This window comes from Pollicipes pollicipes, unplaced genomic scaffold, assembly GCF_011947565.3.
Source record: "Pollicipes pollicipes isolate AB1234 unplaced genomic scaffold, Ppol_2.1 Scaffold_4295;HRSCAF=5057_pilon_pilon_pilon, whole genome shotgun sequence".
In the NCBI taxonomy this organism is placed as follows: domain Eukaryota; kingdom Metazoa; phylum Arthropoda; class Thecostraca; order Pollicipedomorpha; family Pollicipedidae; genus Pollicipes; species Pollicipes pollicipes.
In genome coordinates, this window is record NW_023596461.1 from 14259045 (window position 1) to 14331133 (window position 72089).

A 72089-nucleotide genomic window follows, 5' to 3' on the forward strand; every position below is an offset into this window, starting at 1 on the left:
GGTTATAACATTTATCGCTAATGACACAACGTCCATTTAGATCATGGCTGTTTTGTGACTGCCAATCCACGTGGACTATCAACCGGCAAAAATCGCGTATGTTAAGTTTACTCATCAGAATGCCTTGGCCTGCACACGCTTTTTTCATAAGGCATTCGAAAGTACTACTTTTCAAGACGTGGTCGATGTTGCCGGCCCTCCGCCGCTTTTGGCATGGTGCGACAGTTGCAATTGCGCAGCCCGCGGGGACTGCAACGCGGAGCGCTGGTGACGCGCTGAAAGATTGAAGGCGTTAGTGTTGAAACGAAAGGGATATATATATATATATATATATATATATATATGTATATACATCTGTATGTATTTAATGTATAGACACACACATCTATATCAACGTATATATACATACATATATCTATGTATATATATACCACTCTCTCCCTCTCTCTCTTCTCTCTCTCTCTCTCTCTCTCTCTCCTCTCTCTCTCTCTCTCTCTCTCTCTCTCTCTCTCTCTCTCTCTCTCTCTCTTCTCTCTCTCTCTCTCTCTCTCTCTCTCTCTCTCTCTCTCTCTCTCTCTCTCTCTCTCTCTCTCTCTCTCTCTCTCTCTCTCTCTCTCTCTCTCTTCTCTCTCTCTCTCTCTCTCTCTCTCTCTCTCTCTCTCTCTCTCTCTCTCTCTCTCTCTCTCTCTCTCTCTCTCTCTCTCTCTCTCTCTCTCTCTCTCTCTCTCTCTCTCTCTCTCTCTCTCTCTCTCTCTCTCTCTCTCTCTCTCTCTCTCTCTCTCTCTCTCTCTCTCTCTCTCTCTCTCTCTCTCTCTCTCTCTCTCTCTCTCTCTCTCTCTCTCTCTCTCTCTCTCTCTCTCTCTCTCTCTCTCTCTCTCTCTCTCTCTCTCTCTCTCTCTCTCTCTCTCTCTCTCTCTCTCTCTCTCTCTCTCTCTCTCTCTCTCTCTCTCTCTCTCTCTCTCTCTCTCTCTCTCTCTCTCTCTCTCTCTCTCTCTCTCTCTCTCTCTCTCTCTCTCTCTCTCTCTCTCCTCTCTCTCTCTCTCTCTCTCTCTCTCTCTCTCTCTCTCTCTCTCTCTCTCTCTCTCTCTCTCTCTCTCTCTCTCTCTCTCTCTCTCTCTCTCTCTCTCTCTCTCTCTCTCTCTCTCTCTCTCTCTCCTCTCTCTCTCTCTCTCTCTCTCTCTCTCTCTCTCTCTCTCTCTCTCTCTCTCTCTCTCTCTCTCTCTCTCTCTCCTCTCTCTCTCTCTCTCTCTCTCTCTCTCTCTCTCTCTCTCTCTCTCTCTCTCTCTCTCTCTCTCTCTCTCTCTCTCTCTCTCTCTCTCTCTCTCTCTCTCTCTCTCTCTCTCTCTCTCTCTCTCTCTCTCTCTCTCTCTCTCCTCTCTCTCTCTCTCTCTCTCTCTCTTCTCTCTCTCTCTCTCTCTCTATATATATATATATATATATATGGCGGTGAAGTGGTGCTGTCACCCTGCCGTCACCATGCGTGTTGGTTTTAAGGATTTGAGGGTTGTGTGAGTTGGAAAGCGATCTCGTACTCTAGAAGTCCTCCTTTCCCTATCTTACTCAGGAGCCGGCGTAGCAAGAGACGATGGCGGGGGGGGGGGGGGTCTGACGAACGGTCTCTCTCTCTCTCTCTCTCTCTCTCTCTCTCTCTCTCTATATATATATGGCGGTGAAGTGGTGCTTTCACCCTGCCGTCACCATGCCGTCACCATGCGTGTTGGTTTTAAGAATTTGAGGGTTGTGTGAGTTGGAAAGCGATCTCGTTACTCTAGAAGTCCTCCTTTCCCTATCTTACTCAGGAGCGGCGTAGCAAGAGACGCTGGCGGGGGGGGGGGGGGGGGGGGGGGTCTGACGAAGGGCAGCTCTCACCTGTCGGTAGGCAGGAGGGAAAGAGCAAATTTTCTGACTCTCTCCATCTCACCAAACGCAATCCCAAAAAACCAACAAAACGAGAGGCTCTTTTGGCCCAAGGAAAGGGGCAAGCTCACACAAAGGTAGGCTCAGAAGATTTCGCTACATCAAGAGGTGTGTTTCTTGGATCATGATACCGTTTTAGGAACTAGGTTAGGAACTAGGTGGCCCAATTTTGTGTTGAGAAAGCTTTTTGCCGGCACTGAAAGTAACCATTCTGAACTACAAGACTCACTTGATGAACTAGAGGGCCTAGTTTCGAGCCAGGAGTTTCCCGTTATGAACTAGGAGGACCCCATTACGAACTAGGAGGAAACTGACATCGAGTTAGGAGGCCCCTTTATAACTTCGAAGGCCACCGTTGTGAACTAGGAGGTCCCGTTATGAACTAGGACGATTCCGTCCGGAACTAGAGAGCCCCTTACCAACTTGGAGACCCCTTATAAACTAGGAGGCCCTGTTCTGGATGAGAATGCACCCTGTAGTAAAAGGTCCCTCTTTTGAAAAAAACTGGCCCATTGCCAGGTCCATCCCCCAGGAGACGCATCCGTGAAACAACAAGAAGATGGACACTGTGCGCACGGTCTACGTCTTCCTGGCTGGTACAGGCTGGCTTACCGCTTAACCATCACTCCTTCGAACAAATTCACGGCACCTCAAGCAAACTGGGTCACTTGGAAGGCAGCACGTTAAGTCGGGACAAGAAAAACGCAAGAACAACATTGTAAATATCCTGTCTTATCACTGCTCACAGATGCGTGCTAGATGCGTACAGAGCATTGGAACAGTAGGTCAACCAGTACCAGGGCCATATGATGACGCGTTGAAAGTTTTAAACTATTTCCTTCTCGCGCTGTGTTGTACATTTGACGTTTTGTGTCGGTTGCATGTCGGCTACTAGTTGATTCATGAGCTGCAGTGATGCACCCATCTTACACAAAGTGCGGAAATACATAGGTGGTGTGACTTTTCCTATTGTATTTCTTTTGGAACCCTTGGTACCGGAATAAGCGAAATAGAATAGTTTGTAGGGGTCGTAAGTTGAGCCGAAATCTTACATTTCTTGAAGAAATGTCGCTGAAATCGGACAAGTCTGCATGTTGGATTTCTTTGCCGATATTTTTAATTAGCTGGAAGGCTAATACAAAAATTTGGTCGAAGCACTTTGGCCAAGTGGCGGTTGAAAAATGAGATTCCTCTTACCTTATTCGTCATGCCGCCCCACGCTTGTTTTTTTAACTTCTTCAACTCCGTTCCAACGTCACCTCACCATCCGCCGTTTTCCGCTAAATTTGGGCAGCTTGGTTCTTTTGTGAGCCGTCAGGCCTCGTCAACATTTCATGTAACGGAATGTAACGGAAAACAGTCGTGTTGGTCGCCTCGTCGCCCTTACCTCTAAATTTCATCGACAATTGTACGCCCTGTAGCCTTTCTCATACAAGTAGTTTTTGTACATTTGTATTATAGTTTGTAACAACTCTTTATGAGAAAGGTCACTGGTCTCGTTTCAGCGTAGTTTTGGCACAGACAGCTTGGACCGCTCGGCTGAACCTCGAGGGTTGACCTGATCAAAGCTTGTCGTTGAGAGATTCTCCTTGTGAAAACCTTATGACCTGAGCTTTCATTGTTTGAGCTGATTCCGAGCTGCTGCCTTCAGGCTAGCGGTTAAAAATTTAGATTTTTTATTTTTTTATTTAGTTTTATTTATTAGATTTATAAATTTATATCTATTATAAATTTATAAATACATTATAAGATTAAAATTAAATATAGAAATTAGAAAAAAATAAAAAAACACACTTTATTAAGACTTACTTTGTTATCTTAGACACCAACGTACCTATAAAATGGCAAGAGCTTTCACATCAGGCTTTCAGGTTCAAGAATAACCCAACGCAAAAATGCAAAATCTTTGGAGTTCTACTCTACCAGCACTTGACATGGGAGTAGCACATATCTATAGTAGTCCGGTGATGTAACTGCCTACGAGGTCCGGCACCACTTGACGTCCGACGTCCTAAAGATCATGTCCGAGCCCACGTTTTCACACATATTCCATACCGTCCTCTCTGTCTGGAGGGGGGGGGGGGGGGCTGGGAAGCAGCTGTCCAGTGGCGTATTCACGGAATCCAGAAAGTAGGCAGTTTAACGACCAGGCTGGTGACGGTGGCGCGACGTTCAGAGCATCCTGCAACTGCACTGGAATCATCAGAATGACATAGAGTAGAGGGGATGGTGCGCCAGCGTAGTTACATTCAAGTGCAAAGAGCCTTACGAACAATCTGTGCTCCACAGCGCAAGGCCAGGTTTGTCAGGCGTGTCCAGATGTCATTGAGAGACGTCCGCACCGTGGCATTTGGAATGCTGGACCTCCGCGATGAGAGTCAGCGTGGACCCAGCAAATATTGACCTTCAGAGTGACATCATCTTACAGCGAATGGATATTTAGAAACTAACTGCGAGCATCGCAGACCTTGGGCACGTTTTTATGGCGTTGTACTGTAATGAGGTGCATTTTTAGTTAATTGGCTACATGCACCCTGGACTGAATCATAAATAGCACTACGCGCAAATCCCTCTCTCTCTCTCTCTCTCTCTCTCTCTCTCTCTCTCTCTCTCTCTCTCTCTCTCTCTCTCTCTCTATCACTCTCTCTCTCTCTCTCTCTCTCTTTCTCACTCTCCTCTCTCTCTCTTCTTTCTTTCTCTCTCCCTCTCCTTCTCTTTTTCTTTCTCTCCTCCTTTACCATCTACCTCTTCCACTCTTTCTTTCTCCTCCCATCTCTCCCTCTCGAAACTAACGACACCTTGTGCTGCACTAGGCACCCACACATTCCTTTTTACACTTACTTTCAGGGGTACATAAATGATTGACCTATGGTCATCATTCCGGTGGTCACACTCTACAAGCTATATTGCAACGCACACAGACACACACACACACACACACACACACACACACACACACACACACACACACACACACACACACCACACACACACAAACACACACACACACACACACACACACACACACACACACACACACACACACACAACACCACACACACACACACACACCACACACACACACATACACACACAAACGCATACACGCACACACACACAAGTAATATCTATTTTTTCAAGTGTGTTTCAGGTGATTGATATATGTTCATAATTCGTACTACGCAGTCACCGCATGCTCCGCAAACTCTTCAAGCTAGAATTCGTGCTTGCAGTACAGACAGCACGCCCCCGCTCCAGCGCTGGCTGATGTGTTCCAGGAAAGCACTCATCCACCAATACTGACGGCTACAACGGAACAACTTGTCAGCAGAAATACTTAAGAATGAATGTGGCACAGAAGGTCAATGAAATGAAAGCGTTCACACAGCCGTGAAAGCACTCCTCAGATCTGTCTTTTGAGCTTTCAAACGCTGAAACGCCGCCACAGGCTCCTGGAGCGCACAGACCGACGCCAGCTTCCGACTCGTCCAAAGGCCACGCACGGCTACCGGTCGATGGAGAGGTTCATCTTGCTGACAGAAGGTGCGGCTGGCTGCTCGGCGCTCCCACGCCTCTGCTCGCTGACTGGAGCTAGCTTTGCGGCTGGCTGCTCGGCGCTCCCACGCCTCTGCTCGCTGACTGGAGCTAGCTCTGCGGCTGGCTGCTCGGCACTCCCACGCCTCTGCTCGCTGACTGGAGCTAGCTAGCTCTGCGGCTGGCTGCTCGGCACTCCCACGCCTCTCCTCGCTGACTGCAGCCAGCCCACCAGTCAGGTCTTCGACACGTCCTGGCCGTAGGCGAACGTGTCCTTTGTGACATTGCTTCATAACGCATTACAGACTTGAAATTGTGATTGAATTAAAATTCATTGACCCAGAGTTTAGTATAAGGTATCAGACCGAGATAAAAAATATCCGCTGTTTTACTCGAGATCCCGCTGCATGAGGTAGTTCCTGGTATCCATTTCGAATGCATTGATAACAGGAGCCGCAACAGACATGTTCCTTGGGCTCTTTAAAGTTCATAGTAAGTTACTGACCTAAAATGATTTGTTAACACTTTTTGGGAACATCCTCCTAGTGTACTTTCTGGTGCTTATTCGAAGGACAAAATGTTAACAATCTTGTAAGTTCTTGTCATCTTGATCTTTTAAAGGTAAAGAAGGCTGCTGAACTCCAGTGAAAACCAGTAAGTATCTTGCTTAAAACAGACATCTAGGCTTAATGCAGTTCAGAGAAAGGTCTGTGGGAGCTGCCAATCTGAATTTTGACCTTATTTGACACAAATATAATGACTTAAGACTGCCAAGTTTTGGCAAAAGTGAGTTCACATACAGGTCAACAAACCCTGTGAATTTGGTGTATCTAGATCTCCTAGTTTTTTATATATCAGCGGGCCAAATCGACCCCCACTCGAACGAAGGGCATTAAGCTGGTCACCCAGGCTCGATGTTAAGCCTTCCGTTCGGTCGAGCAGTTGACATACCGTTTCGCTATTTGGAATGAGAGTACAAATGATGGTTAAGTTCTTGGTAGATAGAAGAATGTTAGGCTCCATGGCTATTCATCACCAAATACCAGACCTCAAGACCTGTTTCCCTGTGGTAGCTCTTACCACCAACATCCTACTGATATCCAACCGCTGTATCATCATTGTCGCTCAGCATGCTGAACACGCGATGTCTGTCCAGCTTGTGGTACACCTCATCAGTCGTGTGTGTCATTGACGCTAGGTAGATATTGTCCAGATCTATGTTCTAAATCATGAAGGCTGGGATGTATAAAGCGTATGCTTTAAAATTTCCTAGGTTATGAATTTTTAAATTAAAACAACTGACATTGATGAAGCCAAAGAACATGAAGGTGCTGTAAATAGGAACAACACGGATGCAGCTCCTATTTGTTCGAACACGTGCGCCGGCGACCGGCGGACTTCGTCGGCGAGGAATGCAGAATGCGCTGAACGGTGGCTGACGATTCCGCAGCCGTCTGGTAATGTCGACGGAGGCTTAATCAGTGGCCTGCCAGATCATGTGGGACGCGCCCGCCATAAGCTTCCGCCTCGTCACGGAAACCGAAAGGTTAAAAGGATTGTACGGGCTTCCTTCCTGAAATGGAATACAGTCTTATGCTTTTAATTCAGCTGCAAATCAGTTAGAGCACTGCTAGAGCTACGCCACCCCTCGGTGATTACGCTACCTTGATTATTTTTGTCTGAACGCAGGTATTTGTTCAATATTTGTTTAAGAACATAAGTGCAGTTATTGTCCAGCCCGTAAAAATTTAATTCTTACCCATAATCCAATCAGATATGATCTGTAACAGCCATTGCCCAATAGTGTAACGCAAACCACTCGACTTAACAATTCATGTAAGACTAAATTACATCTATCTACCGACGGTTACATGTCATTACCGAATATTTTAGTAATAGACAGTAAATTGACACGTAATTTAACACGTCAGATGCTATGAATCGTCTATCTGTGTTGGTATCTTAAAGATGGATAACACTGCGTCAACTCATTCCGTAGAAAATGTACCGAGGCGTCATCGGGCATTTTGCACGCTATCTCTTGCCGGAGAAGCCATCTCTTGAGAAATGATACATCCACAGGACCGCTAACATTTTGATTTCCGTGCTTCTGGAACCACTCAGCTTTGGGGGAAAACATGAGCAACCCCTACAGCTGGGTCCCTTGCCCTCCTTGTCTGTTGCAATTCGGCTACGAGAGTTCTGCGATGCCATCGATGCATTGGTAGTTCTTAGAGCACTTTTATGAGCACAAGTTTCATTGCACTAATCCAATGTAAGGGCTTTAACGACAACAGGGTGATGATTTAAACTATGGAAAATAAAAAAGTATTCTTGATGAGTGACGTAAATATGCATCTGAAGGGAAAATTACACAAAAATGCCTAACTAATGAGGACAGTAGCTCGGTAGGCTGCTGTTGAAGTCATTTCCCGACATTTATGCAGTTACCAGGTAAACTATGGCTGATTGCTGGGGTAATGCACCTAAAGCACAGTGAAAATACCATATGCATAGCCAATGCATAGCCTCGCCAAAAATACCAATGAATAGCCTCGCCATTAGCACGCTAACTGATGGCATCTAGGTGGGATGGCAATACTAACATTCTTGAAGCACAATCACGCAGTGTTACAAATGGCAGGCTTGACAGGTCTGCACCCATTTCTGTATTTTTAATGCTCTGATAGCAACGCCAGTGGACCTTGAAAAATGCCTCAGGGCCTGGACTGAAATAAATGGCATCCTTATACGCTTCTGGGTAACTTGAATTCGATGCTACGAAAGACATAAATAATCAAATAAATCTAATCATATAATATATCATCATTAATAATCAGACAAAAAAAAAGTAATGCTATCACACCATGTCAGCCTCAGATTTGAAGGCAACTCAAGCCTTTCAAGTGTAGGAAAGCAATATGGCAATCCATTTTCCGAACTTATGCTCCACTCTTATCGTGATATATTGCTTCTACACTATCCGTGCATTATCCTATCAAAACGCGCGGCTATGCCATGCTATGCTATGCTATGCCAAATTGCCATTGTGTTGCAAATAAGGAAAATGCATGCCTGGCGCGGAATCCTAAAACACGATGATTTCAAAGGAACCACGACAAGGCTCTTATCACGCATATTTTTTGTACCTATCAAGGATGTTCTCTGATTGGTATGATTAACTATATCTAGATTATGATGGATAACTCGTATTGCTTACAACCTCGGTAAAACCAGATTGTATTCAGAGAAGGCCCCTGTGCCTATTTGCTTGTGCTTTTGCTAGATATTTTTTCTGGGAAAAGGGAATTGAGAGCAACAAAATATTAAAGGTACCCGACACCATAGGCCAAAAAATTTCGTCTAAAATCTAGCTCATATGACACCACAGACCACAAATTTGGTGCGTAACACGCGCCCGGGTGACGGGTAAGATATTCTTCACTCGGGTGGGGATCAATTTGACCCCCCTGAGATATCAAAAACTAAGAGCTTGAGGCACCCAAATTCACAGGGTGTGTTGTTCTGTACGTGGACTCACTTGTGTCAACGTTTGAAGTTCCTAGGTAAATAAAAACCTTCGGGTAAATAAGGTCAAACACGATCAAACTCCAGGCTGGTGTCGAAAGTGGCCGCAGAACCTAGATACCTGTTCTAAACAAAACGTTACTGATGCTCATCCAACTCCAGCAGCCTTCTTTGATCTTTCAAAGGTCATCGTGACCAAAATCATACAAGACTGCTTTGAGTTTTGCATTGAATAAGCGTCAAAGATTACGCTAGGCAGTATATCCCTAAAAACAAAACGTTGACCCGGGTCATTTTAAGTCAGTGACCCTTTCTGACCCTTGAAGAAGTCCATGGGACATGCATAATGCAGTTCCTGTTGTCAATAACTTCGAAATGGGAACCAGAAACTACCCCACACAGCAAGCCTTAGAGAAATAAAACAGATAGTGTTTTTTAGCCCGGCCTGACATTCATATCTGACCCTAGCTCAATGAAAGTTGATTCATCCAATCGTTTCTTTGCCTCAGAAAGTATTTCAGAAATGTATGACTTGGTTTAACACTCCGTTGTTGCATCAGATGGAACGATTTCCTAGAAATGGCATTGACTGACAGCCATGACCTGACTTTGACCCGCCAAAGGTCAGTGGTGACCGTACAGGTTACATCTAAGTTTTTCAATACCAAACGATTTGCTATTCAATGTACACATCTATGCAACATTTGGTGCGGCTTTGTCATGCCATTCGGAAACCATTCCGGATACCATCGGAATAGAGCCAACCATCGGAATAGAGCCAAATTGATCCCTGCCCACCCAAGCGTGTGTTAAATTTTACTGTCATTGTATTGCTGATAAACTAAAACAGCTTTACCAAATTTACTTGGCAGATAGGAGTATATCGAAAAAATTAAATAAAATCGATTTCATGTGACATCGGTCTTGAAGACCTCTACATCAGCTCCTGATCCGAACCCAACTTGTCTCATGTTACGGCCGTTCAAACTTAAGACGCTGCTTGACAGCTCGCCAAATTACTATGCAACACGTATTACAAACACTGCGCCAAGCATGATTTGCTCCATTTTCTCCCAATCACAAATCATCGAATCACTGACAAAACTCGTTGTTTAATTCAAAGAGGCGTTTGCAGCTAAAAGGTGCCGAGCGCTGACAGTTTCTTGACTTGGACCACACCTAACGCCCATACATTTTCTTCCTTTATCCTTTCATAGCAGCGTTATGCTGGCTTAGGCTGGACACCAGTTGCAGAGCCAAGGGAGTTGGGTGATTGAGGATGCCTCCCTCCCCGTAGACACACTTCTTTTCACCATAGAGTGCTCCTGACAGAAGGCTAAAACCGGCGTGATGCCTTCTTTCCTCCCATAAAAGTCCTGGCTGCGCCTCTCTTGGATACTGCCTCTTTGCATTTCCTTAGCTCCATGGAAACACATCTGCCACTGTGCATGTATATTTGTTGCTTTATTGAGTAAATATTGTCAGGAATTTCAAAGCTTTGGTCATTGACGGCTGGAGAACTATCTCGCATTTACCAGCACTAACGACACACAATGCTATTCACTGGGTAGAAACCCCTTTCGCGCTCTGCAGCCGCCTCTGCCATGCTAGTTTTGATATGTTGCATTAACAATACCCTTGGGTTAACTGCTTCATTCACCAGAAACATCAGCAACCTCCGTAAACGTAAGGCGGCGTGCATAAGTTCACGCCAGCCACCATTTTAGCATACCGCTAAGTTTTACTGGATGACCAAAACTGAACCTTTTGGATGTTAGGGAAAGTCTGAAAATTTCAGCGGGCTGCCCCGCTGCGCCGTTTCGGAGAAACCAGAGAAAATCCCGAAAAGAGATCGTATGCCCCCTTTAAATAGCAGCGCATTAGGTTCATTAGCATTATGTGTTATCTATGACTCACTGCGATGATGCCTGAGTCCACTGGAGTGTGTGTCGTCTGCTTCTAATCCCGTAGGTGATTCTGAACATGGGTGCCTTGTAGTACCGATTCTCCCGGTAGCTGTCGCTAGTTGTTCAGTGCGGCCGTCCGAAGCCGTCGGCGCAGCGTCTTGCGGTACACTCGCTGTGACGGAGGTTAATAGGAATAATTAGCATACAGTCGGGAGGTCACGGCTAAGGTAAAGTGAGATCACCATTATAAGGAAGGATATTTTTCGTCCCAACAATGTGAGATGCTGCCGAACAGTAACGCAAAAAAGAAATGGGATTAATGTAATGAACTTCTTACCTTTCTGATCGTGCCTCGGTTGGTCTGCTGTGTGCTGCTTCCAGTTTTTGCTTTTGCTGCGATCAGGCGGTGGGAGGAGTGATGAAGCGCAGGCTTGAAGAGATGGGAGGACGAAATGTTGAAGAAAAGTATGTACCTACAAGTGCTGCAACAGTAAAGGCAGGAACGTAGCCGGCATGGTCATTGCCATTTGGGCCAATACGCCAACCCCATCAAACAGAAAAGGCTGTGTAAGAGACACGATCATTAAGTTATGAAGCATCATAGAAGAGACGCGGAGACACCCTAAGCAGTGCGGTAGTGCTCAAAACTCACCTCTCGTATGACGTGGCTTTTGACATCTGGAAGCTTACGTATTGTAGCATTTGAGCGCCTTAAAAACCCGCTGTTTCTTACTGACCGGAGATCGGACCGGCGACTTTGTATCGGCGGAGCAGGCCGAGCGAAGACAGGATACTGCCGGGGGCGAGAGGAGAAGTGGAAGCGCGATGCCTCGACCCTTGTTGCTGCTGCCACCTGCCCAACCACCGCAGTCGTCGGCAGCTGCTCAACCAGCACCGCCGCCGACAACTGCTCAGCCAGCGCAGTCGCCGACAACTGCTCAATCAGCACACCACCGCCGGTTGCTCGACCAGAGCCGCCGCCGCCAGCTTTCCCACCAGAGCTGCAGCCGCTGTCAACTCCTCAACCGGAGCCGCAGCCCCTGTCAGCTCCTCAACCACAGCCGCAGCCGCCATCAGCTCCTCAACCACAGTAGCAGCCGCTGTCAGCTCCTCAACCAGAGTAGCAGTCGCTGCCAGCTGCCCAACCGGAGCCGCCGCCGCCAGCTCGTCAGCTGTCGAGTCTTGGCGCGAGTCAAACAGCTGTAACTATGATGTAAATGACCCCGGTGATGCTGTAGCCCCTCGTCCACTGAAACGAACTTGGGTTTGGTTTGCGTGTCAGAGGCTGTATATCCTCTTGACATTGGCGCCCGAAATGCATCAAAAGTACTTTTTTCGTTCGCGGCATCTGGGGCTAAGAAAACCGTAGCAGAGCAGAGCTTTGGGAGCACTTGAAAAGAGTGCAGGGGAAGATCTCGGTCGTGAGAACCGAAGCATCTCAGCGTTGCACGACGTTGTGTGGTTCTCGAGATGATGAAATGAAAAAGCCAGTCGCGCTTGATGGCGACTCACAACCGTACGTAACTAGCAAGGCTTCACAGCTCTATTAAGATTTACCCAGCTGATGTTCATGTTTACCATTTCACCTGGGATGGTAGGCAGTGGTTGCTCAGAAACGTCTTTTAAAAACATGACACTGTGTGCGAAAGGCCGCGTTTGTCGACATCAATGGCACGGACCAAGCGATACGCGGGCAGGGGAGGATCCAGAGGGGGCCACGGGGTCATGACCCCCCCCCCCCCCGAGTCCCAAAGGGGCCCATGGGCTCGGGGAGGCTCATAGCTGGCCGAACAGACGCAGTAGTTCTTTTTTTTACACACAACGCAACAGAGTTGGACGTCTCTGAGCTTCCAGGCGCCCAATAGCAGTCGCAAGCGAGAGTAGGCAAAAAACTGCCCACGAGTAGACAAAAGTTGTTTTTTCACTGATTGAGAGGATGGTGATTGGAAGGTTTTAAGACTGCGTACGCTGCCCAGAAGCCCTGCGCTGTTTCTGGGGCCCTAGACGTTCACTTGCAGTGTCAGCCTGATCGTTGAGGAAACTTCGACGTTGCCCTTGATTTCATTGCATTTGCATTTGCTGTCAAAAGCGCCCAGCAACAGGGCCCTGCACCGTTGCTGGGCCCTTCCTGTCAGTGTGCCTGGGCGCTCTTTGCCAATCAGGGCCTTTCACGGATTCCTTCCGTTCACCCGAAACGCTCTTTACGAAGAGCCGGGGGGGGGGGGGGGCATATGCTTACATGCCGGGTATTCTCGGCTGCTCAGGTGGTGCCCTTCACGTTGGTCACGTTTAACCAACCGCCACACTCCGAACATGCTTATGGGCCCTCTACATTGGTAAAGGGCCCTTCCATTTTTCTGTCATTTGCTTAGGGCCCTACGCCCTTGTCTGGGGCCCATCTGTTACCCTACTTGGGCATACGTGACCGTTCGGGGACCCTCTTCATTGGGTCTTGGGTGCTTCCTATTTGAATAGAAGGCCCTATGTACCTGTCGGCGCCCCTATATACTAACCTGCTCGGGCGCACTGGATTGTTCGGGGGCCCTCCACACTGAGTTTGGGACACTTCTTACTTGAATGGAAGACTGTACGCTCTTGTCGGGTCCCCCATTTGTTGCCCCGCTCGGGTACACTCGATCGTTCGGGGCCCTCCACATTGTGTCTTGGGTACTTCCTATTGCAATGGAGGGCCCCATGAACTGGCTGAGGACCGCATCTGTTCACCTCCTCGGACACACCGGATTGTTCGGGGGCCCTGCACATCAGGTCTTGTTGCCAACCTGCTCGTGTGCATCAGATTGTTTGGTCCATCCGCATTGTGTCGTGGATATTTATTGTTTGAATGGAGCGTCCTGCGCTCTTGTCGTGGGCCCCATCTTGTAACGTGCTCGGGCACACTCGATCATTCTTGGGCCCTTCCGCATTGCGTCTTGGATACTTCCTATTTGAACGGACGGCTCTACATTCTTGTCGGGGCTCCACCCATCAAACTGCTCAGGCCGGTGGCGGATCCAGAGAGGGGGGTGGGGGGGGGGGGGACACGGAACCGTGCTACCCCTCTTGCCCCGAGTGGACCCATAGGCTCTGAGGGGGTCCATGACTAGGCGAACAGACACAGCTTTCAAATGCAAAACACAACAAAATAGAACGTCATTGGGCCTCCAGACGATCAAGAACAGTCACGAGCGAAACTGAAGCCCGTGAGCAGACAAACTCACTGCGCTCTCCAGGGGCATTACAATTGTTTCTCTGGGCATTACAATGTTGCTGGAGCCCTATATATATACTTGCCGGGTCAATCCGATCGCTAAGGAGCCCTCCACGTCGCCCTCGATCTCTGCATTTTCTCGTGGGCCTCTCCGCAGCTGTTGGGGCGCTCTCTGCTAACATGCCTGATCGTTTAGGGGCCCACTGCGTTGGTCTCGAGTTGTTCTCGCCTGATCTGAGGACCCTATACCTGTTGACGGAAGTCTCTTTGTTTCTCCCGCGGCACCTATGATCGCTCAGCCACCGTTCATATTAGCCTCGGTACCGCCCCGTTATCTGCTCTAAGACTAAGGGAAGCAGTCGGATTTGCGCTGACTGACTTTTTGTGCGCGATTGTCCAACACAATTCTACTTGCCGCCGACGTCGCATGGTATATTTAGGTTGGCTCATGAATATATGACACCAATTATACTTGTGCCTCATATTCTTATCCATTTTAAGCAATAAATTTTAATGCTAGAGTATCTTGCACTCACTCATAACAAGGTGAGAACTGCGCTAGTCATCAGCCACCAGCTGATCACATCGACCAGTCGCCTACCTGTAAATATGTTAGGAATCGAGCTCGTGTTTAATTTCAATGGTATTTAGCGGTCAACTTTAGATTATTATACCAAGTTTATTTCTCGAAAAACTTTGCCTCAAAATGACAGGATTCTCCATGCTCTGGAGGAAATGAATAAGCTCCATGTATGTGCATACATATCGCACTTAATTTTCTAGGGATGCGCACAATAAAAAGGGTTTCTTTAGATAAGAAATAGCACACTAAGAACTTAGAATTTGATGGCCGGACGTCAAGGACTTTTTATGGGGGAGGGCCAAACTTTACGGGCACCTCAAAACGTTCCGTACCCATCCCTTGACGAAAGCCTGGATCCGTCCCTGCACGCGAGACACAGAGATGCGGCAGCCACGTTGAGTGGGAGCAAACTCTTCACACACAATGCTTTTCCGCAGGCTTCCATATGGCAAAAACGCGTGTAGGCAGCGCCACCGTCGGGCTCTTGCTACCGGCGGGGAAGCGTCGGCTATAACGCGCCTCGTTGGACGGTTTTGGAAAACATTTTTTCTTTCGCAACGTTGTTCTGGCACTTTAAATGAAAAATATATTTCGACCACCTTTAGTCCGAACTCGACGGTCCTTTTGTTTTCAGTTGGCGGCGACCAGACCTGTTAGTTACATCGTTTTAACCCGCTGCCACTGCGTCCAGCGTAAAGCATGAATAACGTCACCAGGTGGCGGTTTAACCCGCCGCCATTGCGCCCGGCGTACAGCGTGAATGACGTCACCAGGTAGTGGTTTAACCCGCCGCCACTGCAGCCGGCATATACTGTGCATGACGTCACCAGGTGGTGGTTTAACCCGCTGCCATTGTGTTCGGCTTATAGCGTGAATGACGTCACCAGGTGGCGGTTTAGCGCGCTGTCATTGCGTCCGGCGTACAGCGTGAATGACGTTTGCCAGGTGACGGTTTTGCCATGGTGACAGCATTAAATACTTCATCTGGTAGCATTAAAGGTCTTGACAATTTAAGTCAATGCATGTCGAAAAGACTTACTTAGGATGAACGAAGGTAGTTCAGGTCAACCGAAAACAGTGTTGGTCGTACAATATGCGCCGGTATCTTCAGAAAATGCTTGCGTCGGAGATCGTTTATTACGAGAATGTTCACTCATGGCGGCAAAGTTCAAGTACAAAAAGCACGTTGGCGTTTTCTACGAAATAACTCTATGGAAAAGAAACAGGCTTTTTAACAAACCTGGCTGTGTCCGACCGTATCAAGGTGACCAGCCGCTTCAGCCAAACCCCTGCATCATGTAATCGTGCCCTACTACCGAGTGACAATGAACCGCAGCATTTTAAGTCAGAGACGCATGACGATGAATACTATCTAACGCAAAATCGAACATCAGGTAAATGCACTTGATCTAGTCTACAAAGAGCACTGGCGATTCAAGCAAGTGTTTCTACTGACAAACGGATTTATGGACAAGCAGTGGCAAACTATGAACGAAGAACAGATTGGGCTGAACAAGAAAATGAAAGATCAGTTCGTTGACACATTGCAATCGCACTCTCTCAAAATGAAAAGACGTCTGAACCTGAGTCGCTCATCGCTAAATGCTCACTCATTCTTGTTCACATGGCAGCACCTTCTCAGACTTAGTGTCGAGCGCTCACGGCCCTGCATGCAGCAGTACAAATCCTCTTCTATGTTCCACATGCACAAATGCTGATGACAGCTCTCACCATAATAATAAATTACGGTTAAAATATATACGTGATTATGAATAGAAACACTGAGTCTTGAATACGCAAGCGCAGCCCGCACCGTCGTTAAGCCAGATGCCAGCTGACAATGTTGTACCATGACCGTCACGGCCAACGCGTTAAAAGCCAGCTCCATTTGAAATCCTTTCGGGCGAACGAAAGCCCGGGCGAGGGGCGTCAGCGCTGATGGCGTATTGGTGAGACGTCGACTCCTCGATCCCATGTGGGCGCGAGGGCGCAGACAGTCCTCAGTCAATGGGGATGTGCTTGTTTGACCCACAGCCACTGAAAGGCGTGATAACGGAAGCTAGCCACGACGACCAAGTCGGAGGAGAAAAGTCTAGGTGGGCTCGCGCTGTGTGGACCCACATTTTGGGAAGTTCACATCCAATCTTCAAGAATGTCACCGCTTTGCTCGAATAGTGATGACATTTGATTGTTCTTCTGAGGCACTTGTACCTCAACATCAATGTAACACCAGTACTCAGTATTTGTGGTTTGACACGTCCTACTCAAATTTTCCTACTCTGTTAGTTTGAAAGGTGCAATGGCTTAGGAGATGCTTGGAACATCGAGGAATTTGAAGTCGCAAAAAACGGGGATTTTTCATCAGCACTTAAAAACCAGATTGCAGTTCGTCCAGCTTGTAAATACGCTTCAGCACTGGCAGCATCACGTCGCGTGGATCTAGCGAGAGCCCATTGTGGTGCCATACACGCGGGCGAACGGATTGCTATCGTCCGTATATTCCTTAGCAGCTGGAGCGCCTTCGCCGTCGCCCATATGTGACGTGCTGGTGTTGATAAGGCGAACGGTACCGGCCACATGGAGCGCCCTTTAAGTGTACCATCGGTCAAGCGAGGACGCCGGGCCCAAACGCGCCGCGATTATGTGCATAATATTTCGGTATTAGCATCGCATCCAACTCGAGCTGTATATGTAAGTGACTGTAGGACTGGCGGGAAGCAGCCTCTGCTGTGGGTGGAACTGGCTCCATGGCTGGACTTTGTGCGCAGTTTGCGGACAGACGTTTCGAAATCAGCAGGATGAGTGCATGACAGCTGTCAGGCCCAAGACGGAAGCGCGGTGATTTACGGACAAATGCAGAGTAGCCGCCTGCCCCAGCGGCAGCGGATGCGGCGTGTATACGCTTTCGATAGCCCCCGATAGACACCGAGGAATTTCAGCTTTAACAAGCTGCAGTCCGCGTGCCATAAACCGTATTCCGCAATGATTGACGGCTGGCCGAGTCCTAATGAGCCACCAGGAGAGGCGTAAGCCGTATCGGGGTCATAACAGAGCGTGCGCTCGGCTTCGGCTGGTCTTCACGTGGCGCGTCTGCTTGTGCGGCGGCTCCGGTGGCGGCTGACGCTGCTGGGACGCGCGAAGGCGAAGCTGCGCAGCACACATGAAGAGTGACGGGCGCGGCCGGGCCGGGGCGGCGCGTGGCGCCCGTTACTCGCCCGGCTCGGCTCGCCCGGCTCGGACGTGGCCGATTGTTCTGCCGCTCGGCACGGTCGCCGACAGTCGGGGGCACCGCCCGGCCACGTCCAGGACCCGGCGACGTATCACAGCTATGGGGAGCGCACGTCACCCCAGTCTCCCCCTCCGTCTCGTTCTCTCCGCCAGGCCGCGGCGGGCACGGCCGGGGATGTGGGCCGCAGGCCGCGCGGCGCTGGCCGCCCGTCTAGAGGCAGCCGCAGCTCTCCACAATCATACCAGGCAGCCAGTCAAACCTGTGGAAACGGAACGCCGGTCAGCGGAACGGAACTTTGGTCAGCAGAGCGGAACGTCGTTTAGCGGAACGTCGTTTAGCGGAACGGGACGTCGGTCAGTTGAACGAGATGGGGCGTCAGACGTCAACACTGCCGATTTGTGCTCATAACCACAAACATATATGTCAAGCAACTGAACAGTGAACATGTACGTTAAGATATCACTTTATTCTACAATGCACTGCCTGAAAGCATTATGCTGCTGTTGCTCACATTGCAACGATAATGAAAGCAATTGGGTGGGCTCTCACACGCACATGATATGGAACGGAGCTGCTCCGTCGCATTCAGACCTTCGTGACTCGAGGCGCATAACATAGCGTACGTATCGCGCGTGTAAAACAGCCCGGGACGCAGCCAAGGAAGGAGCCACTGGGCCATGGCCTCCTAACCCCCAGCCGCCACCCGGAGGCAACACGTTTAAAGCAGGTACTGGGCAACTTAGGAGGATTCGGTTCACATTCGCAGGAATTCGGAGAAAGTTAAATATTTCCCCGGCCCGTCCTGAGGAAATTTATGATCACGTAACTGAAGACAGGCCTGGCATCGGAGCATGACCATACGTAGAAATAATCTGTCAAAATAAATGTTTAAGGTCGAGTGCTGGTGCACCTACTGCGCATATGTGCTCGATGTATTTCTGACGTATAGTTCAGCCCCTTGGACCCGATGAACGCGCAAAAGAACTAACCTGCCGCACGCGCTTTCCGGCGCAGAAACCACAGCATCTTTTCGACAAAATTGCGCCTCGACATAACTGAGCGAACCGCCGCATTGAATGCCAGCGAACATCGCAGCGAATTACGGCCCAGCTGCATTCAAACATCGCCAATAATGCGATTGCTTTTGCGTTGCTGCGGATAAGACGCACGTGGTCCGGGCGGTGCGCCACGAATGGAATCTGGTCATGAAGTGGAATGGTATGGAATGGGAATGTGATCACCCGAACAGCGGATCGGGCCCATTCCGTTAGCGGCAGGGAGGCGCCTGCGCGGGTCCGACTTGGGGGCGTGGCCAGCTTCCGGCCCGGGGCAGCCCAGGTTGGGGGCCTCCCTCTCGCACGTGTTCCGCCTTATCTAAACGTCTTCAACCGGCACCAGACACCCTTCCGCGACTAATTACTGAAGTAACTCGACTTTTGTATACGCATGGTCTCCCTGGCGCCATGGGGTGACCGTTTACTGCCTGCTAATGGGCATTTCAGTCCGACCGCAGTCCTCATTGGGGGTGAGGCGCGTCTGGGCAACCCTTGTACAGGAAGGCGTAGAAACTTGATGCCAGTGGGTACCATGGAGGACACGAACTTTCTCCTCCCTTTCTGACCAGAACATGGCAGTTCTTTGACGTCCTTTGGCGTTTTGCAAGCAAACGCTTAAAGCCATCGCCAAGCACGCTCATTACCTCTCGAAATTTGTCATGAGCCATGCTGTCACATGTTCTGTGATCTGGAAAATGCGGCTACAACTGCTCAAACGTCAAGTGACACATCTGAGATGCTCAATCGAACAGCGCGAAATTTCAAGCCCTACCAGATAAATACTCTCAGGAATACTAAAGCACCACCTTCGCACACGGCCTGATTCCCTGGGTCTCAGATTTCCTAACCCACTGTTTTAAGTTTTCCAGATGTGTTCTTTTTCACCCTCGTTGCATTCCTTGTTTCATTGGTTTGGCGCCTTCTGCCATCGAAAGACTGCTGAATAACGCATACGTATCACGTTCTAATCACTATGTGAATATTATAGGTTTGATATATCTTCGAACGCGCTGCGATTTTCGTGGCCCTGTTGTCGCCACATTCCCTCCACATTGTAAATTCGCCGCTCCAAGGTTGGAACAAAATTATCACGATCTCTCCCACTGGAGTATGGCTAAAAATAGCTCCATCTTGCGCAAGCACGTAAGATGGCCAGATAAGGAAATGAGGTAATTACACCCCTTCCCACTGAGGAGGCTTCGCTTACTTTTTTACGTCAGCTTGAACAGACGTGTGGTTTATATTCCGAATATAAAAGCTCACATTTAGCTAGTGGGAGAAACATTGGCAGTCCCCACGATTTTGTCGAATGTGCTACAAAACAGCCTAAAAAGCCAAAGAGGGTGGTACCAATAACCGCCCTGGCTCGCTGGGGCTGAGGAACTGTAACACAAAAATAACTCACCCGCGCCCTACGTCCTTCTTGTTTTTTGCACATGTCAACTGGCAGCTCTCCCCAGCGGTGTGCGCGTACCTGGGGTGTCGTAAATGTGGGTACACACTCGGCCTCGCCGTTGCCCTACTTTCCCACCTGCTATTGGCCTCCGTGACTGAAATCAGCGGTACGAATTTGCTGCGGTTCGTAAAACGTCCACTGCCGGAAGAATCGATCAACTTTTAACGATACTTTTACAGGTGCCGATTATGAAATGGTTACACGGCAGTTTCTGCGGCCGCTGGCAGCTATGGGATGCAGTGCGGATGGCCCACCAGCTCTGATCCTATCGTGGTCCACAGGTCGGTCCCTACCCGGCTTGCACGTGAGCACGGTTGCCGACAGTGCACCGGTTTACGAGGACCGGATGGCGTCGTACCCTATCTGCACGTGGCCGGCTGCAGCTGGCGATGGCAGGGCCAGGTCCGGTCACGCAGCGCCCAGCCGACCAGCGCCAGCCGACCAGCGCCAGCGGGTGAGCAGCGCACTGCCGCCCGGCTTGCCACTGTCGTTCCTGGATTTTACCACTTGTTGGCAATGGCTCTGTGCGTTTTGAATGGGGCACGCTTACCACCCTTTGTCGTTGAGCCTAGCACTGTGGTAGGATATGATGATGCGGCAAAGTTGGCTGAATCACTTCAACACAAAACGTGCTGTAACCGAATGGGGTCTTGTTCTGGTAGCCCGCAGGTGCAGTGGGATCAGCATCCAGGCACAAAACGCCAGCGTGATAAATGTGACATCTAGTTGTACTTTCCTCACGTCATCCCTCGAAAACTGAAGGCAGCCATTGACTTGACTGCTGCTGGGTAGCCATTATTGACTGCTGCCGCCCGACAACAAGTGACTTGTTTCAGAGCGGGTCATTCGCATTGAGTTTCTAAGTGCACTGTGTGAGCTTAGGCCTGCCGGACTGAGCCGCCACGGTCCGAGCCCAGCAGCAGCCCTGTATCGGTCACCAAGCACCGGCAGCTGGCGTACTGCAAATGTGTGACCCGTTGACCCGTGGTGACAGCCGGGTCGCGTGCCCTACCGGAGCGGCGCGCCCGCGGGTCCGGCGGGCGCTGTGCACATGACCAGCGCTGCGCAGTTGTGAAGTGGGGCATTCCAAGCGCCTGTACTGGCTGCTGGTACGTTTGCTCGGTGACGTGGAATGCGCCGATAGCATCGAGACGTGGCTGCATCGTTGACAAATGTGGCCGCGGCCTGGTGGCCACGTCGGCAAGCTGGTGCGTCCGTGACAAGCTGGTGCGTCCGCGTCCTTCACTGCAGCGGCTCGGCCGGCCTTGCTCGGCAGCGGCCGCGACCGGCAGGCACGCCGCTCCAACGCCCCGCGTCCAGGTCGGAGCAGCACCAGCGAGGTGTCTGGAGTCTGACCCCATCAACCCTGAGCTCTGACCTCTGACCTCTGAGGTGTCTGAGTCTGAGCCTGACCTCATCGCCGTGAGTCCCAGCAGAGTGCGATCCCTCCCCGGCCTGACGAAGGGTCTAATTTGCAGACAAGCTAACGTCCCGATAACCCCGATATGATGCGGGAGGTTCCAGCGCTGGGAGGCCAGGGAAAACCTGATGTGATGCAAGTCCCAGTGACGGGGCATCCCCTACCGTGATAAGCAGACACGGTGTGCATCACGAGGAGTGGCACCTGCTGCAACTTGTGTCACCGCACAGAACGCCGAACCCCACGTCATGCGATAAGGAGCAGACCCAATGCACAGAACACAGAACACCGAACACAGAACGCCGAACCCCACGTCATGCGATAAGGAGCAGACCCAATGCAGCGCGACCGGAGGATGACCTGATATGGCGGAGGGCCCCAGTGCCGCCCCCCATCACCTGGTGCCATTCGCGGTGCATTTCCAGCGGGATATCCGGATACTAATATGGCATGCTTTTGAAAGAGTGCCAGCAGGGCAGCCTACAGCCTCACCTGATGTGATTGCTTGTGTCCCAGTAGAGCATCTCGATGGGCCTGAGCTTGCGGGGGCCACAGCACGGTCCCGCCGTGCCGCCCACTTGCTGCACGATGTGCGTGTGCGGGTATTTCTGCAGATAGACGTACGGACAGTCGCCCGAGCAGTAGTTGGCGCTGTAGAAGATGGGCGCGATGATCCAGTCCCAGTCGAACTCGTGGAAGTTCACCACCAGTGGGAAGCGGCAGCACTTGGTCTCGGTACTGTCGTCCGAGCAGTAGTTGCCGCTGGGGGCGCGCTTTTTGCGACGCTGATCAGAGCTGACGTGTACCTCCAGCACCGGCAGCTGGCGGGCCAGGGCATCAGGTCAAGAGTCAAGTCACGAGGTACCCGCTCGCGCACTAGCACCAGCAGCTGGCGGGCCAAGGCATCAGGTCAAGAGTCCAAGTCACGAGTTACCCGCTCGCGCACTAGAGGCGGTGGTGGTGGGCGCGCAGCTGCCGCCTCCCGACAGCTCTGACAGGCTTCAGATGGAACAGGAAACAATTTGCTGATGTGTGATGGAGCGCAAGATGGCTTTCTGAGACACTTTAAAGGTCTTAAAGCATAGCGCGTTGGGAATTTTCGTAAAAGGCGCTGTAATATTTGAAGTATCCAACTAATACAGTGAAATATTACATAGTATCTCAAAAAACTAGTTGTAGTTGTGGGGGGTTGTGAAAGCTCACAAAGGTCGCTGCATTACTGTAACGCACGTATCAAGCATACCTTTTCTCTGTCATCATCCCGAGCATCCAGAAAGCTGTTGATGGAAAGGTTCGGCGTCTTCCTGTGGTCGGTCGTCTCTATGGTGATTCCAAAGTTTTCATTCGGAACCCGAAACCAATCCCAGGCCAGGTCGTACACATCGATCTCCACGTATCCACTGTGGTTATGGTGCCGGCGGATCTTGACTTTCATGGCTTCCTTCAGGATGTAATTGCCTGCCTTGTCAGCAACCATCTGCAACAACGTCGCGGATTCAGGACTCGCGTTCGAAGTCACTGACCAGGGCTTGCACACGACCCCGCGCGCTGGGAGTTGCTGTATGGCGAGGTGGGTTGGGACACGCGGACCGCCCAGACCGCCCCCCTCCCCTCCGCACGGAGTAACGAGGCGGGCTCGCGCACGCGGTGCCGACACCACGGGTGAGACAGCGCTTATTCCCCGGCGGCGGGCTGGTCCCAGGAGTCGATCTGGAGTCAGACGGGCTACACTGTGAATTTACTGTGAAACGCTCCACACGACTTTGCTGTTCTTAGGGCAACCATCAACCAACCACCATCATCCATCCATTAGCTGTCGTTCATCCATCAACCGCCAACAGAACTACCAGTCCCAAGCACCTATAGCTATGTTGCCATTTGCAGGTCAATCCCGCCAAGTGATGTTACATACTGGCAGTTATAGAGACCGCTCTCCGACGAATCACAATACACTTATGACCACTGTGCTTACTCGTTGCTATGCGAACCAATCTCGCCGTTTTCAAAATGTGTCTGTGCATCCAATCTGCTTTTAAAGTCATAGCAGTGTCACGTGTGAGCACTAAAAGCACGGATGGAACCCAGTAAGTGGCTCCATTTGCTTATGTCAATGCCTCGAAAGATGCGTTTCTTCACACTTTGTAGCTTTATGGTGTGTTAACTACATTGTTTATGTGCGGAAAAAAATAGTGGATATGCCACGGTTTGGGTGCAGTGCAAATGTTTGCCTCATTACAAGCTGTTTTTTAGAACACAACCCGACTTTTACTTAGTGACAAGGACAAATTCACGTGCCAGCTGTACCGTGGCGGCTAGGGAACAATTCATTTTCATCCATATATATGGTGGCGAACTAAATGATTGCTAACTTAGTTTTGCGAGTTCTCACACGTTGCAAGCACTGCATAATTACATAGTGATTTGTTCAGGTATTGGTACATACAGTACATTTTCGTGATCATGATAAATGTATGAATTGCAGGCAAACCAGCAAACAAACAAATACGATGGCCACGGATCTGGAACTGCCGGCAATGATTGCGTTCACTTGCTCGCGCTGCCCACTCGCTCAACATTATTCGTTTCACATTTCCCCAAATAGATGGGAGGCTAAATTCAGTGATGTCGGCCAAGCCGCTAAGTCCACCATGGCAACAAAACATTCAGTCCGCTCATGTAACCGCATGCCCACGACTATTTTTTACATGCATCGTGTGGACGCATTCCAAACCAGTCGGCGGATTTTTTCGGCCTGGTATCCGTGTGACCTGTTGTTGCCGTCCGGACGGGTCCGGTCCATATCCGGGTGGCTGCGCTGGTGCGGCGGCCGTGCAGCCTGCTCACTACTGGCTCCGCGGCGTGGCCGACGACCAGAGGCGACCGCCCTTTCCGCACGAGCGCCGTGAGACAGCAGCCACGCCCACACCTAACCGAGTCGAAGCCAAAATCGACACGCGCCAACCGGCGCCCGTGCGGCCCCAGCCCCGTATCCTACACGCTTCGGGATTCTGCTGGGAGTTTGTGTCATGTTGCTTGTATCACGTGTTGTATCGCTTATTGACTGTCGCTGGCGCTTGCCGGTCCTGCCAGGATAAGTGACGGACGACGTCAGATCGCCTCAGGAGCTGGGTGCGGCGTGGAGCTCCAATGAAAACAGCAGGCTGTTCCTGAGCAGATATTTCGAGAAGGGAAAATCCCAAAGCGGTTGACCATGTGAAGGTGTTTCCGGTGCCGCGTAAGCAAGCGCTTCACTCGTAGTTCATGCTTTAACCAAAGACCACAGCCGCCAAAAATGAGATGTTTTCTTTATTTGCCTGACCTCATCCAGTTTTGCAAGAAAAGGCGCCTTTCTGCTGCAGTCCCGCCGCTTCCATGGTGTTCTCGCCACGCCATGCAATAATACCGTCAAGGCTATATTCACGAGAGAAATTTACTTGCGCCTTTTTCTGCTCCTAGCCTACACCATCCTCTTCCACTCTCTCCCCTGTCCCCATTTGTTTTGAATCCCTTTTTCTCCCTGTATTTCTCCCTCTCCTTCACATCCGTCTGGCGTCCCTCCCGGCCATTGTGCCTACCCCGTGTGTCCTCTCCCTTGCATCTGCCTCCGATTACCCCTCCCTTCCGTTCCCCCACCTCCCTACCCTTTTTTGCTACCTTTTCCTTGCCACCTTCTTCTTTCCCCTATATCTAGCCGTATTTCCCCCACTACTGATCGTGTCTAGTGTATAAAGCCCTCTGTCCCCTTTTTCTACTATAGAAAGTGGTACATGGAATCAGTGCTAACCGACTACCAGATGTTCATATGGGCACAATTGGTGGATCCCAAACTGCGCATTAACTTTTAGCGATTATATCTGTATCTCGTAGCCCGGGTTGTATGCCGCTGAGAAAATTATTCGAAATTATGTCAAAAATACAAGCGGGACGGCTAAAAAAGGCATCGGAAAGGTAAACAGCACAATTTTAAGCTAATGAACATATGAGGGCTTCAAATGGAACCACACCTGCCCACTTCCGACTTGCAGCATTACTCTGAGACAACTATCTGTCAGGCATGGCTCCCAGCATGTGCCTTATCCACGTCACGCTCCTGTCGTGCTTGCTTGCGTGCTTGCGCACCCTATGCCCGTGCGCCACCAAGCGTAATACGACCTTACGTCTGGACATAATGTGACCTTTCAGCCCACGCGCCTCGACCAACTACTTTTGCGATTTCATCCAAAATGCCTGGTCCACTAAACGCGAGTCATTACTGCGCTTCTGAATCATTGCAGAAAGCCATCGTCTCCTGTGCTCCTGTCTCTCCCTCTCTCTCCCTCTCTCTCTCTCTCTCTCTCCCTCTCTCTCTCCTCTCTCTCTCTCGCTCTCTCTCTCCTCTCTCTCTTCCCTCTCTCTTTCTTCTCTCTCTCTTCCTCTCTTCTCTCTCTCTCTCTCTCTCTCTCTCTCCTCTCTTCTCTCTCTCCTCTCTCTCTCCTCTCTCCTCTTCTCTCCTCTCTCTCTTCTTCTATCTATCTCTCTCTCTCTTGCTCTCTCTCTCTCTATCTCTCTCTCTTTTTTCTCTCGCTCTTTCTTTATCTCTCCCTCCCCTTTTTTGCTCCCTCTCTTTTCTCTCTATCTCCCTCTTTCTCTCCCTCTCTCTCTCTTTGTCTCTCTGTCTCTGTCCCTGTCTCTATCTCTATCTCTGTCTCTGTCTCTGTCTCTGTCTCTGTCTCTGTTTCTGTCTCTGTCTCTGTCACTGTCTGTCTCTGTCTCTGTTTCTGTCCGTCTCCGTCTCCGTCTCCGTCTCCGTCTCCGTCTCCGTCTCCGTCTCCGTCTCCGTCTCCGTCTCCGTCTCCGTCTCCGTCTCCGTCTCCGTCTCCGTCTCCGTCTCCGTCTCCGTCTTTGCTCCTTTTTTGCAGTACCCGTAGCTATGTCTGTCTCTAACAGCGTGCCCCTGCCCTCTGGGGTTTCCGCCCCATGGCAACCGACAGCAACCGGCTGTGGGCCCGCACCGCGATACTCAACCCTCTTTCCGCGAGTCGAGCTAACTCGAAAACGCGCGCTCTGTCCGGCAACAGAGAGCTCAATCAGACTGGCCTCTGATCCTCATTATGCCACACCCCCGGGGCCCCGGCGACCTTAACCCCGGCCCCCGGCCTCAAGGTTCGGGGGATAACCCACCCTCGCAGGCATCATGTGCGGCGCAAAGCACGTGTTGGGATCTTCGGATGGATCTTTGGGATCTTGGACATCGGGCATGATCGCAGTCCTGAAACAACATACCGAACAGGCTGCAAATAAGCCCACGGGCCCTCGTAAGGTCAGCCGCACCCCGCTTCTGATTATTTGTAGCCCTCGGGGAGGAAACGTGACACTGTCGAGCAAACTCGATGGTCTTAAAATGAATGATGTGGTCCATTAAACCAGCTTGCAACCTTTACAGCGATTGGCGCGTTTTGTTACTTGCCTCATGTCAATCGCTGACAGAAGGTACGCCAGCGGACGACGTTTACACATCTTCAGCTATTTCGTTTCCGTTTTACTAGCCCTTAATACGTGAACCGACAACCGTAAGTCACACGGCTTTGGCATGATATACCGTCTGGTCCTAAAGCAATGTGGGCCAAAAATACCGTGCCCGGGGAGACATACCTTTTTTATTTTGACGTGAACTGCGCAATTGAACCGTTGACGTGAACCGTGATTCCGTTTGCGATGCTTGCAGGCATTGACGTGAAGCCACAGCGTCGCCATGCCCAGGCGCATCTTGGTGATGGCCGGGCGAAATGTCGAAGTAGAGCAGATGGTCCCGTAAGCTGTCCTTGGCCAATGGTCCGAGTCCTTCGGCTAGAGGCGCTGCAACCAGCGCGAACAGACATCAGACATCTGGTTGGAGAAGCACACCCAGTCAGTGAACATTCTTCGATGCTGCTGGAGACTAGTCACACGGTCGGGAGACCCATGCCGGCGCTGGTGAAAGCAATGTACCGGCTGGTGATTTGGCGAAGGGGACGGAAGCCATCTCAGACCCATTCTTTCCACGCAATGTGATGCAACGGCGTGATGCTGCACTAAAAAATGTTGGAAGGTCTTTAGGTCTCAGAATGTCTCTACCCCAGCCTCCAGGAACCGCTCGGCGTATTTGGAATGGCGCGCGAAGCTGATCTGGCCTGGGTGCGCTCCGCCAAGCGTCGGCTGTCACGCAGGCTTCCGTCCCAAACGCTAACCTGCCCATACCATTTGGCCGGTTGATGCCAGTCAGTACCGACACTTCCACCTCTAACCAGTTCTGACATTTCACCTTTACCTCTAGCCAGTACCGACGCTTCCACCTGTAGCCAGTGCTTGCACTGGCACCTAAAGCCAACTCTAACCTCTACCTCTAGCCCGCACTGGCAGTGCCACCTCTAGCCAGTACTGACGCACCGTTTTGGGTTAGCAGAAATACATTTCAACCCTCCCCAGGCGGAGAATCGTCGTGTATTTGCATTGCCGTTGGGGTGTTCTTCAGAGTCCCAATAGGCACCCAAATGGCCGAAATCCGCGGGCGCCTTTGTGATTCAGAAACAGAGGTTGTTCATTTTAAGTCACCATCCGCTATCTCTTGTTCCTATGCCAAAGCGTCCGTATGTATGTCCCATCTATCAAAGCTTGCCAGGCCGCCATACATAGCAGTAGGAGCTGCAAACTCGATTTTAATCGCCACGTGAAGCCGGTGCGAGCTTAGACCTTTGTACCGTTTCAAGCACGTGCAACCTTCGAGACGCCCTCGAGAGGCGCAAAACGGGATCGCGGTCGTCTTCGCGCCAGTAGCGTAAGCGCTGGAGGACTTACAAGTTCGATCGCTCTGGGATTTTTAGCAAATGCTTTGTTCCATCTTTCTAAATCATGAACGCCAAGCATCACAGAGCGTGCGTCTTGTCCACACTATAATGTTCGTAACGCCCGTCCGTCGTGCACGAATGCAGTCATATGACGTCACGAATATCACGAGTGCAACTGCGGGGCACTAGTAGCATCGATCAGCAGCGCCGCATCATTGCATTGCCTTGGGCACTGATTCCGAACGGCGGGACGACATCGGAGCGTGCAGCCATGTCCCATTGGTTGAATACGAGAAACACGAAGTTGGCACATTGTCAAAAATCGCTGTCACTCATGTCAACACCCGGTTCGTTGGTTAATAATCACATCATTTCCGTGATGCATGATCATGGCACGTTTCCATTTGGAGCTAGCTTATAAGGCGAACCGTTTGTTACCATGCATGCTCCAATGCTCATATAATCCGACGCTTTTATCCTCTTTCTTGCTCCATCCTGCATCCTCCCGGCGCCCCGCTCATCCGGGGCAGGCTGCACGCGCCAACCACGAGTGGACCGAGGGGCCCCCTGGAGGGGGACCCCGACCGGGCGCCCAGGGCATATCCCGCAGACGGGTCCCTACCTGGCTAAGGTTTGGCGGTTGGCCCCCAGGCGCATGCGGTACTGCCCTCCCCCCCCCCGCCGTTATCCATTCTCCTTCATCCCATGGCGCTGAAATTGTCAATTCTGGTCGAAAGGACTCTAATCCAAATAGCCATATGCTCATAGACACGAATATGCATGGCTGCTGTTGGTTGTGCTCGTGGACATTGTGGCGTGGAGTGAATGAGTGTTGGTGTGAGTGAGGTACTGGCTAATAGAAGCTGTAGCCTCACAAGAACTCTGCCTGACTCGTGAGAAGGACTGACACGAGCGAGGCGTCGCAGGGACGCGTCGGAATGCGGGGTGAACTAACTTGCTCCTTTAATTCTGACCTCATATTCGTGCGTAGAAGACACACACATGACCTATGATGACCTGATGCACCACATTGTGGGTGAGCACAGCTTTATTGCCTCACACGAGTTAAGACGGCTTCAGGCTGCACGCAGGTAATATCCTTACCATGATAGTGAGTGCCATGATATTGCCATCCTGTCTCTCGAACCAGGCGAGCACAACAATTTGCCTGTTATGGCCCGGCATGAAGCCAGGGTGATCTACATTTAACTTTGGTTGGCGTCATGTACTGTGTTAAAATTCATTGACACAAGGGGCTTAAGGCATATCAGGCAGGAGGGGGAGGAGAAATGAACCTCCAAACTGGATACTAATGGGCTTCACGGATGGACTAAGCCCTTAAGTACCCATAAGCACGGGTAAATCGGGTTGGGCTGTGTACCGACTTTTGGGGAAATGGCGGGTACGGGTGGAGCGTTCGCGAAATGTCTGGTATATATGTCAAGAAATACTCCGCAATGCCACCATGCACGCTACTTTGAACAATAATTAGGTCCATTCAAAACACTTTTGAAATTACTAACGGCAAAGTGTAAGTCTAGGTTCGAACCTTCTGATAGCTTGTCAACAGTTCAGGTCTTAAGTACTAGCAACAGCACTAACATATGGTCGCAAACAAGTGGTTAACGGGCGGGCACAACTGATAAGGACTTGGTAGCGTGTGGGTATGAGCGCAGTTCCATCGGTATCGGGTTGATTGGGCACAGAAATTCCTGCACGTGAAGGTATCTACTGAACACATGCGATAGCGCCGATGACTTAACTTGCATCATGATCTTGTATGGCATGGCTTACCAATTTGGACACTAGATAACCTGTGCACTCACATCTCCTCGGTCTACTGCATGCTTGAAACATGTTAAACAGTTACTCCGTAAGGAGCGCCAGCAAACCGCGTGAGAAGAAGAAATGTTCCCACAGGAACTCGCGAGCTCGTATCCTCCAGCCCTTTCCCGTGGTTCATTTCCCGGTTCTAACGTGTCATATACAACCATTTCATGGAGCACCAAGTGTTGGTCTTCGCGCGCGTTTACCAACTGCTCCGTGGTTTCGATGGATCACATTTCGTGCGCGGCAGCATAGCAGTCGTGAGATCGAGGTGCATAGCTGGCCACTAGGGCGCTTGCTCGCTGGGCCGCGGGCGGCAGCTGATCGCGACGCCGCCGGGCAAGGTCGTCGGAAGGCACGGCGTCCCAGGGGGGAGGGGGGATCGGCGCCGTCGCGCCGGTCCGGTCGCCTCGGCGCGCCGACAGCCCCATTAGCGTGGGCTGGACCGGCTGCTGCGCCACTTCTGCCGCGTTTAGCCGGGCGCGCTAGGCAACAGGCGACCGCCCCAACTGGTCCGTCCGTAAGTATGTGCCGAGCTGGCGGGGTCGACTCTCAAGTATGACCGAGATACGATCGCTGCATGCCGGCGCGTGAATCAAACGGCGTACGCTCGCCGCACCCGGTGCCCTGAAGTCCGTGCTGTGCCAGGCGACTTCAGATAAAATCCGGTCAGTTTTGGGGAACGATGCCATTGTATGCGAGGGCGGAGCCTTCGCTGGTGATTGCAAACTACTGCCCTGCCCCTCCTTCTATCCCTTCAGCAGGTTAAATACAACAGCGCTTATTAAAACCTGCAAGTCCGCTGCAAGAAACTTGAACTGCATCCGCTTTCAACCAGGGTACGGAGACCACAACGGCGTCTCTGCTTGCACCACCGCGGACTTCGGTGGCGCAGTTGGCTAATGCGAGTTCCATGTAGGTGGAGGTCTTTGGCTTAAACCTGGCTTCAGCAGGCTTTTCCTCGACCGGCTCCGACCTGGGAGATGACAGTCACTGGGGAGTGGTCGTCGTGCTACAGGATTAGAGCTGTGCTGACTTGCGCCGGCGACAGTGTCCTGCCTGTAGATCGGCCCGTCGCTACCGTCACCCGCTCCCATTATAGGGCTTCGCTCTGGGTCAAGGGAGCGTCCCCTGTGCACCCGACCAGAGATGTCGACATGTGCTAGGATTCGGATTTGTGTCCTCACAGGTCAATGTCGTTTTAGTTTTCAGCTTTCATTCTTAAAAACGTCAAATGAGAGTCCATATTACAGTCGACTGCTTGTGTCCACACATCAAACAAGTTTGTGTCAAGCTGACGCTGCTGCCGACAGCCACACACACACACACCAACGCAGTTTTGAACATGCCATGCTCGTTTTACATGACCGACTGTACAATCTGGGATAGAAGTTTTTCGCAGTCGCGATTCCGTAAGTGGCTGGTAATGATGCTGAGCACATCCAGTAGCGTGCGCGTCGGATAATTCTGGGATAAGCATGCGAAAGATTGCAAGCAGACTCTGGCCACACTTCGGGTTGCGTCACTCAGCGATCGGCACCGATCCTGATCCATCACCTGGCTTTGACTGGGCAGCTAAGAGGGCAGGAATGTTACTTCATCACCCGTCACTGTGCTTGAGTATTTATGCTATGCATACATTCGCACTGTGTGTTTGGTGATTAATAGACGTAAATGTATGGCCAGTGGTGGCAAAGCCTTAGCACAATTAAGGAAACAGTCCGTGCGGCAGTTATTGCTTACCGCTTCCGATGCTGCCGATAGCGCAGCATTACGCTTTAGCTCTTTCACTCGCCAAGCATAAGCAGCCGTCTAAACTCATATTTTTACTTAACCAGTTCGTTGGTCATCTCCAGCTTATGGCACTGCACCTCCGTACACACGCCGCACGACTGACCTCGACCTGACCGGGCGCGCACGCATTGCTCGAAGAGCTCGCCAATTTTGGTCACGTGTCTTTTGAGGTTGGCGAAAACACGAATAGTTCGACGCGTATTTGAGGCGTCTGAAGTGGTTGGACGCCATGCATACGTTTCCGTACCATCGGCTCTGCTTAACTAAATGAATTGAGCCCACCATGCACGTTCCTAGGTCTGCCTTTCCTAAAACCCACACACATACACAACCACACGACATAAAAATGGCCTTCGTCCCAAGCAAAGAGCGCTGGAAACGCTGCCACGGTTGTGCCTTTTCTCAACCGTATCGTTGCGGACTGAAATGCTGCCGTAATTAAAAGTGACGGTATGCAGTATTCATCCTCAAAAGCTCCGCGCATTATGCTCTGTTCACACAGACGTTTTTTCAGCGCGTAATGAGATGACGTCATGAGAAAAGGTGTGACCTGTATATATACCCTCTGGTGCTCAATTGGAAATCAAAGAGCGCCTACTTGCAGTAGTGTAAGTCTTGCGTTAGGTCCAAATGTTCGCTAAGATAATCTTGAATAATCAGGCATACCAGAACGCTGCAATCGACAAACTACAATTAATCGTTCACAGATATGGCGGAGGCCAGTCGAGTGCTAGGTTCCCAGACGTGTGGTCCAAATGCCTTGCGCCTCTCTTCTCTGCCAGACTTCACAGCGTGACCAGACGGTAGACAGGAGAAGACAGGAAATCCTGTGTGAAGCGACAGAAGCTACCGAAAAGTATGATGCATTCAGTGAAAGGATTCATGTCTTATTGCCTGAGACTCATCTAAGATTGATTAAGGCAGATCATGAACTCGCTATTGCCTGAGACTTTGCGTGCGCAAGGTCGATGCGCTGAAAAAGGCGCCATGTGAGTGCGCCATAGTCAAAACTTTGCGCATCTATTGTAGGGTATAAAACACACACCCATCAAAACGATCGGCACCAAGCGAATCACGATAATGTGCCGCAATCCACAGCTTTTAACAACACAGGCGTTCCCGGTGCGCGCACTCGGTCGAAGCGAAATTTACTGACCGAATCCACGTCGGCAGCGTAGAACAATGTTCAGCAGCATTGGTCAGCGACATGCTACGATATGACGCGGTCATTTGCAGCCAAGGGGAAGCCAAAATGCTATAAGGCACATATTGAGCTTTAGCGCCGTTGATGCATATAACGGATTGCGTACAGAATACGGGATGCGTGCATCCGGAGCTCTGCACTGTCGTGAGACCGAGTCGGTCTGAGTGGCGACCGACCGAGGATCTGGTCGTAAAGTTGGGTCACGTGCAACTGGTTGATGTGACTGCATGAATGAACGCATGTGTCTGGACATGTCACAGCGTCATGCTACGTTGCCCGACTCCGATGTATCGTGTCGCCCGGCTGTGAGCTTGGAATAGCCGACATGTCGTGGAAAAGTTATTGCAATACGTAGCCACGTCATTGCATATGTCTGTGCTCACAGCGTGACGTTGAAAGAGTGCGCTCCAGCCGTAACTGACCCCTGTTTGCGTCTCGATGAAGCGTTTTCTACCCTTGCCTGTGTCGTCTGCCGCTAGACGAGGCGGTGTCCATCCGTGCCTGCGCCATCTGCCGCTAGACGAGGCGGTCTCCATATGTATCTGGGCCGTCTGCCGCTAGACAAGACGGTCTCCATCCGTGCCTGCTGCCGTCTGCCGCTAGACGAGGCGGTCTCCATATGTACCTGGGCCGTCTGCCGCTAGAAGGAACGGTTTCATCGTGCCTGGTCCGTCTGCCGCCAGGCGGGCGGTGTTCATCCCTGCTTGGCTCCATCCGTCTCCATTCGTGCCTGGGCCGTCTGCCGCTAGACGAGGCAGTCTCCATCCGTGCCCGGGCAGTCTGCCACTGAACGGAGCGCCCTCCACCCGTGCCCGGCCTGTGCTACCGTGGCAGCTGCCGGATTCAGCTGGTACCAGTCCGTTATCGGCCGCCCCGATCGCCGGCCCCGTCCTTCGGAAGGTCGACTCGCTCACCGTGTGCTCAATGTCCAGTTAGCTTTTTGTCGGCCGCGTCGAAGGCGCGTTAGTGGACAGGCAACGCGGTGTGGGTGTTGACCCCGTGCGATGCACGTGGTGACACGTCAGCACTGCGCTCAGAACTGTCGCAGCGGCTCGCTCGATCACCTTCCCATACTGGGATCGGGATGCTTCCAGCACACGGTCTTCCTTCTATGCCCAGGTCATCGCTCGTTAGCGACTGCAGACGGATAGAAGCACTGGCAATCTTCCGCATGAAGCGCGGTATGGTGGTCATATTTCTGCAGGGGCAGGCCCGGGCTATAGACGTCTTGTTTCATCGTTTCATCTTCGTTCCATCTACGTCGTTACAAACCGCGGCGAGAGTATGTTACATTCAACGACAGCAAGACCAGCGACAGGTAACGACAGACAGCTGGCTCTTCGGGTCCCAGCGACGCCACCGCAAACACCGGCCCATGTCGAGGGCACAACTAGCTTTGGAAGGGCACCTTAATCTCAGTCCTCATGCAAAACAAGTCACAGGACGCCCGGTTCCCCCTCCCCCACTCCAAAACACGGGTCAAGACGTCCCCAACCAGACCCCGAGCGACAGAGGGGGTCGTTCGTCACGGTCGCTGAGTGGTTTCTGTCCACGGCGGGCTCTGAGGCCGATCTGCGCCGGGGTTTCGGCGCCGGCTCTATCTGCCGCACCATCTGACGGCGGTGGTGCGCCCGGCGCCCGGCCTCGGCCAGCGCGACCCAGCGGCGCCACTGGGTCACCTGCACCGGCCTCACCAGCAGCACCGCGCAGCCAGCCTGCCCAGCTCAACGGGCTCTCGTCATCCCCACAGTCATGCAGAGGCCGACGCCATTTTTCTTGAAGTGATGCACCGTCCAGCACGGTTGCAGCTTCTTTGGGCAGCGGCACGTGCGCAACGCTTTGTTCCCCAGCTATCACGCGCGAAGTGAGTGACGTTTTGATGTGGCCAACCGGTTCGAAAGCTTCACGGCGGCATATTTACCTGGCGGCTGGTGTCTCCAATGCTCTCTCAGGCGTAATCTATGTCCATCAAGCACGCCAGTACATCGGCCACTATTTGGCGTTTTTGCTATCGGTTGGCATGCGGTTGGGGCCTACACCCTTCTGCGGCCATCGCGTGACGCGACACGCCGCTGGCATGCCACGGAGCCCCTGTTGCTAGGCCCGTAACCATGCCCGCCATTACGTATTCAAACAATGTGAAAGTACCGCAAAAAATGGAGCCAAGCCCCATTTCATAAGGCGCCAGGAGGCGACCGGCAGCCCTTCCCGGCGTAACGGCCACCGCACGGCGCAGGACAGGCCGTCCTTAAACGATAAATCGGGCCCTGTCATATGCGGTTACTCCCGCGGCAGGCCACTCTCCCTTCCCAGAATCGGGGCCAGGGTTCCCGAAAATCCGGCAGGCTTGCGACGCCGGTCTATTTCGTATTCTAGCGGTCTAGGGCCAATTTCTAGCGGTACGAGGGCGCTTCGGCCAGCTTCGGCCATGGCGAGGAGCATGAGGATCACCAGAGGCTCACCAGGTGCTGCACGTGGCCAAGGTTAAGCGCGGATTAGCTCTCGACTAGTGCATCCTGGTCGGTCAGCTGGTCACACTTAGCTTAGCCCACTGACACGCACGGATTTAGTGCAGAAAGGACATGGATGATGTCTTTTTTCTGGACTAATGGCTGTTTGCCGGAAAGCCTGATCCACGTTGGCTGCAAGGGCTCAACTGAACGTTTGGGGCATTGTGAAAATACAAGCAGACTCTTTGGTTTTGATTGACAGACAGCGACGACATTTCCCCAAAAATACATCTGCAAAGGTCGTGCGCTGGAGTATATGTATACAGCGGACCTCTTGATGGATTAGATAACTCTGCAGCTTAGGGATTTCTGCGGGCTGGTGTGGAGCGGACTGGAAACTTAAGATGGAAAATGCATTTTCAAGCTGACCAGACTAACAATGTACATAAGGTTGATTGAAGAATGGAAGCTTTAACTAAATCTAGCCCAACGCCAGCTATCCAGCACCCTTGATGGAGCGTCAGCGAGTGCAGAGGCTTAGTCGCGCTGAACAGCCTGACGCAACCGAGGCTCGACCATGGCGCAACCGGGGCTGTTTTGGACGTGCGGATAATGGTTTGGGGATCGTCGATGCTATCGAAAGTCATACAAGCATGCATACATGTGTTTTCAACGATGTTGAGCGCTACTGGTTGTAGTTGATAGTCAGCCCGTAAAACAGAGCTTCGACTTGCAGCACGGTGCAGGCAAATAGTCACATTCCATTTTGTTCATGGCTTCCCATGTCTCCATTTGAACCCAAAACTAAGTATTTCGACGCAATGATCTGTTTCATTCCATTATCTGAAAGTGACGACCGCAATGGGCTGTTCATTGACGACTACGTGTTGTGCCTACAACGATACACAATTCCTTACGGCGGTGTCTCAACTAAACAGGCCAAACAGGGCGAGGGCAGCCACAGCCCCACCGTACCCCAATCTTGCCAATGCGCATTGGTAATGGACGTTACAAATTCGAAGTTGAGGGAGGGGGATCGCTGCATGGTGCGTTGGGAACTACAGGTTTAAATACAGTGCATAACGAGTATTATATATCGGATATAATATCATGTATAACACATAAGTGGAGCGTTTGGAAATCGTAATTACAAGTATTTTATATGGTGTGTTTGTCTGTCTGTGTGTCTGTCTGTGTGTCTGTCTGTGTGTCTGTCTGTCTGTCTGTCTGTCTGTCTGATGTCTGTCTGTCTGTCTGTCTGTCTGTCTGCTCTGTCTGTCTGTCTGGCTGCCTGTCTGTCTGTCTGTCTGTCTGTCTGCCTGCCTGCCTGCCTGCCTGCCTGCCTGCCTGCCTGCCTGCCTGCCTGCCTGCCTGCCTGCCTGCCTGCCTGCCTGCCTGCCTGCCTGCCTGCCTGCCTGCCTGCCTGCCTGCCTGCCTGCCTGCCTGCCTGCCTGCCTGCCTGCCTGCCTGCCTGCTTGCCTACCTGCCTGCCTGCCTGTCTGCTTGTCTGTCTGCCCGCCTGTCTGTCTGTCTGTCTGTCTGTCTGCCTAATACATATCTACGTGGACGGTCGTCAGCGATTTAGTGGCGGTTGACAATATTCTGAGGTCGTCAACCCACCGGGAAGTGTGCGCGAGCAAAAAAAAAAAACTATATAAAAACATGCGTAATATTACGGAAATTCGACGACGTCAACATCCATATTCGTCTCAAACTCAGCGGCCTGTCAGCGGGGTGTCGGCGGAGGCCGGGTTTCTCCACCTTTTTCGGTGTTTGTATCCGCGGCGCGCGCAGATGCGATGGAGATAAGCTTCCGATGCTCAGCTGGAGCGGCGGCGACCGCGGGCACGCGCTGCCGGAGCCCGGTCACCGGGACGCGCGCTGACGCCGCCGCGTCGCGCTGCGGTACCGGCGCGCCGCCAGAGCGCCGCGCGCGGCGACGGTGATGAGGCGCGACGTAGTGCGCCGCTGGCCAGGGGGCGCTGGCCACCCTACAAACCGGTTAGGGCGACATAGGGGCGCCGCGCTGCGCCCGGTCGTGCATCATCGGGGTCCATCGTCCCTGGCAAGCATCCAGCTGGGGCCTTAACCGGTTGGTAAGGCAGGTTAAAGAGGCCTTCCGATGAGTCGTGATTAGTTTTGCTCCCAAGAATCCGCAGTGGAATGGCCTCATGCATGGACGTGGAATGCAGCATGACAGGTATGGTAGGGACCGCACCAATGTTTAATAGTTTTTCACTCATTTAAGCATAAAGACATGGCTGCTCCGCCCACAATTCGCCTCATCAACAGTTTCTGCACAATACCCCATGCCAGACATATATAATCGTTCTGTCATTAGAAATGCGCGTGTCAAAGTAGTCAGGATGTAAGCGTTCGACGCCGATGCGGTCTGTAACGCGCAATCGTGCACTTAAAGAAAAAAGCACTACATCTCTGTGAAATGTTTTCTTCGTATCATTTTCCGACCGTTTTCAGAAAACCCCCGCTTCATGACATCAACAAATACAAATGGCGCGTGCTAGATAATGGAAACAAATATCAAAGGTACACTTATACTTAGGACGATTGTCTATTCGGAACATCGGACGCAGGACACAACAGCACAGTCTGTTCACCAGCCTTTATTTAACACATAGCTTTCACGCATCACGACCAGTCCAGGCCGCCTTCCTTGGAAGCTGGCTGCGACCCGGGGTGACTCGAATACGGGCGGTAAGAGGGGTATTTATGTCTCCACCACACCCTGCTGGATACTCTTTTAGCTTCAGGGTGCTGATGGAACTGTACAGCGTATAGTGGCGGTCCTTCACGCAGTTCGACCGACATTCCACTTGCCACTCCGCCTCAAGACCACCTCACACTCAAGGTCATCCTCTGAGGTCAACCGGTGACGTCGGATCGTGGGGACGTCATGGCCAGAAAACTTGGGATCCAACCCAGAAGTAAGGACCCTTGAACGTGCTTGTTCATCGTGATCAATCCCGCCAAGCTCCTACCTAAGCTCTCAAAGGTCAAACGCTTGAAGGTCAAAATCAAGGTCAAATAGCGGGGTCGCCATAGCGGCAAAGCTGTTCGCCCCAGCACAGCGTTTCAGGCGTTAAAGCGTCTTCTGACGCCCGGACTAACCTCTTCTAATAGACATTCACCTCTCAAGGCTGCCATTCAAAGTCAAAATTTAGATGAAGCGACTTGGAAAGCTATGGTGACCAGACTATGGGGTTCCACTCAGAGTTCCGGTCCTCAGAACATCTTTGGTCACCGAGACTGCACTGAATCTACTAGATTAGGTAAAGAGAAACCAACTCTTCAAGATCAAAGGTAAGTTCACAGGAAGATGAACACCATAACGATGGAATTATAAGACCAGGTTAAGGGTTTTAAACGAACAAAAGTACTTCGTGGCCTGGGCTAACATCTGCAGAGTCATACTGATGTGTGAAAGTCACCCTGAAATATTGAAATTGGGGATCGGCCCACAATTCTGACCCAATTATACATTGCGCGATGACCTTGAAAAGTCAGGTTTCTAACGCAGGTCAGCCGTGCTGACCAGCCGCTCGTAGCTCTCCACTGTGATTGCACCTTTCATAGGGATGTACAGCGCAAAGGTCTGCTACGGCCACATATCGTCAGGAAGAGTGGGCACCATGGGAAATCGAATCCCGACCTCCGATTTTCCAAACGGCGTGACTTCCCAAACACCGAATTTTGTCTCACAGTTTGGTCGCTGTCGTTCTCTGTCATTTGAACTTGATTTTGGCGTCGACTGGTGACCGTGATGGATCAGGTTCTCTTAACGAGGCGAGTCGCCGTCACGTCATTTCATTTTGATTTTGACACTGAAGGGTGACCTGAGGAAGTCAGCTTTTGTTGATGAATGCCGATCACGGTGGCTAAGCATGTTTTGGCTACTTGAACTCCTGGGTGGGGCTGATAGTCTGGTCACTTATGTGTCCCCGTCACTTAACCGCAATGTCGGCCTTGACGGGGGCACTTTAAGTAGCCAAGCTCCTTTGACGGAGGTAGGTCCGTCACATTTGATGTTCATTTTGTATGTTTTGATGTTTAAAACGCTGGGTTGGGTCTGGTAGTCCGGTTGATATGGCGTTCTTCGCCATTTGACCTCACTCTCGACTATGATAAATGCTTTGATAAGTCAGGTTCTCCTCGCAGAAGTTTTCACGTTTTCTCAGCAGGTTATATCTCAAAATCTAAGCTGTATCCCACACTTTGGTCTCTATGATGCTTTCAATCAATCGATATTAAGCATGGCCTTGAAATACCACATTGACAACAAAAGACATTATGTTGGTGATTATTTCGGTAAGACCGGCCTGCGGACAAGGCCTGGGGGATGTCAAAATTCAATACTGAATGCAACTGCGGGTGCGATGCCAGCTTCACGTACACCTAGGCTGTTTCAGTTTTGTTCATGGGGCATGCTGTAAGTGCACCATCCACTAGAATGGACACCAATTGGTTGATCACAGGCGCAGCCTTCAAGCATGAGCTGGCATACGGTACAATTCATCCGGTTACGACAAGGACTTAAAGGCTTGGTAATCTCACTGCACTAATCTAGAACTCGTGCGCAAGAACGTGAGACCGATCAGATGACATCGCGCTTGACAAAGCGACCCTCTTCAGTCAATTTCTCACTTCCATTCGGTGACCATTCATTGCATGCATTTCGCAGATACATGGACATGCACCGATCCGCCGCATGCAGACGTGGCGTTTGTGACTAAAACGGGCTAACGACCTGCCCTGCAGCAATAAGTGACGTCACAGCCGTAGTTTATCACTCCTACCCAAGACTATTTTTGTCGGTTGTCGTTGCGGTTGCTATTTTAACGCCAGCACCTCATTCACTTACTGGTTATATAACCGACCATATGACAGGCAGGGCACAAGATTTCAGTGTTGTTTATGTGTTGGCACGTTTGGGTTCGTTTATTCGTGTGCAAATGCTGTGTTTATGCAATGTAGGAAACAGGTGTGTTTTGTCACATCAAAGCTGCCATTAAATTGGTGTGGTTTAGATCCATATTACTAATGCAAAAATGATAGAGTTAAAAAGGTTTAAGAAACAAAGCCAAAAAGTAAAGTTATAGCTGTAAAAACGGCAGCGTTAGAACTGAGGAGCTCTGCAAGGACCTGTCCAGAATCATGCAAAGGCTTTTGCTCCATTCTGCCTTGTCAAACTGTTGAGAGTAAATCCGGCTCAAGTCAGAGCATGCCATACGTTCCTTCCAAGGGGTCACATGAGATCATTTGAGGTCATGTCATGTTATGATTTTGAATGAGCATTGTCTCGAGGTTACCTGTGTTATACATATTTTGCAAAAGTCTGATATCTTTTTCTTTCCTCCTCCACCACCTACGGTGCTCTTAGTAAAGGAACTTACCCATGAATAGCACGGATCAGGGAATGGAAGGGAGCAAAATACATTGCATATCCCTTAATGACCTCATCTTCCCTTCCAGAACTTTCTTTACCTGTGCTTAAAGACATTTATATCATGCTATTTCCAAGGTCTAACCGATCATGCACACATGGCCATTCTCCAGCCACCCGTGCAGCGACCGACCGTTGATCCCCGCCCACGACGCCGCCGAACGGATGCATGCACGACATCGCATACCGCACGGCGTAAGCCCGCACGAACGGCAGCTGCTGCGGCGTACCCGCCTCGGCGGGCTCGCTTTCTCGTCTCGACCGCCGCCGGGCCGGGTTCAGGCGGGTGTCATCAGGCGGCCTGCTTCACGGCAGCGTCAGCTCCGGGCCGGGCTGTGTTGCCGGGTTAGCGCCGGCCCTGGGGCACCGGTTGACCCCGGCTTCACGCGCCGGCTCCGACATCACGGCACCGTTCGGGCCGACGCCGCGGCCGGCGGCAACGCCTCCAACCGCTTCACGAGCGGCTCCGGAACCAGCCCTGCACGGCGGCAGTCGGCTAGCAACGGGTCGGGCCGTCCGACCGGCGCCGCCCCAGCCACGTGGGCGACCGTGGCTCGAGTCCCGGCACCCGGCCACCGACGCGCCGGCGATCCGGCAGCGGGAACCGAAGCACTAGCTTCAGCCGTCGCGTTTGCCTCTGCACAAACTGGGAACACACCGTTGATAATAGAGCTGTTTCTGCGTAGGAAAATGCCGGAATATGACGGTGGCCGGTGACGGTGACGGTGACATATTCTGAATGCGTTTGCAATGCCTCTTTTCTCATTGTTGGAGTGGTGTGACTTGTTGGCCACCCCCTTCCTCCCCTCCCAAAACGGTGTTGTGATAGAGCAGCCTGGAAAAGCGGAGCTCTATGAGGGGGGGGGAAGACTGCACTCATGTCCGCCAGGTTAAGCTTTGTCACGGCTCGCGAGGCCAATTCAAGCATAGATACAGATGATCAGGGCGCCCACAACTGAGGTGGCTGGCATCAGCTGCTGAAACATGGTCCACTCGCCAACTAATACCCTTGCCTCAGTTTTCTGTCACGTAACTTCTATAAATCAGACAGGTTATCTCAACACTGTACTATACCATGATTGGTCGGAAAGAAGGTATTTCTAAGCAGGCATAGAACGCCGAGAATATTCCTGATTATCTCAACCACCCATTCAGGACACCCAAAACTTGGAAAGATAAAAGATGTTCATATCCCGCGAAAGGCAGCAGCTAGCTTAAAGCTTAAGCTGCTGCTAAAAGCTATCTAAGTCGAGCTTTAATTTTAATTTTAGTTGAAAGTATCACTCGACTTAATTCTGGGTACGTAACGTACCCTGTACCTTTACGTACCCTGGGTACGTAAAGCATAAACACATATTAGGAATTTCAGATATCGCAAGAGCTCGCAACAGCTTAAAAGCAATGGCAAATAACACAAAAACAAGAGCAAAAAATGAAAAACAAAAGCACGTCAACTATTTAATGAGAAGCGACCAGGACAGGTGCACTGACAGCGCTGATAATACGCCCTACATACAACAATGTAGTCAGCTTTGAACTCAAGTTTTGAAGTGCTTTAATAGCCGGGCCATGTCACATTCGTTCACCAGAATTTGGGTACATATATATTCAGTTGCATGTATCTCTTGCGGCTCTCATGGTGCTTATCAAATAAACCATCTGTATCTTTGCGGACTTGGCTCTTTCATAAATCCACTTATCTCGGAAAAGCCGGAAACTTCTGACAGAAGTCGCAAATTTCTCCAAAGCATGACCATTGCATAGTCAGCTTTTGTAGGACCAGGCGTATTTGGCCAGGCGGTTTGCATGATGTGCCTATTCAAGGACTTTTTCATACAGCTCTAAGCTCGCAGAACTGCCAGCTTAGGCCAGAAATATCCACAGGCACAGGCGTCACCCGGCGCTGACACTTCGCAGAGGGAAAAAGGATCGTCCTGGGGACCATTCCACATAGTATACTTCAGAACCACTCGCGATGGTGGAAGGTAAGTTGCCGACGCATGTCGAGTCCTTGCACCTATCATGACAAACAGTGTCACATGGGAAGAATGAAACCCAACCAACAACGAGTCTCGAACCTGCGACCTCAGCGCGAGGACTCAGCGCGAGTGTTGCATGGATGCACGAATTCTTAGGCAGTTCTCACACATACCATTACTCATTAAAGCAGCCACTTCCAGTAGACTGGGTCGACTTCGCAGACATTGTCAGATGTCAGATTAATAAAACTGGGAAGTGAAACGGTGTCATTAAGAGAATACCAAGCGCAAGTTAATTATATTTATTTTCCAGTCCAAATTATGCGGTCAACATTTCACGACAGTTCTGGACTTCTTTCTTCGTTTAGTATCCCCATATATGATGATGTGCATAGGCGATGCGCATTTCTATGGTCTTGAACGATCCCAGCGCACGAAAAACGGCGTTCACCAATGTAAAGTTCGTGGTCCTTTTGAATGCTTGACGAATGAAAGCTTTCATGATGTTAAATAGCCATGTTCAATGTGTGAGGGCTTGTTTTCCCCAAATATTGCGTAACGATTGTGGCAGAACGATATTGCAGCTCACGTCACATCATCTCTTCAAGGACAACAATCAGAAGTTGCGATTGCATATCAACACGCCATCTGGTAGAGATGTGGGTAATTTGCCCCCCCCCCCGCCGAAGGTTTTTCCAGAATGACGTTCAAACGAAGAAGCGTAGCCGCGCCAAACCTTGCATGGCTGGAGGCAATTTCATAGCGGATCTTTTGATATCAAACATGGATGCTCCTTGTAAAGGTGCTGACCTATGGCAGGTCAAAGTCAGGCCGTTGTTGTCAGCGAAGGCCATTTCTAGGGAATCGTTTAATCTGATGCGACAACGGAGCGGTGGAGGAAGCCATACATATCTGAGAAATTTCTCAGGCAACACATCAACTGCATTTAGAGCTACAAGAAATTTCAGTGACATAGGGTCAGGTATGAAGGTTGGACCAAGGTCAAATATATGCATATATATATATATATATATATATATATATATATATATATATATATATATATATATATATATAGCAGGCATTAGTAGCATATGTCTTTGTCACTACTGCCTTATCTATACGAACTTCAAAATTATTATGCTGTGCTCTTGCTACCACAGTAAACTTAAAAGTGGCTTTTTGGATTAAGTTTTATGCGCTAACGTTGTTGCTTTATTAATTTTTGTTTTGCAAACACAGATGAATACAGCTACATGCACCAAAATTGTGCTGGTTGATTTTCGATGCACTGTAGCAAAATATGGGACGGAGAATTGTGTAGGACGTTTGCTACTATGTTCGCCATGCTCCACTCAATATGCCAAGGCTAGTTTCCCAAAGTATTTCATAACCATTGCAGAACAACAGAGGCATTGAAACGGCTGGTCAAGTGTAGCAGTGGAGTGTTGTCATTCAACATCAACATTTTTCCTTACATGCTGTTCAAATCATTGTGGTCCCGTTCTTCGTGGTCGATGGCTGCACTCTCACGAATCATGCATTAATTGACCTTGTCGGTCATTCTCGTCGGAACACTGTACTCTATCTAGACATGCATATCAAACCTGGGCCCCAGAACGCGCGCTTTCCAGCGAGACCAAAGGCGAGTGACTCTTGCTTCAACTGTGATCTTCTTTAAAGCTGGAAGCAGCGCAGCGTGACTGCCTCGCATTCCTGAAGCTAATATCTTTGCAACCACGGATTACAGGCTTGTGCAGTTTCGGCTACAAGCGCCGCAATTCTCTATAAGCTGTTCTGCACGAAGTGTCATGCATTTTCACACAAGCTGTTTGATTAGATTTAGCTTTTCAGAAAAGCTGCAAAATCACCACGATTTTTCCCATTCCCATCCGTTTCAATACCATGGGGAGTGCAGTTTTCAGCTTGCGAGAAAGCTGAAGAACATGAGCAAAAAGCAGGCATCTTGAAAGCCAGACATCACAGCGACACGAGGCTAGCAAACCTTATTGGAGCAGAAAATCGTGCTGCTGTCAAAAGCGTGGCTCGATACGTACGAGGCGTCACAGATTATCGTGCGCATTGTCTGGGTCCACCCGGGTGAGGTGTTTTCAAGGATTTATGTCAGGTCTCAGAAACCAGAGCAGATTAAGACGCAAATCCAGATGCACAATTTAAGCACATGTACCGGCTACAGATCATTAACGGATCGCAAAGCTGGCCAAACCATATACGTGCCAGCAATGGAGCGCAAGGTGACTGCTGTCACTTTTCCGACGCCAATCTCTCCGGCGCAACCTACGCCCTATGATTGCACAGGCGTGAAGCCCTGCTCATGGTGACAAATATTCAGCCTTACTATTCGCTTGGTTTGCAATACTTTAAGTCATCGTAAACTAACCAATTGTGTTGATTGAGACTGCCAGGCCTCACCAGATTCAGGACGGTTTAAAACCGTGTTACTTGTGATATAGCGCGCTGCCTGTTGAATCCCCATCCAAAGTGGGCCTCCCAACACATTGAGCAAACCCCCTGTCATCGGCTGCATGAGCGGTCAGGCTCCACGAGCTTCGTGTGTGGCATGGTCCGCGTGTTAAGACCGGACAGCTTCCCCATCCGTCATCGCCCCGTGGGTAGCCCGCCCTGCTGAGGCGTCTTGCTGGCATCAACAGCGGGCATCGCTGATCTGTGCCGTGCCCTTGCCTGCTTCTTTGTATGTATAGACTGAGTGGTGTCGTGTAGCTGGAGTCTTAGCTGGCAGGCGATCGCTGTCATCCACATGCATCCGAAAATCCCGACGTTAATGACGAAAAACGCTTGATCTTTGCAAGATGAACATTGCGAAGCGGGACCTCATCGTTTGGCCATTAGTCGGGTATGACTGTGTGCATCACATGGCGGGTTTGTTTTGCGTCCGTGATACGCATAGTCAGGCACTCTTTGTCAAACATTCCAGAATCCAGATTAGTTGAACAGAATTTCTGGCTTCCCAATATGCATTAATATACATGGTATGCATACGCTTAATTGAATATTGGCTCACATATGATATCCAGATCTTCAAGTCTATTCAGCAAGAAATTCGGAACAGCTTCCCCTCTGAGCATGTGATCAAGTGGAGTAATGAGAATTAAGTGGGAGATGAGCAAGCTGAAATGTTTATCAGCCCATGTCGCGGGAGGACCACAACTAAGTGCTATGTCATGTGGATGACAATACCTCGGAGCAACAGAGTGGATAACACAGACTGGGCGGCGGGACGGCAACCAGGACTTGGAAGACTTGCTGAGGGTATTATTTAGCATACTCCTGGCAGGTAACAGACGGGTTTGACAGTGGATCTGATCAATGCAGACAATTACTTGAAACGCTGACTCGTTTCTTTCCGCGAGCCACAGCGGGAAACCCAAACAAAACCCGTGTGATGGTGTTAAGCTGAGAGCGGACGTCTTATCGCTCAGCGTGCCGGCCTGGGTCTCAGCTCACACGCCGGCTCGCTGCAAATCACGCAATGTCACATTCTAGCATGCCACGGCGAGACCACAGGCAGACCGGCCACGGCCTGAAAGCTGGCGTCAGGCCCACCCCGCGGCCGGTGGTCTACTCACAGCGTGAGGCGAACGTCCAGATCTTCTCCGGCTGCGAGTTGTCGTCGTGCTCGTCGTCGACGTACTCCTGGTCGCGCTGCGTCTGCTGGTCCTTCTCGCGCTGCGCCTGCATGTACACTTCGGCGAGCGAGGCCGAAATGACGGGCAGTTTGAGGCCGGTCATGTTCGGAGCCTGCTCCATGCCCAGCTTCTTCAGAATGTCGGCCTTGATCATCTCGATGTGCGTCTGCTTCTTGGCTTCACGCACGTGACACTGCTGGCAGACCGGTGGGTTCTGGCCGAGGCTCGGGTTCCGGTCTAAATGGTTCGTGTCCAGTCCGCTTTGGCTCGGCTGCCCCACATCGGTCCAGCTCTGATTGTCAGAGCCCTCATAGGAATGGTTCTGGAACAGGCCGTCGTAATTTGTCTCGCCCTGGTCGGTTGACACTTCGAACGAATCGTCCGCCTCCAGTTCGGCCTGGTCGGTGCCGTCCGGGTACAGATCGTCCGGACCGTTTCCGGCGCGGTCGGGCCCGACTGAGGCCACCTCGGCCGCGGTCAGCACCAGCCCAGCGGCGAGCAGCAGACAGGAGAGGGCACGCGACTGCACCATGCTGGGGCCGGCGGCGCGGCGGGGCTGGCGCGTGCACGGGTCGCGGCGCGGAACTGGCCCGGCTGCCGGCCGCGACGGCCTTATGAAACGGCCGCGCCAGCTGCGAGCCCCGATTGGCTACCGAGCCGGCCGGATCGGCCCGCGACTGAGTGGATCTTCAACCCTTCACGGCCGGCGCGGACCCTGTCGGAGCCGGTCCGGACCCGGACGGCCAGCCCCGGCCGCGGCCTGGGGCGCGCCACGGCCGGGCCGTGGGCGCGCGGGCAGCGCGGCGAGGACCCCCACCGCCCGCACACCCCTACTGTCAGCGCGGTGCCGACCGGCAGACGCGTGGTGCTTTACGCCGGTGGACTTCTCGCTGGCAGGAAGCTGTCCCACCGGTTTTATCCGATGCTGACCGATATCGGCTGGTGAGGCCTTAACGCTCTCGGCCTGGTTCGTAGTAGATTTCTCACGTGGTCCGTTAATCTTCACTTATGTGGTAAAACAATGGAGAGATACAATCTTGGCAGGGAGTTTTGCCCTTCTTGGGATATTGGGCCCATCCCAAGAACTAGCGGTGCACCGGATAAACTTTAAGACCTGACATCCCCGTCGGATATTCGCTTTTTGCGATCTTGGGAATCGTACCCCATCATCGACATCATCTGGAACTAATTTAGCTCCTTTCTTTTTCCTCCAGAAGGTCTCTGTATTCTTAGAGCACGTGGAACTTGTCGACAATTTGTTGACGTTTTACTAATTAACTTTTATATTGATTGCGTGCGTCCGTCCAACGCTGGACGTAGCCAAACATTAGTCAAACACATGGTTCTTGCTATTGGTATCGGTACTTATTTACAGTTAGTATTTCTTAAAGAATAGCCACTACTTATTCATTTGTTTTGCACAATTGTGATTAATATAATAGGACCTGGGCAGTCTCACTGCTGGGTGATATAATCCAGAATTCGGTGGACTTTTAACGCTGACCAAGAACCCAAAATACGTAGCTGAGTTTTCAACATGCAGGCGGGTTATTTATATTTTAACGCTCGTTAGTTAAATTCTATCACAGGGCTATCGTTGTGACCAAATGAGTTATCCGTTGTTTGGAAATTTTACATGCTGCTGGGTTTGAACACCTCAACAAACCAGGCATGTGACGCATCATCACGCAAGGCGATTTATCTCGGCATACTTTATGCGTAGGCAGACAACTGGTTTTCCTGAACATCAGCGATTTGCACTGAATAGAATGTGACTGCAACGAATGTTGTCTCTTTACAATCGTTCTTCATTAGAAAATCTCCATGCTTTTCCCTAAACGTAAATTCACACCCCAATGCTCAGAGCTGGAATTCTTGTCGCGGCGAAAAATGAGGATTCGGCTCCGGACCTCGCCAGATTATGTAATGCTTCATTCACGTCGCATTAGGCAAACGGTGCAACTTAAAACGGGTAAGCCCGCGTGTCCTCAAAAGATCATCGTGTCCAAGCGCGTGCTTGTAGCTGATTACATCAGAAATCAGCATTAGCGTTGTTAGTGTGCTTTATTTTACGACTGAGCGGATGCGCGCGGCATCAAAATAACGGCGCATTCGCTGAGCACTGCAGTGGATGCACTGCACTGGCATTTCAAGAAATGCATCTGCCTTATGAACACCACGAGCAATGAAACGCGCAAAATAGCTCGCTCAAGACGCTGCCACTCTAGCGCAAAACTTACACATCCTCGAATGGAATCTGAAAGTTATCAAATGCCGGGAATGAGGAAAATAATTTAGCCGCTCTTGCTGTTTTACGGAGAAATCCTCCGTTTCCTTACAATTCTTATTTGCCACTTGTTTTTGTTTGCGTTGTACTTCGTGTGGAAGCTGAGGCTGTGCATTCGGTTCCATGCAGCAGATTGTTTGATTATTTAATCAGCATGGATAAGAATTCCTAAGCGTGCGGCGGTGCGTCGTGCCTGTCCGCACCTCGGTGCCAGCATGGTTCCTACCCTCACAGGACAGAGTACCTTGATCACAGGATTCTGCCTCAGATGTCTCCAATAGTCGGTGGCGGTATCATTAGCTCCAAACAGGGTGTGTGTGTGGGGGGGGGGGGGGTTCCCTGACCGCGCAGTATGTCGTGGCTTTTAAACGCTCGGTGGCGGTGTGATAATTGGCTCCAAACAGGCAGGGGTTCCCTGACCACGTCGATGTGTCGCAGCTTTTAAATGCTTGTTGCTTGTGCGATGATTTTCTCAAAACAGGGAGGGGTTCCCTGACCACGACGGTGTGTCGTGGCTATTCGATGCTCGGTGGCGGCGACACCATCTAGTTTTCAAAGGAAAGCGTCCGTTGTCACAGCAGACTATATTGTGGACAGTTTGATGCCCTCCGCGCAGGCGTGATGACGTGATCTGCACATGACGGTTTTCCATGGTCGAAGGGACACGGTCATCACGGCTGTCGTGCATGCCTGGAATCGTTACCTTCTCAGTCTGCTCCTGACTTTTGAGGCTCATGCTTTGTGCATATGTGCGTGTTTCATTCTAATCTTTTCCACCGGACCGTGAAGAGTTGGCTGCCTTTTGTGGTGATTAATAGCAAGTCGGTATGATTTGCAAGCAAATCGCTATAATCCGCGAGCAAGTTGTTATTAACTGCAAGGCATTGATTCGTTAAGATCATCGCGGAAAGGAAGAGGTATGTCAGTCATCAAACCTATTTACGGTGTAAGGTACGTGGCTGTAGCCTCTGGATTTTAATTTTCGACTGTTTTATGCTTTTGAGGTAACGTGTTCAGTTAGCAAAATGGCCCAAGTAGCTTCATTACGTACTTACTTTATTACTTATTACTTACCTTCTTAGTGGCTTCATTGCTTACCGACGTGCTTTATCATATCAATACCTATTTCGTTATTTCACCATCTATCCAACCAATACTTGCGACTTGTCGACTAACCCTCGTGACAAGCATACCTATCCTTATTGTAGTTTGGTGGGTCCTTACTCCACTTTAAAAACTTGTCCCGACATGATCCGACTCGCCCCAAATGAAACGACAGAATATGAGGCATCGGTTCTGAACGGCGGTAAGTCCAGCTCGCCCCAGTCGCGTGGGCTGTGCAATCAAGCAATGAGTTATTAGGCTTCTGCAAACAAATGCAACCAACGAATGCTGCGATCAGCGCTTCATCAACCAAATTAGGAGCTCCACGACGGGAGCCAATTACATACTTTGGGCGCTCGTGCACACTATATCAGGTTTAAAGTGCTGGGGTTAAAACTACGGTATCCAATCTGGAAATAGACCTGCCGTTTGACAGCGCTGGGGTCCTTCCCGCGCGCCATCATAACAATTTGCAAATGGGAAAATCGTTGGAGACGTTGTCTGGCTTTTATTGGCGTTCCAGGGAGGGATCTTTACTGTTAGGTCATACTTTTGTATTTTTGTCAGTCCCCCTTCAAAGATCAAAGGGGTCTGCCCCCTTAGGTCATTTAGTTGGAGATTCTGCCCTCCAATTTACCCACCTGTCATAGGGGGCGGGGGGGGGGGGGGGCGTTGGCGTAGGTGCTCGCTATTTACCCCTTTGTGGGCAGCTTCGCGGCCGGCGGCGACAGGAGCACTTAAGGTCAGGTCACGGTCGAGTACGCAGCGACGGGCTGCGTCGGGCATTGAGGCACGCTGCGTTTTCGTCCTACAATTTTGCCGTTGATCCAGCAACTCACGATTGGATGGCAGGATCAGAGCTCACTCAAAAAGCACTGCTTAGCGTGGCCATTGATGTCAGAAATTCATCTAATCGAAAACCTGGACCAGATTTAAAAACTAGCAAAATACTAAAACCTCGATCGTAATGCTAATGAGCAGCATGGCGCTGCGCGACGTGGGGATTTATGTACCTGACAGCCCACAGCTGTGAAGCAAAATAAAACTCTTTCAAGTGGTCATGCATATTTTTACAGCCATTGTTTCCAAGCCCATTGTTGTGACCTCAAACTCGGGCCCAGGTCACTACGGCTTGAAAATACCGGGCGCTGGCTGTATTTTCAGCAGTCATTTGCGTTCAGCAGAGCCGTACATCCGGCTGTGGTTTGATGATGGATGGTCCTGTGATTTGTCTCCGATTAGTTGCCCCGCTGTATCTACAAGGTCCGCAGGTGGCTCGGGTTCGGTGCCGTCTCATCCACCACGCACACATTCGGAGGCATGCTGTGACGCAGTGAAAAAATCAGATGTTAAACACAGTGGTGCCCTCTGAATAGACCCTGCGGTTAAGAGAAACCTCCCACAAAACTCAGATGATGTATTGACCCAGCAGTACTGTAAAACTATGAAATATATGTTGTAAGTGCTTCCGTACTTTTTGTCAGAGTCTGTCAAGAAGCTGATGTTCAGCTTTGTTAGAACTGCTCATACCCGAAGAGTGAGAGGACATCGGGGCTCGTCCTAGCTTTTGTTTTTCACCCTTTGAACCCTCGTAAACAGGAAAATGCAACACCATACACTACTGATTAGCGTTTGAGTTTAAAAGGATTGCATATCTGGACATGTGTATGAGCACACCAGTTCCTACAGTCTGTTAGCGCCACCGCCGCCGGCAGACCCCACCCCGCGACATCCGCCCACCAGCGAGCCGTGGGCCGCGAACATGCGCGAGCTGCGAGCTGGCGGCGGCTGCGGTGACCTGTCCGGGCGCCCACTCTCAGAGCGGAGCCTATGGGACACGCCGCTGGTGCGGCTGCACACAGGCTGCAGCAGCGCGTCACCGAGCAACCGTCAACGTATACGCTCCTGGCGTATTTGCATTGCAATCGACGGACGAAAATTTAGAAAAAAAACGGAAAACAACATGTAGTTCTGCATATCTCTGGGCGTAGTTAGCGATTCTGCACAGTGAAATGAAGCAATGCGAGGTAGGTCGGCACTGGCCCGGAGGCATAGTCCAACGAGAAAGGGTATGGCAGGACGGGAAGGAGCAGGACAGGGCAGGACAAAAAAGCATCGGACGGGGTGATGTAACGCCGGGTCGGACGAACCCAGACCGGACACAGACAGGGCAAGGCAGGGCAAAGACACTGGGCGCGAACATCTAGGCCGGGATCAGAACGGAGGCAGAGGTAGCCAGGACGGCTAGATAAGACTGAAGAGAACAGGGCGGGTCAAAGAGCGGGCGGGTCATAACACGACAGAACCGGATAGGACTGGACTAGGAAGGAAGGAAGGGCGGGTCACAACACAACGGAACAGGATGGAACTGGAATAAGAAAGAAGGAAGGGCGGGTCGTAACACGACAGAACCGGATAGGACTGGACTGGGAAGGAAGGAAGGGCGGGTCGTAACACGACAGAACCGGATAGGACTGGACTAGGAAGGAAGGAAGGGCGGGTCACAACACAACGGAACAGGATGGAACTGGAATAAGAAAGAAGGAAGGGCGGGTCGTAACACGGCAGAACAGGATGGAACTGGAATAAGAAAGAAGGAAGGGCGGGTCGTAACACGGCAGAACAGGATGGAACTGGAATAAGAAAGAAGGAAGGGCGGGTCGTAACACGACAGAACAGGATGGAACTAGAATAAGAAAGAAGGAAGGGCGGGTCGTAACACGACAGAACAGGATGGAACTGGAATAAGAAAGAAGGAAGGGCGGGTCGTAACACGACAGAACAGGATGGAACTGGAATAAGAAAGAAGGAAGGGCGGGTCGTAACACGACAGAACCGGATAGGACTGGACTGGGAAGGAAGGAAGGGCGGGTCGTAACACGACAGAACCGGATAGGACTGGACTAGAAAGGAAGGAAGGGCGGGTCACAACACAACGGAACAGGATGGAACTGGAATACGAAAGAAGGAAGGGCGGGTCGTAACACGACAGAACCGGATAGGACTGGACTGGGAAGGAAGGGAGGGCGGGTCGTAACACGACAGAACCAGATAGGACTGGACTAGGAAGGAAGGAAGGGCGGGTCATCACACGACAGAACCGGATAGGACTGGACTAGGAAGGAAGGAAGGGCGGGTCATAACACGACAGAACAGGACAAGAACTGGACCCGTGTTGATTGCTTAATCTGCTCCAAGCTATCTCGAAAAAGATCAGACTGGCGCGGATAGGGATGGACTAGTCCTGTCATCTTGTGTCATCTCCCGCAAAAATAAGGATGAAACCAGAAACCAGAACCCACAATGGGAAATGGAAGCCGGGAAAATCACACAGAACATCCCGGGACAGGCCAGGACATGACATGACAGGACAAGACAGGACAGGACATGACATAACATGACAGATCAGGATAGGACGGAGCAGGGCAGAACATGACATGCCATAACATGACGGAACAGGGTAGGACGGGGCAGGACAAGACAGGTCGGGATATAGTTGGTCATAGGTTGGTCCGATCTGCTTCTGTCCGAGGAGGACCGGACAGGACCGGACCGAACTCGACCGTGCGATACACGACATCGCCTGACCCGCTGGACAAAGCAAGACCGGTGAGTGGTTGTTCGTCGTTTTGTACATGCCTTGTATAACTTAGGTGGCTTCTTGTATTAATGTACTTAAGGTACTTGTCCGCTTACATGATAAACATGTAAGAAATATTTACACCTGTTTCCTTGCATTGCCATCATTGGTGCATGTGCATGCACCTAATATCACCTGAAAACTGTTCTTTTTTACATATGGGCATTGCGGTTTTATTTTCATTGTTACTGCGGTGAAGGCAAGAGGGCTTTTACATGTCTTCATTTGCGGCCCGCCAATACTAGACTTTTTGGTACAGCAACGGGCTACTAGCGACACTAGCGAACTCTACAATTTAGGTTTATCATTCGTACCGCATCTGATCTAGACTGCGTCCACCATGTCACTCCGTTAAAGCTCTGCAACGTTTTAATCCTGACGACAACCAGCATCCCTGAAGGAAAACAGCAGGCATACACCAGGACTTTGTGTTAGTACGGCTTATTTTGTCAACACGGATTTTCTCACTGCCTGTTATGGCTCGCGAAGATCCACGGACATAACACAACAGCAATTCTCTGAGCTCACTGGTTAAGGCAATAGACCTTATCTGCACAAATGAAGGTGCGCACAACAGGGAGGACAGGCATGACACGAAGCAATTTGAGCCTATAACATCTTGGCTCGTAGTCATCTCACATGCATCTGGGGAAATGCTGCCTTTTATTGCTCATGTTTATTTCGTTCATAATATTTTGTTCGCAGTGACGCAGCTGTACTTGCTCTGAAGCAAACGCGCTTGCAGCGCCACACCGCGTTTCAGCGTCTGGGAAAGCTATCGGCCGTGACTTCAGCAGCTTCGCCTAGAGGCTCCTCCCACGCCTTGCGTCCTGAAGAGCTTTGCGTCCGTGGTATGCACAAGACTGTGTCCATAATACAAGTGGTCCGTTTTTTTATTTTAAACTAAACGAGCAGAAGATTAAGGTTCTGCATCTTTTGGGCCCACACACGCCTACGCCAACAGAGATATTGACGGTGTTGCAATTCGTCATTAGCTATTAGTCAATTAGTCTATCCAATGGCATGCACTAGCATGCTCCTACAATGTAAGAGATGTACTGCAATCACTCCTGCTCCTCCCATATCGCATAACGTAAAGCTAAACTTTGCAGAAATGTTGGCGTGAAAAATAAAATAGTGCAAAGTATGACATCATGTGGCTCAGGAGAATATGACGCAACCTTCTACTTATTTTACAGTCAAGAATTTGGGAAGCAAAATCTCGTTGGCTTAGCACGCCTGTCTGCACACATTATCTATAAATTTGTCTGCTGAGTAGCTACAGTCGCTTTAAAATGGATGGAAACAACAAAAAGTGACCCAATTACATTTTCTAGTACAAAAATCATACCATCTGGAGCAATACTAATTTTAGACCAAAGACGTAAGCAATTCTGTAGTGCGACACCACCCATGTTCAACGGGGCAAGTCGACGGATGTGTAATAGCCATCGCAAGGGGTCATTGGGTACAAGCAGAATTTCGCATTGGAAGCAGCATGCAAGCCAATGCAGAACTCGGGCCTGTCTCCAGCCCTCGGCAACCACTTCCGTATGTGCGCATCGTATGCATGAATGCATTCTGCCTGATGCTGGATGGACAAGCGCATGCAGCGTGACTCGTTCGCTGTTGAGAATTCCTCTACCATTCAGGAGCTAATCACAACGTTGTTGCCAGTCGTTGCTGGAGCAAGTGGCAGGTGTTGCACGCAGTCTCTTGCGCCATGATGCCATTTTCCCACGATATTGCAATGTGCAACACAGATTGCGTCCGCAACTATGCTTGAAAAGTGGCAAACACTTTGCTGAGCGGACACACCCAGCTTATCCCCTCTGAAGCAGCCTGACCTGAAATTCCTCCGCACTTTCGGGAAGGCCAGCCCCCGCCATCCAAAGCAGGTATTCTTCATTAACACCGTCTTCAGCAACGATGTAGGATGACAATGGACCGCGGGGCATGTGAGGTCAACCGATGGGCGAATCGATCGGAGCAGCTGTCCGAAAATAGCGTGATCCAGTCACTACGGCAGCCGCGGCTGCAGGGTCCGGGCCGTCCAGCCAGCTGCTGGCCGGACCGTGCAGTTGCCGTGCACCGCACCCAGCCGCGCGGCAGCCGCGCCCGCATGCCGCCGCGCTCACCATGTGCAGAAGCCGGGCGGAGCACAGGGCTATTTTGGCAACCATCGCCACATGCAATGACATGCGCGCTTGAGACGAGCGAGAGGATCGTGACTGTTGTGGGCTTTACGGCCGTTCATAACCAGGCGACTCGAAGACAAAGGAAGACATTGCGAGAATCGCGAGAGCTGCGAAGCTCCTTCCTGGTAGGCATACAGTAACTGCCAGGCAGGTGCAGTGGAGGGATGTGGGCATGCGGCAGCTCTTCAATTCAGTTGCGATGCAACTCAGTGCGATTGTAGCCAGTGCTGCGCCAGCGCCAGCAACCGCGGGACCGAGACGGAACTTCACATTGAATCAAAAGTGCAGGTGCAAGGCACGCGCCAAATCTGTCCCGACGGAGGCCCTAGCTAGACAACACCATGCGCTTTTGGTCGACAGGATCCCCAGATGAAAGAAGAGGGCTCAGTCGGATGCGTAGGAAGCCCTGTTCGAAACACATGAAGTCAAGCCAACCCGTGAAGAGCGCCCCGTTAAGAAATACCGGAGACCTTACCAAGCCAAGAGGATGTTTTCTTTACCTCTATATACCCAAGAGATACGTAGGAACAAAGTAGACGAAACACAACTTAATGATGTCAGATAGGCTAGAGAAGGTCCCAATATCGGCTTAAGAGGCCCTGAGATCTGCCAAGAGGATCCTTGGAAGGAGTCGGTGGCACCACCCATGACTGACCAGACCTGATCGCATGATCAGCCGAGCTGTTGAGCGTGAGCTCCACCTCAGCATCGAAAGTGTCGTTTCAAATTCAGCGTCCGCGGAGGGCTGTTCGCAAGGTGACGGCCTGGAGCTGAGGCTCAGTTCGACCTGAAGAAGCTCATGCATCGCTGGTGCATATCTCGCTGCAGCATGCATGCTGCAGACGGTATGCTGACCACGAGCTGTGGCCAACAGCATTCCGCGAGCGGTTCCAAAAATGGAATCGTTTCACGTGCACAGTGGATTTTGCAGTAGCAATAGCGAGCACATCCTTTCCAGTGGACAGCCACACTATCAAATTGTAGTCGTCGATGCGTACGTTACGTCGAAGTCAGCCTGCTTACGTCACAGTATACTGACGACCGTGAGAGCTGTGATGCGAACTTACAGCTACAATGCAGACTTGAGGTAACAAGTATTCCGACGATTGGTTACTGATTTTTCATTTCTAAAGGCGGAAGATAACCGCTACAGTCGAGATAGCGTCAAAACAAAAGCTATGATACCTCATTGGTTGTATATAGCGTCTATCGTTCCAACATCGAGCACTTCTTTTTTATATCGTCGTCATTTTTGGCGTCCTTTTGCTAAAGCTAGAAATCTTTAACGTCGCGGTGCCTCTGGCCTAACACAGTGGGAAGAAGGTCTGGGTGCAGAATTGTGATAACAGCCCTCGTCAGGAGACAGTGAACGGTTTTACGTCCTAAATGCATAGGTCTTGTGTTAGGCATCCTTCTTTTAGGACTCCAAAAAGCTGAAACAACTAAGCATTACACATAGGCCTTCAATCTAAAGCTATAGAGCAACCAGCTTATACGTGTACTGGCATATCTCTGATGTGGAGAGCTCGCCATCAACAAGAAAGCGACTCTGACTACAAGACATACAAATGCAGAAAATGTCCCGAGTCTATACAGGCACTGCTACCAAAAAGATGCAACTTATAGTTTATCCTAGTTCTCACAACACCGTAACATACAATAAACGATATTACGCTAAAGGCTGCACGAAATACAGGCGTCTAAGCCCAAAAATTCCATACCACATGCCGAGTATCAGTATAAAAGTACATTGCCTGCGTGTTACGGCGTTCCTCTTAACGAATAAAACACTATTTCTAAGCGTAGGTTAGCTAAGCAATGCTGCTCAGACTATGCTCCAAGGTGATCGTGGCGTCTCCAGCCTCATACAAGTTTACGAATATATAGGAACTCTGACGACGGTCAGGGGTGAGAAAGGTGCCTTTTCTATCACGGACGAAATTTGAAACCGTCTTAATTGTCACCTGGAGCTGAATCTTTCAGAAACCGTTGCAACATGACGTTAAATGCGATAAACCACAACACAAAGACAAACTTAATGCAACGCGGCATAACCATAAAACATTTTCGTTTCAGTAATTTATTTGCACTTAAGTATCATTTGCTAGCCATCAAGCACCTAACAATGGTTGAGACTTAACTAATAAAATTATCAGATAAATGCACACTTAACATAACAAACATGGAGGCGTGTAGTTTCCTATTCAGATAGAGGGAGGAGATTGGGCCTCCTTGCCTTGAATATAGCTTCTTCTTTTCATTTATCATTTTTAACCACTATTTTTCATTAACCATAATTTTTAAGGTTTAGCCCCCGAACTAATTTCGAGAAACTACACCCCCGCTCCAAACTGTGAAAAAGGGCGTCAAAACTGTGGAAAAGGTGTTTTGAGTGCATTTTGGAGGCAGGCTCGGTCATTTTTTCTCGCCCCCACCCTCCATTCCTCAACCCTACGCATTTGGCAAAACTGTCTCCCTGTAGCCCTGTATTTGGCGACAATATGATTCTACGAGCACCTGACAACACCTTTGACTTTGTGACGTCATCACACAATCAGCTGAGCGCGCAGGCGACCTTCATTATATTCGCATAATCATCACCGGTGCAGAACTCGTACTTCCTAACATGATCCCGATCATTTACAGCAAAACCCCATGCAGTAATGGTATCAACAGACGCAAGCGACATTTTTGAACACCTCTACCACCTCCATTTAGCTTAGATGCAATGTGACGAAAATAAGAAGCGTTTTATCTCATGCGTGTCCACCGACTAGTACCGTAAGCAAGCGGCGCAACGGGCAATGTGATAGGCCTACGACAGTGATGCTCGATCTCTTATCTCAAAGACGCTGTTACTTTCAGTAGCAGAGAGCCTTGGACAAATATTTGATACGTGTCGCTCCAACGTCCCCCTTGTACCCCCGGAGCCACGATTCAGGTACCCACAAACAACAATCCTAATAGATCGGCGGTTTTTTAACGCTATTACATTGAAAAGCTGACGATTAGCTACATGCTCCTAGCCAGTCAGCTTCTCACGGCATGAACACAACCAACAGCAGCCAACGGCCTCGCAATGAACCCAGAGCACCACCGCGTTGCGAGTGTTCGAGCTCATCTGTCTCAAATGGCACGACGCTTTAAAACGCTACGTAGCAAACTGATCACGTTCGTCTCAAGATGCTGTGGCCAGCAACGATCCTTATGAATAGTAATAAGCCTAGTTGTTTAGTATTTTATACTGTTTAGTATGTGAAGTGAACCTTAGCTGAAAAGTCTGTGAAAAGTACTGATCTGAGGGGCAATAGAAAATCACCATGTCACTGCTGATCTGGAACGTCAGCATTGCTATAGTAAAGTTTGTGGCATATTTCTGGCGCCTGCTATAAAGTATCCTGATTAAGGCTATTCTGTATGGCAGCATCTTATGGCTCAATTTGCTCATATAGCGAAACGTCAACGTTTCTACGTGTGTTCTACACATGTTCACTCTGCAAGCGTTAACGAACACAGACCAAGATTAAGCTTTGACTTCCGCTTAGCTGAAATAGCAAGTCGTAATATGGTCTGGTCTATTGACCTTCGTTTGCATTTTCGCAATTTTATCACCATTTGGTTCTTTGTCACCATTTGTTCACCATTTGGTCACCATTTGGTTAGTTTTCGTCCCCGATCATATCCGAAAAATCAGAAGCTTTTTCATCCCAGAGGACGGTATTTGTTGCGCTAGTCTCCATTGTTGCGCACCTGTCTGCTGTGTTTTTCCCTTCGTGGCGTGTATGCACTTTGTGAACGTGCATCTCCATGACTTTTTTAAGGTGGCTTTGAATGGTATGGCTTATACCTGCCTTGGTTTTTAATTATTCTTTTACATAATTCTGTTCCATAGCCCCAAAATGGTACAGCGCTTGTGCAATGTAAAGCATGGGTAGTATTGGAAGGGAATGAGGATGACCTCCTGAAATAATTACATGATATTTGTTATTGCTACATAACATATTCGTGATATATCGTGAAAAAACACAAATCACTTAACGAATATGACGTATATAATTATCGTAAGAACATCTCAATTCCTTTGCAATCTCGTTCCCTTGTTACCATGAGCAGAGTTTCAAAACATCCATAATTGAAAAAAATAACCAAGAGATGTTCGATAACGTCGCTTCCAGGTACCTCCTAGTACACCAAAGGTCGACAACTTGATAGTCACCAGTAGAGCTCTAAACTCATAGACCCGACTCGGACTACCGGAACAGCTAAGTTCACACTGCCTGGTGATTGGGAATTTCAGTTTTTTTCGGATAGATTAGGTGACAAATTCCTATCAAGACGACTGTGAGCAATAATAAAACAAGTCTCGTTTTCCATGAGGAAGAATCACCTGCGGTATCTTCTTCATTTCATGTTTATTAATTAACGGAACACTTTAAACATATCCGCAACTACGTTCTGATACTAAACGTCTTCGTTTAAAACGCCCCGCAATCAATCCAACAGCTCGTGCACGAAGAGCCTACCTGGGCGTGCCATTGCGCTCGACTCTTAAAGAATAAGTGCAGGTCACGAAACCACCCCTCCATGTTAAGCCGTTTATGACCTGCGGTGCCGATTGTGCTGGCGCAGGTGGGCAACAAGCCAAACCCCTTAGCATCAGGCGGCAGATCTGTCTCGCGGCAGTGCAGTCGGCAGCAGGGACTGAAATGCACAAATAGTAGGTGTCAGGTTACCTTGGTGACACGCTGTAAGGCTCGCGCCCCACGACCGATGGTGCCGGCCTGGGGAGGAGCGTCTCCGGGTGGGGCGCGCACGGGGGGGGGGGGGGGAGGGGGAGGCCGTGCCGAGAGCTAACCTTGAGTGGGAAGCGATGGCCCCGATGGGGGTGCGGGTGCAACGACACGCAGGCGGCGCAGGTGGTCCACCACGCCGCACGGGGGCACGGACAAAAACCGAGAGGCAAGACAAAACCGTGCCCTCCGCCGAAATCCTTACAACTCAACACACTACTTCAAGGCTGCAGGCCGAGCTCGAGAACGTTCTTTAACAGGACAGGTGAAAGTATCGTAGCTCTGAACAGAGGGCATTCACCCCTATATGTGGCTGAGGTGACTGAACATCCCCAGGCAGGACGTGGAAGCCGGAAGCAATAGTGTCTTACCATCCAAGCTATCACCAGCGACAGTGGCGACTATAATACCACATCGTGATCAGGGTTTGCCTCTCTTCGGACAAAGTGCGAAAAAATCATTGCATGCATCAGTACCTTGTCTGCATCAGCGCGCGTACATGCGCTACACGCGCCACGCACGCCGCGTCGCGCCGCGCTCGCCTCTGACCGCGGCCGACGCTGGGAGAGTGGGGCGCGCTCCGCCAGAGCGCGGGGCGGCGGAAAGCGGCGTCCCTTCCGCCTGCGCGGAGTAATAGTAACCTTGAAATCGGCCGGAGATGAGGAGGACATGGGGACGCTGGCCGGTTCTGACCCAAATCCTTTGTGTGCCGGCACCAGGTGCGGGGGTCGGTCAGGCGACGCGCACGGCCGGACGGGCTCCGCGAGCGCCAGATGCCTCTCCGTGCCGCCGCCTCCTCTCGCTGGCAGCATCCGCCGCAGCGCCACCACAGGGCGTTGCTCCCACAGGGCCTTGAACGGGGACGTTTTCCAAATGCGAGAGTTTGCTGGCTTTTAAAACGGAAGGGGTTCAAGGACCTTGCTTCCGTGTGGGGCGTGCGTCGCTAACGGCGTCCAGGTGCCGCCCCGAGCAAGGGTTAACATCCAAGGTTGCTCTGGGCGCGAGCGCAGGCCGCTGGCCCACTTTTGGGGTGAGATCGGCCGTCAGGACCGGCCCGAACACACTCCGACGACTGGCATTGTATTCAGATGTGGCCGCAGGGTCGGACGCCGCCACCGGTGCGGTGTCAGGTACCGGACACCACCTCAGCGGTCACCATCCCACATTATGCCCACCCCAGCCGGCGGGGGAAGGGAAGGCTTTTTCAAAATTATTGGAAGCCACGTGAGGATTTCAGGTTGACTGTTTTCACATGGCCTCCAAAGGTCCAAGGCGAGGGCCAGGTCCACACGATTAATTTTGCTTGAAACCTGTTGGGGGCAGGGACGGCTGCGAAGGTTTCGGGATGCATTGGATACGTTGAGGTGATCGGGCATGCAGTTCAAACGCAAAATAAAACCACGTGACAGGAAACGTTACGTAGATCAGCAACCACCAAAACGTGCTGTCGATGCCGAGATACAGTGCAGACACGGAGGTCCTCTGTCTTCCGAAGTGTTGTCTGTTATTATGAGCGCTTAGCGTTCACACGCCTGTATTATTGGACAGGGACATAATTGAGCATCGAATAGGACATGTATGAAGCCAGGATAAGCAGAGACGGCACCTACTCGGTGCCATCAAGCCTGTAAAAAACGACAAATTTACCCTGTAAGCGTTTATGCTTTGCTGTCACCCATCGTCATTTATCGTGTGCGTTACAGCATTATTTGGTACCATGGCACTAAGTTGACAAACGCACAGCGACTCATATGGGTACTGTGGCGATTCAAAACGCATGGGTAGTCAAATTTACCGGCCGTTGTGACAGAACTGACGAGGGAAGACGGGTTTCGCATAACTTGACACCAGATCGGAGTAAAATACATTAAGGCTATGTTGAAAGCCCTGACGGCAGGCCCTGCGTTTCGCTCCCTCTCACCATATTTATCAGCATTTGCACATAATTGAGCATCGAATATGAAATGTACGAAGCCAGGCTAAGCAGGGACGGCACCTACTCGGTGCCATCAAGCCTGTAAAAAACGGCAAGTTTTTTCGCACCATATTTATCAGATGTGATACCAAATCAGGTCCCTGTCTAATAATGGTAACGTAAGGAGGGCTAATGAAATAAAATTCGTGGTGTCATATTAAGTGATAAAAACGTGCGAATTTCATGCATCTTCATGCATATCGGTTTCGAGAACATAGCGGATTGTGGTAGTCAGGGGTGAAGCGGGAAGCTTGAGACCGGCCTTTGAAGTGCAATCCCCTGCCATAAGTGGGAACCAGGGACTTTCTGGCGTCGAGGCTGTTGGTGTAAACTGATTGTGGACTGGAAAACGAATGGAAAAGATGGAACGATGAAACGGCAAGTGGAGCGCTACATATGATGCGCCGCAGACACCTCATGATCCGATATTTGCGTTGAAGCGCCGTCACTTGTAGCAGTAAGCAGTGGCAGCATGCGTGCTGGGGTAAGACGAACGTGGACACAGCGCGTTTGTATGTGCACATCGTCATAGTCAGTGAACTCCGCGGCCGTCGTCAGGTATCATGAAGTCCTGAGAAGGTGTTTGTGATGTTCGGCGTTAGGCCATGCGCGCGTCATGACCCCAATTGTATCTTTGGAATCACTGGGATTTGAGCCAGGATCTCCTGATTGCAAGTTCAGTGCTCTACAAACGGAGTTAGCTGGAAAAGACTTACTCACCCCAGCTACTGCCAAGTACTTACTGACTCGGCCCGCTCCTTTCCAATAAGCCCAGTTCGGGGAGCGTTGGACTCGCAATAAGAAGACCTCGGTTCGAATCCCAGCAATTACCCAATTTACATGAGTCGACCAAGCGGACGATCTTGGGATGACTGGAAAAAATGCGCAGCTTCTGCTCATGAAAACGGGTTTCAGCAGCTCCACGCCACCCACATATCGCGTCGTAAATTTACGATGGCGGGAGGGGAAATTTACTACTCGCGTAAATCGCGCGCAAATAACTAAGCGTACCTCTTCTCCTGCAGCGCATTTCTTAACTTAGTTTCCAGAAGTGAGGTGTATTCATATATCCATCTATGTTTGTCAGTCTGAACTATTCTGAGACGATGCTGCGCTTCGTCAATTGTGCATGTCCACCATCGTTCCTTTCGGCCGCTTTGTCACGGGTTTCGGCGTTGCGCGCCAAGATCGCGAATGTCTTGTTGGGCTGTCAGTGTTGGTGTTGCATACATCTTTTTATCTGTAAAATTAGTTTTTGTAGTTAGCCATTTCTGTAAAGCTGTTTTACCGAAATTATGAAACATGCGCCATTGGACGCTGCAAGAAGAGTGTCTAGCGTATGGCGTCTTCTCCTCAGCTGTGCGATGGTATGAGGGTCTCTGCCACCTCCGCTCATCCCATTTTTGGCATGAGCAGGTTTTTGGCATTGCAACAATTGTTTGTGGCACAACCACACCAAAAGTACAGTTTGAGCCAAGTACAATTCAGCCCCTCCGTCCCCCTTCGTACCTACTACTGCCTACTACCGCCGCCTGGGTGCCATTTGCTCGCTTTTAGTTGTGGCTCAGTGCGCCGTTTTTGTCGCACTTGCGCCAGAAGTCCAAAAACAACGCAAAATATCGCACATTCCAGCCAAACGCGCTGGGGGGGGGGGGGGGTAATCGTAAATCTACGACTAATTTTGCGATTACCTCATGTAAACGTGTCAAATTACCACCACTTCCGCGAACGATTTGAATCATAAAGTTATGGCTGTAGTTCACTGACTCGTGTCAACTGGGTAAATGCCAAGGAGAGAATTCGGGAGGTGACGCGTGGATGGCTGAAAGCCAAACATCATTCAGTCCTTTCCAGGGCTCCATAACACCTGACAACGGCTGGAAAGCTTCTGCCGGAAAGCTTCTGTTATATACATACTAATATTCCAGACTAGGATGACAGTCCGAACAATTGATTCAACTGTAAAACTGATATTTGTCTCATCCCTTCCGTCGAACGCAAGTCGGAAATGAGAATATGACAGTTGTGCAAAGTAAGATGGCAGAGTCCTTAAAGTGGGCTGTGAAAAAGATACGATTTCATAATATTTGAATGGCATGATTTGAGCTTTAGGAAAAATAAAACTGATGATTAAAGCCAGCATTCTTATCTTAAGCCTGACCTACCTTATTTTTTACGTTCTCCCCATGAGGGGGCTCCAGAAGCCCCTAAGGTCTCGAATACTAAGCAAGCTAGAGCCACGCGGAGTATACGGCAATAGAAGCTATCGTCAAAGCCCATCAGACGAAAATGGCTTAACAACGGTGAATGTGACATTCGACAGGTAATATCAAGTCAAATGGGTCAATCTATCGCTGAGCTCTTTATAAACCTCTCCCAATGTTTCAAGAACGGAAATGCGCGCTACGGAAATGTAAAAAGCAGCACTGAATTGTACCTGGAGGCCTGTATTAAATACGCACAATGTCATATATCATATGAAGTCAAAGGGGTGAAGGCAATTCTTGCATTGGATCTTCCAGCTATACAAAGAACTTAACAACCCTGGCTGACAAGGCCTTCCAAAGTCATCAGATAATCGCCATCAAGAGTTAAATCGTTTGACCTTCGAACTGTCAAATCTGGTCATAAAGATCAGAGTTCGAACAAGCTTGACCCTAGTATGGGCGATCATTCCTGTCTAAAATCACCAGCGTGATGATAATGCACTTCATACGGATGCCAATAACAAAAAGTGTTAACAAAACTCTTTGAAGTGCATTTACTGCGAGAAATCAGTCATATGCCGTGTTTCAGCAAAATGTTAGCAACAGGACAGGAAGTGAGAGGTAAAATCATGCAATGGAAAAACGGACGTCAAGAACGGAGACTTTGGATTTCTTCAACATCTGTAAAGGGATATTTCAGCACCGTGTTCTACGCCGTTCAAAAGTTATTCCGAGGTAAAACTTTAAAGGGTCTCTGAAGCCTTCCTCGTAAGGCAAGGACTAAAATAAAATGACGCCATAAATCACCTTCTTCATGGTAGCTTACACACTTCATGGGTCCACCAAAGACATCGTTAATGGAAAACCTGAAACTTGTAAGTTTCATCGTCGCTCAATGCGGGTGAAGAATAGTCAATGATGGTTGTGATTTCGGGGAGTTGCATTGAAATTGATTTAGTTGCAGGATAAGCATGCTTCTAGAAATCGTCATTCTGGCGGTAAATTATTCACACGTTGCCAAGTTCCTCATAAATGAACTCAACATGCGTCTAGCAGCACAGTCACATAAAGTTTTTCTATTCAAGTGTTTCAGGAACACCTACGCTCGCAGTCTCGAAATCATTTATTTCACATTTGCCCTCCCCCGTTGCGGCGCGCTATTGGCAGGGTCACGTCATGTCCCTGAGTTACCATAAACGTTTTGTGAGTGTTGGACGCAATCCAGCTAACCATAGCCTAAATCCATTTAAAGCATTCGGAATAAACGTCCAGTTGAGTCACGGCAGTGGCGACGTCAGGCAGTGAAGCCAAGTCCGATCTCACTGCTCAAGTGGGCAGTGGCTTTTACCAATGATAGCACTGACTTTGTAAGAGGACACTGGATCCGCGCATTTTGTAGATCAAATCCAGGTTGACCTGCAAACAAAGCTAAAGACTTTCCGAATGCGCAACCGATCATGATTGCTACCGGCTCGGAAAACTCTCGACAAAACGCTTGACGTCTGGACCCAACCAGCGACGCGGCTGCTACCTCAGCGTGTCACCAGCTCAAACCAGGACGTGTCGGGGCCGTGCCGAGCGCCCCAACGGCTTTCAGGACTGTGTTTCCGCCTGCAATGCGGCGCAGTCTGCTCTAAAGGCATGCACCACCTGCGTAGGACACGGGCGCCATTCCGAAGTGGGGCTGATGCGTGTTGCGGGGCCCGAACGTGCGTCGATGAGTCCTGCCACCCCTCAGGAGTCAGTGTTCCAATGGCGGTGTTTCAGTGACGGTGTCCGAGTGGTGGTTCCCTTGCGGCAGTGTCCCAGTGGTGGCGCTCTACGGACGGTGTTCCAGTGACGGTGTTCCGGTGACGGTGTTGTAGTGACGGTGCTCCATTGACGGTGTTCCAACAGTGATGTTCCAGTTACGGTGTTCCAGTGACGGTGTTCCGGTGACGGTGTTGAAGTGACGGTGTTCCAGTGACGGTGTTCCAGTAGTGATGTTCCAGTTACGGTGTTTCGGTGACGGTGTTCCGGTGACGGTGTTGAAGTGACGGTGTTCCAGTGACGGTGTTCCAATGGCGATGTTCCAGTGACGTTATTCCAGTGGTGGCGTCCCACCGGCAGTGTCCCAGTGGTGGTGTCCCAGTGGTGACGTCGGTGTCTCTCCTTCAACATTTTTCTAGTCCTCGTTACTTGATATAAGAAAAAAGGCGTTTCGCTCTTGATTTTTTCGGCAGCGTAAGTTCAGGCTCTTGTGTTGAGTTTATGTACCGCAAAATACCAGGAGATGCTGAGGAACTGGTTGAATGATTTTGTGGTGATAAATAACGAGTACATCAAACACTGTCAATACATTTGTTATCTAGCACTACAACGGGGCTAACCAGTGCCTCCCGAGATAATGAAAGCCATTAACTGAGCATACAGGCTTTGAACTCATAATCCTCGTTATTCTGGCGCTCCAAATTTACCATGCAAGGCTAATTTTGCATTGATTTCACACATCGAATAATTGGCATTTGCATCCCCCGACTTTTTTAAGTCGCACTATCGCATTTACTTTGCGATTTGAAAACTTGCTTCGGTCCATCGCATCTTTGGACAAACTCCGCTTGCTCTTAAAGCTCATTTTGAATTGATTTCGTGAGCAGTCAAATGCCGCACGCCGACCATTTCAGCCACAACCGCTTTAACATTAAGTAATTCGTAATTAAGATCAGGCAAATGCATTCTTTATGAAGAACAACACCTTCATCTTCCACAGCTTGTACACTTTGTATCAATATCAAAGTCGTACAGCGCCCTGCGAGCGACATTCCTTTCCCACAGCTCACCGCGTGGAGGCAAACTACGCCATCCAAGACACGGCCGAATGCACCGTGACTCCAGATGGCCTCAAACTTACCTCGACATGTTTGTACAGATGGGGGGGGGGGGAGGTGGGCATGATTGTGACACGTCGTTCGAGGTAATCAGTGACACCAAGATCACGTTCGTGTCGGAGCGGCAGGCGCTGGACGTCACGCCCCCTCACCAAACGCTTTCCATGTCACCACGGTGCATGGCGAGTTGTAGAGGCTTACACGGACGATATTTTCTTTACCTAATCCATCCGCTTCCCCAATGGGCTGCGCAGTTGTACCCACCCGCCACTCATTCCTAATCAGTTGTATCCGCCAGCTACCCGCTCGTTTGCAGTTTGTCAGCACGTGAGCATAAGTCATGGAAGGGTTGCAGTAGAGCGTAAGCCCAACCTAACTTTTCTTTTTGAGTTGATACTTGAAAAAGTAGGGTGTACGGGGCAAGGTATGACGAAAAAAGTGCAAGAAGTGTTGTTGTGCCGCACTGATGTCTAATTATTCACCTGACATTCCATGGACGTCTTCCCAGCCACGTGCCCATACCCGTGATTTTCCCAAAACATGTCTCATTACATAAAGGCATCCACATGTTTACACAACCCGACGCAGGTGCCCCACACTTCCTTACCTCCCTTGCGGTTGATGAATCACCTCATGCGAGGCGCCGCCCGAACAACCCGGTCCCGGACCCAAGCAGCCACCGGCGTTGGATGGAGCCGAGGTAGCTAGACGCGCCGGGCGGCAGGGCCGCTGCGCCCCGTGGCAGGTGACGGTGTGCCGCCGGCGCGGGCCGACCGAGGGCACCCAGGACAGCACGGTCCACGGCGCAGGTCATGCGACGCTCACAACCGGATGTGGGGGGGGGGGGGGGGGGGGCCGGGCGACGCCGCGGCCGGAGCAGCCCGCTCGGCTGCCCCGTCACGTGCCGCCCACCACCGGCGGCGCCCTGGACGACGACGCCCCACCTGGCGCCGGTGCGACGTCGCCTGGAGAACCACAACCGCCGAACGACGTCACCCGGCCAGCCTGACGCCAGTGTAAGAGAGCGGTCACGCCTACTAATAGAAGAACAAGAGTGGGCTCACTAGTAACAGATAACCTGCCGCCAAGACCGGTATGCGCCCGTACGACGCAGTTTAGCTCTCGACGAACAGGGGAAGGCCCGCAGGTCCTGCTCCGGAGGTTTTCTTTACATTTAGGCAAGTAGTGCGAAAACGATCTTAACTAGTAACTTTACTCGTAAGCATAGTAGGTCGCAAGTGACGTCCCCATTGTCGAGGCCGTCAGTCGTACCTTACGTTCAGTCGCGCAGCCACGTACGTGCGCTGTAAAACATGCCTTCCAAAAGGCTTTTCATCATTGGTTTGCTAGATATTGCTGCACCGCACGATGGCGAGATATCACCAAATGGTCAGGCTCCCATGGCTATTACAGGCTCAAACAACATTTTTGTGTCAACAGCTTTTTACCTTTCCTGACATGGCTAGGGATATCCCAGATCATATTCACTTCACAATCTATTATGCAATTTGACTACCGCTATCAAGCACCGTTTGTTGCCTCAAGTTCTTTCAACACACAAGCAACTTCGGAACTGCCGAGCATCTCTGTGACCATTGCAGTATTATGGCTAAGATGTGCGATGGGAAACCGGATGTAGGGGTTCAATTCCCCGCGGTATTCGCCCTGCCCACCGGGGTGAGAGACAGGCAATGCCGTATAGCTCCAGCAGCTGGGTGCGACGCAAAGCCCAGTGACTTTAACGATCCAGGGGCCGCACTGGCCCCTCTCAGCCATCTGCATACTTTTAACCCTTAGGGCCGCTCACGGACCGTTTTAGCTGATCAGGTCCCCTCTGGCCGCTGAGGGCCCCACTCGCTCCTGAACAGCCTTTAGTGGGTGGGGTTTCCCCCTGACCATTCAGGGGCTTTAGTGATCAGCCAGGCCGCTCTGGTCACGAAGGGGAACCTTTGGTCACTCGTGCCCCATTCTAGCCACCTAAGTGCTGGTGTGGCGGCTGCTGGCACACTGACCTCCCACAGACCCATATAGTCGCCAGATATGGTCGCCAAGGCATATAGCTGTCCCCTCACGACCCTTTGTGCTCTTTGTTCGGCCGCCCAGAGGTCCCCTCTACCAGCAAAAAACCTTCTGGCCGCTTGCGGGTCCCTCTCACCGATCACGGGCTGTCTGCGGGTCTCGCTGACCGATCACGGGCTGTCTGGACGCCCAGGACTCTCAGTAATTGCCCGACGCTGTCTCGTCTGCCCAGCGCCCCTGTGGCCACTCAGGGTCATTTTAGCTGCTTGTCTTGCGACTTGTCCTAATATTAGCTTTACTGGTTACTGAAGGGTCGATCTGGCCACCGACGAGCTTCCGTCCAATGAGATACCCCCCTCTTGGTTCTCAGCAGCCCCCACGAAACATTGTAAAAGAAGGACAAGAAAGGAATTTGAAAAAGGCTCAGTGCATTTTTAGGCACGATGAGCCCTTAATATCCGAATAACCCTCTGGATACTCGAGATCCTTTTAGCTGCACTGGGCCCGTTCCGCCATCTGTTGGTCATCTGGTTACTAACAGCAACACTGTTGCTTTCAAAAGCGGAAGACAATCTCATGCATGAACCTGTTGGCGCCTTTTGATTCGATTGGAATGCACAACTACACTGAGGCTAAGGCCCTGGATCGGCCAGTAGAATCTGAGTGCCGTCAGGCAGGACTTTTGCTACGAACTCCCTTGGGAAGGTTAATGTTGCCCATAGGCGATCAGTACTCTGAATAGCTTAGACGGAATTTTGCTATTCAAAATGGTGTTGCTCATAATCACGTGAAAATTCCACACCTTCGGCGGGGAAAAAGATTTTGAAGAACTGTTCAAAGTTGTGCCAATGTTCGGACACGAACTTCTGTGCGGCTTTAGTTGTGCAAAGTTGAAAAACAACGCCAGGCTATTATTAAAAAGCGACAGACACACGACTTTAACAAAATACAAACATCGCACCTTCGGCGCGTTAAAGTTATGATTAGGATGTTTATCTTTTGCATGTGAAGGTTACTGGAGACGGCCGGGATCGGTCACAATTGAGCTGCGTCAAGTTGGTAGAAACGCATGTCATGCTATTGCTCAAACTACGAGGCATCCTTCGTTGGTTAGTTCCATATGTAAAGATAATTAGGCAAACATACGATATTTCGTAAGAGGACACGACCTCTCACCCCCAGTGCTGCCTGTCACTTGTTCCACTACTGTTATGTATTCAGTTACCTGGATTGTAGAGATCCCTTGTCACTCTGTTTTCGTATTTTGTATTTTGTTTTCTTTGTTTTGCTGCCAAAGGCGGAGGGGGAGGGAGTGGAACTTCAACCGTAGATCGAGCTTGAACGTGAAGGCCCGATAATGGGAAAAGACTGCTTTTGTGATCGGACTATTCCAGGGCCTATGTCCGGTGTGCCCGCATTCCCGGCGGCAGCAGTTATCCTGTCATTAGTGAGATGAAATTATGTGAATGAGCGTTTCGGTTGCATGCACATGATATTGAAAATTGCGGCGATGAGAAAGGGTTTTGGCGATACGCCATTCTACTCCAAAACCTTATTGCACGATGATTTAGGCTTCACTGCTATTTTATGCCGTAAGGTATCGTGTCAGGCTGCTGGTGGCAATTTGGCTGTAGGAATTCGGTCGGCGGCAAGAAAAAACTCTGACCTCCCCTGGTTAATGATGCTCACCTTTGACCGGCAACTGGGTTGTTGAGTAATATGTATTCGGTGCGCAGCTTAGTGAGTCAGTAACCCACTTCAACGATCCCTCTGCAGCGAAAAACATCCGCCTTCCTTTCTCAGGCTTGTTAAGTCCAGCTGATTCCTCACTAGTTATCAGACAAAGGCATGGTTTGCGTTGACATTGGTAAATTGAAGCGTTGTCTAGCAAATGGTGGGAGCTAGAGATATTATGCAATACTTCGGGCAAATTCCATCTTTTTATGGCGATCTGTGAGTGAATTGCTTTCACACTTTAA

The 72089-nt window shown here is 50.5% G+C and overlaps 1 protein-coding gene across 2 annotated transcripts; it reads right to left on the reverse strand.

The window, feature by feature from the left end:
• Positions 1 to 15805: 15805 nt before the first annotated feature.
• LOC119097642 (growth/differentiation factor 8) lies at positions 15806 to 47577 on the reverse strand. Of its 2 annotated transcripts, XM_037220683.1 has the most exons (4): positions 27469 to 27650; positions 23081 to 23314; positions 22330 to 22658; positions 15806 to 18165 (listed from the first exon to the last, which is right to left on the reverse strand). In XM_037220683.1, the coding sequence occupies exons 1-4, from the start codon at positions 27580 to 27582 to the stop codon at positions 18117 to 18119; spliced, it is 726 nt and encodes a 241-aa protein (XP_037076578.1). In that variant the 5' UTR covers positions 27583 to 27650; the 3' UTR covers positions 15806 to 18116. The 2 variants fall into 2 exon arrangements, with proteins under 2 accessions (XP_037076578.1, XP_037076577.1); XM_037220682.1 differs by lacking the exons at positions 15806 to 18165; positions 22330 to 22658 and adding an exon at positions 46964 to 47577 and having other exon boundaries at positions 23180 to 23314; positions 27469 to 27672.
• Positions 47578 to 72089: the final 24512 nt, after the last annotated feature.

What these genes read in the sequence shown, in the direction of transcription:
- LOC119097642 (XM_037220682.1), bottom strand. Translation starts at nt 47,555, where the DNA reads ATGGTGCAGTCGCGTGCCCTCTCCTGTCTGCTGCTCGCCGCTGGGCTG. An exon ending in CTGGACGTTCGCCTCACGCT is followed by an intron (nt 27,673 to 46,963) that starts GTGAGTAGACCA and finishes CGCTGGTTGCAG; the next exon opens with CGCCTCTAGCCGAAGGACTC.